A 72,089-nucleotide genomic window follows, 5' to 3' on the forward strand; every position below is an offset into this window, starting at 1 on the left:
CAGGAATGTATTTGCAAAAGTATTTGGAGGAGACCAAATACATTTTGGTTGCATTTGTATCTTGTACTTAAATGCTGTTTTGGAAATGTAATCGTATTTCTAATAAATACATTTTTGACGAAGTATTTTGTATTTGTATTTCGATGCATATTTGCATGTATTTTGCCCATCCCTGAATGTAAGAAATAGATGCTTTGTGAACAGAAAATGCGCAAAGGTGTGCATGATCAAGAGAAACGTTAATTCTTTCCGATAAACAACTATCATTAAAACATCATCGAACCTCCATTTTTTTTCCTTCCCTACAGAGACAATGCAATGAAAAGCAAGCACACTATATTCTAAACATGCTTCCTCTGCAATGCTCGTATAAGTACGTCCAGGGACGACAGTTTCCCGGACAACAAAATTAATCATTCGCCCCAGTGCTTACGCAAACTTCGAAGGTTCACGTGCAACAGCCTGAACTTTAGGTCGCCACAATCGTTTTCTGAATGGTGATGAATGTGCTCTACATTTCTACGACATCTTAGCTAAGTCTCTTTCGCATTCGATGCGAAGGGCACCGGAGCCTTCTTTATGTCTCATAAAAATTTTGCCATTTCGCACCAAAAAAACTTGTATGACTTTGCTTTCGCGCATTCCCTAGTAGATCACAGCAGATTTCTCAGTGTTTTTGATAGGTTTTCGTTGATGTAAATCGTCTCATTTCGCAACGTCACGCGCTTCGTCACCCAGAGCTCCCTTACCCTCGCCCTAAAGCGGTGAGTAGCCTCAACGTCCTTAGGGGCAAAGTTTATCAGCTAAGTTCTGTACAACTTCTAACACATTCTCGTTTGGTCGCTGGGCGATACAATGAATATAATAATTTTTTCTACGGCTGAAGTATTGTTCTGCGCGGTCCACCGCTGTCTTTAGACCCCTAATTTGCTGGTCCTGCTTGGCTACTCTCGCTTCCAGTTCACTCGTCCTCTTTGTTAGCTCTTTAGTATACTCTTTCTCAATACTGCCATCTTTTAACAGCTGTGGGATCCCTGCGCAATGGCGGACTAAACCCTCAACGTCACGGCACACTCGAAGACAACACACCCACAAAACAATGTGATGAGCGCAGGCACGTTGAACTTTCGCTGATGTTTGATTGATTTATCGACTCGTAGTGTTGGCCGCGCTCCGACATTCGCTAACTTATGGAATGACTTCCACGTTCCTCAATGCAGCTGTTCCGCCATTGCGCAGTGGTTCCAACCTTCTAATAACCGGCGTGTGATTTTCGAAAGTGGTCTACTGTAGCGCTCTGCTCGTCCAGTCGCTTAAAGGGGCACTGACATGTCAAAAACATATTTTGTTTATTATCCGAAACGATTGAAAACGGTACCTTAACGTTACCTTCAAATTAGAAAAAAAAAACTTTGGAAATTCAGTATTTACGAAGTAAAAAAAAAAAAAAAAAATTCCAAATGTCAAATTTGACGTTCCCGCGCGATCCGCGCAAGCGCAGTAACGTCAAATATTGAGCCGTCCTACGAGTCGAGTTTCTTTCACGCCTCCGCTCCGAACCGCCGTTGCTGCCGCGATCCGAAGTTAAGCGCAGACCGCATGGCGCGTTTTTGTTCGCGATTCAGGCGCGTTGGCGTCAAAATGACGCCATTTCCTGCGCGCGGGCGCGCGCTTTTCGCGGGAGCGTTCTTTTCTAGCCGACCCAGAACAAGACGCGCGCGCCGAGGCGTCGAAGCGGCTCTCGCCCAATGAGGGTCGGTCGAACTATCACGTGATCCTGCACAGTACGCTGTTTCGTATTCAGCACATTTCAAAGTGTTCAAAAGCATTTTTATTTTCCAAATAAAAATTTTAAATGTGTTTCTTCTGACACACAAACCCGTTTTGTTTACTTATTTGTTCATTTAATTCTCATGTTGTAGGTGTTGCGTCAACATTTACATCGCGTGTTGAGAATTCAGTTAGCTGGCAACGCTGATAACGCGCGGCCGGCGGTGCTTGGCTTTGTCTGCATGCGGGTGCCCCCGCGTCAGCTTCCGCGCGAGCGTTCATAGCGCGTCGCGTTTTCGCGTGTAGAAAAACGCCCCATGCGGTCTGCGCTTTACCGAAGTGTCGTGTTCGCTGGCGTCGCCCGAACAACCGGTCTCCGCCGTGCGTGCCGCGCCGCCTATCGCTGCGAGCAGACGACGCTTGACTTTCGAGTTTGAAGTTGTATTAGGGCTTTTTTTTTCTTTCCTTCTTTCTTTATTCCTTCTCTTCACGATCGGGTCGGGAGGTGGGCAGAGACTAAAAGCGTGATGCGTGACCAGGTCTCTGCCCCCCCCCCCCCCCTTCCCCTTACAGCTCTCACAGCATTGTAAAATAGTGCAAAACATTCACGCGAAAAACATCGATCTCAAATTCTTTAAAACGGTGTGAGGTCGAAGATAACGCGCAGTGGACTTTTGTGAGCGACGTGAGGGTCACGTATCGCCGGTTCTTCTGCGTGAAAGGCTGCCTCGGCGGAGTCACAACCGAAACTACGATAAACAGATACGAAACCCAGTTGTTTTGAACGTTTGACGATTTCCTTTCGAGGTCTGAGAGGTCATCCTGCCCCTAAAAACGACCACTTCGTCCGCCCCGACTGACCGGTCATCCTCTGCTACATATGTCAAGCGCCGCCATGCTTTCCGAGGGAGGATAAAAATCCAGAAGGCGACATCACACCGGACTCCGATTTTCGGTATTTTAAAAAGAAGGGCCCGTAGTGCGTTCACAACTGCATTAAAAAGCATGTTTTACGAATGCCGTTATTAGATTTTACAGAAATGTTGCCTTCAAAGCTTCTAAATTTTATATTTGACGTCGCAAATCAAAAGAAGCGAGAATGTGAGGTGCGGGAAAGAAAAACGCCAAAAATAAAAAGGCGCGCGCGTAGGTAAATTTTTTCTCGCGTTGCGGTATTTTTTTGCGTGTTTACGACTACAACTTGCATCGTTTTAGAAAATAAAAAAATACAACATTTGGGGTGTCAGTGTCCTTTCTAAGAAGTTCGTCATGCTTTCCTGACAGGAAGTCCATCGATGCATCAGTTGATTTGACCGTTTTCCCGTGCGCATCTAGCTTCGGCATGATGTCGTTGTCTTTACTAGATTCGCCTTTTGAGAGATTTTTCAACTCCTTGAATCCTGTTCAGGATGTCAATTAGTCTTTTGATGATATACCTTCATTTGTGGATAGCAACTTGTCTAGATTGGAATCACGCGAGGCACTCGAAATTGCCATCTTCACTTTTCCAGGGCGGCCTTTATCAGACGTGTCAGACCGACGAGTAGCTTGATGTTTACTTGCGTTGCATCGCCAAGTTTTAACGCTCTCCACCGACATTGCCGCCAGAGCCTATTTCGTAATGGCGGAGCACTTCCCAGGACGGTATTCGTTGCCGCATTCTGAGCACTTTAGATTAATGCCTGGGCTGGCAAAGACTTCATACACGCAATACATTTGTTTGCACCGGCCATGTCACAGTTGAATCAAGCTACAAACACTAAGGGCAGACCAGTGAAATGCCAAACCCGTCAACTCTCACGTAAAGTAGTGGGTCAAACCCAAGCTTACCTAAAACCTAAAAATGTGCTGCTTGGCTCTTGGCATCGGGCATTCCAGTTATCTGCGACGCGCCGCTCCGCGCTTGGCGGTTATGCAGAAGCGACGAAACCATGCTCTTGATGATACAGCAGATAACCTTAGCACTTGCGGCGGGGCCTGCTGTGGCTTGCCGAACTTCCACGTGCCGAATTCACGATGACGAGGCGGCGAGGCGATGTTGTTTCCTCTCCTTCTTGTGCTAGGCGCTTCTGCGCAGAGCAGAAGGGCCTAGCACAGGGCCGTGGGGAATCAACTTGAATCCAGCTGCCGAAGATCGTCGCCTAAAACTAACAAAGGTGCTGTTTAGGTCTTGGCCTGAATCATTCCGGTTTTCAGCTGACCACCAACGTGCCACGTCAACTTCATTTTAATAAAGCCCGTGCGTTTACTTTCCCGCACAACACTTGGACAGCCAATCACCGCAACTTACGGAGGCAGCTCAGCGAATGACGATGCCGAAACATATGTTTAGACCACAAAACGGAGTTTTGTGGTCTAAACACTTCAAAAAATACAAATATGGTGAACGCGCGCGTGTGGTGTGTCTAAAAAAAAAAAAAAAAAAAGGAAACTTTATGAACGTTGATATCTACACTACAGTAAAATTTTCAAAATTTAACTGTGGCTGCTTTGTAAGAATATATGCTAGGCAGAGACGTCCTTACAACCTATAGAAGGGTGTGTACTTGGGCTAGTTGGTTATTCATGAATAGGAGGTAAAAGCGCTAAAAAACGACGGACAAGTTGAAGAATGACGAACACCACAGAGCGCTACTTGCAACTGAAGTTTATTACTGAAAACACGTACACATATATTCACCGTGACATCAAAAAGACAAGTGGAAATAATGCCGCTTCATCTATCTAAGGTTAATCTATGAATTGTTTACTCTTTCGAATGATTTCAAATATGCCACCTCAGAGCTATACAGGTTTACTGAGGGAGCGCTGACACACATGCCCTGATCGTACTTCAAAATAAAAAACGCCTCCGATATCTCTCTCGTTTTTTTGTCTCTATTCCGAGTTAAGATAACGGTGTTGTCAAGCCGTGGGACACACCCACATCTGTTACAGTGTACAGCCAGATTGCCCGAGGGTGATGATCTAACTGACAGGGCATGTTCCCTGAGTCTGTCGTTTATGCACCGACCCGATTGCCCGATGTACACCTTTCCGCATGATAAAGGAATTTTATACACCACTTGTTCCTTACACTCTACGTATCTTGTTTTATGATTCTTATGGCATACGCCTACGCGCTCATCACCATGTGCCACCCTTCCACATAGCTTACTCAATTTTTGAGGGGCTGATAAGAGTACAGGGACCCCATGCTTTTCCCCCACTTTCTTTATTCTATGGCTCACCTTATGCACATAAGGTATCACCGCTGGTCTAGACTTTGGCTTGTCTCTCACGCCACATTCCCCTCCCCCCCGAAGTTTCTTTAGTAAGCCTTCCGCCACCCCCGCAAGGAGCGGAGGTGGAAAACCCCCCTCCTCCAGTTTCGTCACCTGAAGCATAAAGCTAACTGCTAGCTTATGTGGGCAGGACTTCTGTAAAGATGACCTTAAGCACGTTGAGGCATTGCCTCAACGTGCTTAAGGTCATCTTTACAGAAGTCCTGCCCACATAAGCTAGCAGTTAGCTTTATGCTTCAGGTGACGAAACTGGAGGAGGGGGGTTTTCCACCTCCGCTCCTTGCGGGGGTGGCGGAAGGCTTACTAAAGAAACTTCGGGGGGGAGGGGAATGTGGCGTGAGAGACAAGCCAAAGTCTAGACCAGCGGTGATACCTTATGTGCATAAGGTGAGCCATAGAATAAAGAAAGTGGGGGAAAAGCATGGGGTCCCTGTACTCTTATCAGCCCCTCAAAAATTGAGTAAGCTATGTGGAAGGGTGGCACGTGGTGATGAGCGCGTAGGCGTATGCCATAAGAATCATAAAACAAGATACGTAGAGTGTAAGGAACAAGTGGTGTATAAAATTCCTTTATCATGCGGAAAGGTGTACATCGGGCAATCGGGTCGGTGCATAAACGACAGACTCAGGGAACATGCCCTGTCAGTTAGATCATCACCCTCGGGCAATCTGGCTGTACACTGTAACAGATGTGGGTGTGTCCCACGGCTTGACAACACCGTTATCTTAACTCGGAATAGAGACAAAAAAACGAGAGAGATATCGGAGGCGTTTTTTATTTTGAAGTACGATCAGGGCATGTGTGTCAGCGCTCCCTCAGTAAACCTGTATAGCTCTGAGGTGGCATATTTGAAATCATTCGAAAGAGTAAACAATTCATAGATTAACCTTAGATAGATGAAGCGGCATTATTTCCACTTGTCTTTTTGATGTCACGGTGAATATATGTGTACGTGTTTTCAGTAATAAACTTCAGTTGCAAGTAGCGCTCTGTGGTGTTCGTCATTCTTCAACTTGTCCGTCGTTTTTTAGCGCTTTTACCTCCTATTCCTTACAACCTACTTTCATTATTCATGATTGGCTTTTTTTTCTCAAATTCTAGATTTTACAAAACAATTGTTGCAAACAACAAGATTTTTTTATAAATCTCTTCGATGAAGTATCGCTGGGCATCTCTATACGTTTAATTTTATGTCAAATGCATTGTTTACGGGTCATTCCAATGTAGTCAATGAACTTCGTGAGGTCACAGTCCGTAAATATAACTAGGTTAAAATTAGCTTAAATATAGACACGTGAAAGCTTGGGAAAAACCTTTACGAGTTCAGATGGGTTTTTTTTAGGCATGGCGAAGCAATGAAAAGCTTGGAGAAACTATTTGATATTCCATTCGAAACTATTCTGCCGGAACCACTATTTGCTCCGAATTCGCTTTAAACCCAAAGAACCCTATTCGCACATGCCTAGAGAACTTCATCAAAACGCCAGTTCTCTCGGTAGGTTATTTATTTCATAATGTTATCACGAGAATCATTATTCGTAGTTCCCTGCTTCGTGTCTACATAACTGTTAAAGAATTCCTTTGTGTTATCGTGTTCATCGTGCATAGTAATCCGATCTTATCTGCCCTTTTCATTCGTTTTTTGCCCTGTGTGAACATGTCAAAGTTCCTATGCTCACTCTGCGGGCTCTGAGCATCCTAGAAATTCATAAATCCAAGCGAAACGCTGCGCGACCGATTTCCCTCTTAAAAAAACAATCAAAGATGAAACACACCGAGGTCATTTCCGGTGATGGGACGAGCATTTTTCCGGCAGCCAGGACGACATGTGACCAGACTTAGGAAGTAATCTGTTACAAGTAATAGATCACTTGCAATCCGTCACTTTTTCAAGAAATTTTGTAATTGACACCTTACTTTTTGGGAAGTAATTTGGAATGTAATTTCGTTAGAAAATATTGGTAACCCATTAATTTAATTACTCGTTAATTTTTAAAAATATTAGAACAATACAGTGACTGAAGCAATACGAGCAGAACATTCAGCAGCATAAAGACAGCAATTTCAACAAAATAGAAAACACGAGGAAGGGGAAAATAGCCGAAAAGAAAACACGATTTTTTGTATGACCGGTCACTTGAACCACTAGAAAAACAGGCAAGGCATGTGCAAATATACGGAAAACAAACATCAAGTAAGGCAACGCCGCTAAGGCTCTCCGTGGCCTTTCATCGTGTTTTTCTTCTTCTCCCGGTCAGGAGAAAGCTCTTCCTGTTCATTTGTTTTTAGATTTTACACCGTTTCGCCCCTTCCAACTTCTTCGACGTCTCCCGCCACCTGCACAGACATCAAGCGCGGGTTCGTACTCCCTCGGTTCGCGGATTCACAACTTGCATAACAGACGGTGTAGCCTCGCGTGAGAGTCTCGAATTCTCTTGGTCTTTGATGTGCTCTAGTTTATTCTAGCACGCTGTTGAGGCACGGCTGAAAAGCGCCCGGCGCGAGGAAAAGAGCATCGTCTTCGAGGGTACGGACGATACCTCTTTTGGTTTACTTGTCTGGGCATGGTGGTCAAGTCCATTCCTCACTTTACAGTCAACTGTCGACATGAAGGGGAGGGGGGGATTAGGCCATCTAAGGAGTTCTGACAGAAAGAAAGAGAGGGAACGGGTAAAAGTGGTGTGATCCTTTGCTGTTTGTGAGACGGATGGCCACCGCTTCTCTCGTTCTTCATACCCTCCTCTCCCCTAGCCTCAACGAATATTGGTATGAAAGTGAGAACCGATGAACAATCGATAACCCGTAACCACCACTTTTTCTCTGACTGGTTGAGTTTTTGGTCAGTGTCCTTCGTCTCCATGGCAATCTTTTAAGAGATGTTCAAAATTCAGTGCATTAATGAGAACGGAAACCGACAATTTCAGTGCATACTTTGCTTGCCAAAGGAACACCATATTGTCATCAGCAAGAACAACAAACTCTAACCTACGGAAACGCATCAAGGTAAGCTGGGACACCTGCATTCTGCATTGGCTATACGTTGTAGCGTCAGAACCAAGTTTTTCTTTTCTTGTGAGTAACAGGCGAGACACCCGAGTCAAACGGGAGCTTTCGTAGATCGCTTCTTCAGCTCCGAATCTCGTAGCGGAGGCAGACGCTGCTACTGAGCATGCGCACCGCTAGATTTGTCTGCACAATTTTAGGGATCATTTCCGGAGGCCGTAAGCTAGCGGGATGGCGGGTGTGGTTGCAGCTTTCGGTGCCTTGTCAGCATACAGGTGAACGGAGTGCACCTACAGCCCTTCTTTTAAATTCAATATTTTATTTTTACAAGGATTATACCATAATAGTGCGTATGAGAAATGAAAAGTAGTGTTGCAGAACATTTTCAAAAAATATCAAAATTATTTCTACTGTTTCCTGGATAAGTATTGTAATCCATTACATTTGAGGCTCGTAATTTGCAATTGTAATTCATTGCATTTTTCAAGTAACGAGTACAAGTATGCATGTGACCAATGAAAACGCGACATTTCGTTGAGATTGCTAACGCTGTTATTACAAAAGGTTATGCTTCTGTAGATGATTGAAGAAAGTAAGAGTAGTTGAAAAATAAGTTTTCGCGGAGGCGAAACATAATACTGTTACAACCGGTTCAAAAACCACACACTATGTTTGTTTCCATTTTTTTTTTTTTTTTTTTTGCGGGAGTGATGTATTTGGTTGTTAGCTGTTGTGGCAGTTGTGCCACAGAGACGACGAAGAGGTCGGCAAGTGCGAGCGCTGTGCTCGGGACACACGCGGCGGAACTTTTACGAGACAGCAACAGAACGGCTCGGCGGCGGCATCGGGCGATGCGAGCTACAGTCTCCTTTAGGGATGCCGCGAACTTTTTTCGAATCGAAGTTTCGATGATCGAATCAAGCGGTTGGAAAGGTTCGAAATATTTTGACTTTTCGAATTTTTTACATCGTAAAATTCGAAGGAAGTCGAATTTTCGAACTTGTTGAGCTAAGAAGTTCGACGCTTTTCGAACCGTCGAACTTATTACGCTAAGAAAATCGATCTTTTTCGAACTTTCGAACTTATTGCGCTGCAAAGTTCGATGCTTGTCGAACTTCCGAACTTGACTGACCAAAAAATTCGATGAATTTCGAACTTTCGAACTTATTTATCAAGAAAATCGAAAAGTGTCGAACTTTCGAATCCTGAAAAGTCAGAATTTCGACGAACTTCGAACTTTTAGGGTAAAAGTTCGACGCTCGTCGAAGTTCGAAAGACCAGCGGACGGTTTCATTTGAATTCAAGTAGTGAGGTACATTCGTAGTTTTTTTTTCCCTAACTTTTACACGCGGTGCTGCGTTCCTTACGAAAGACAATGCCGTTTGTTTCAATATTTTGGCATGCTTAGTTTTAAAAAAATAAATTTCTGAAGGGGCGAGGAAGGACGACGGGCTTTTAATGATTATCGTTTGTGCCAGATTTGAAGCGCGCTGTAGCCGAAGCTATTTCTGGTAGAGATGTTATACTTTTTTTAAGGATGATCTATGTATAGCCTAGGTAAGTGCCGTCTTAAGATGTGATTATTGTTATTCAACGTGAGTTTCGAAGAAATGTCCAAACATGTATCTACATGCAATTATGCCCTAAACTTGATATTTATTTTCGTCTAAGTTGTTTGAGGTATCGCATTTAAATTAACACCACAGACAGTACATATCATTGCCATCTGCAGAATACAAAATAATGTATTTATTGTTCTTTTTTTTCCCGTTAAGTAATAAATTAACTCATGGGAGAAGATTTCTAATACTGTTCAAGTTCAGCACGTCATGAAAATAAAACTTTTTTTTTTCGCTTCACGATCTTGGGACGTGTTTCTTTTAGCCTGTACACATTTTGGTAAAAGAAACTTGTTTCAAAGTTCTGAACTTCCGAATACGCAAGAATACAGCACTTTCGGCGAATTCTTGATAGTTTTTTTTTCCAGCTTTTTATTTCCGCATTTTTTTTACTATTGGCACAGGTATTTGATAATGATAATGATAATAATGTTTATTTTCCACCATAAGATGGTGGCGATCAGGGAAAAAATCTGTCAGGTACAGCTTGACGGGTCCCTGACCGCCTACAGAAAGCAGCAACAGACCCGGAAAAAACGATATTCAAGAGGAGAAAAGAAAAAAAAATTGTACAATGATTGTCGCTATCACACATTTTAAAACAAATTTTAGATTTCTTTTCCCATTTTTTACATTGAGGCAGGACAGACAGCAGGGATAAAATTATGCAAAAACTAGTTACAAAGATCACAAAGAAAGAAGGGCAACTACCTTCAGCTGCTAGAGAAAAAAGATGATTTTACTTCTCTGAGGGATAACTTATCCCAATCTATACTTTTAGTCTTATACGAATTGAGTAAATTGGGGAGAGTGTATTTAAGCATTTGTTTGCCATAGTTTGTTCTTGGTGTAGCCACCTCCCAACATTCAGCACCTCGGGTAGGGTAATTATGAACATTTTTTGATAAATTTCCAAGATCTGTTAAAAAAGTTGAGTCTTTAAGTTGCTCTACTTTAAGGCTAGTGCTAAGCCTGTAATCATATAATGCATGCGCGTTTAATACGCGAAATTTTTGAAATAAGCCAGCTGTGTGAAAATCATACGAGACGGCAGCTATAGCCCACAGTGCTTTTTTTTTAAATACATGTAACTTTTCTAGGTTTGTTAAAGTTGTTGTTCCCCAAACTAAATGGCAATAATTTAAGTGAGAATAAAATAGAGAATTATATATTAATAATTTAACGCTTGTTGGTAAAATATAACGATGTCGATTTAACATGCCCACAGTTTGGGATAGCTTTGAAATAAGAGAGTTTATATGACTTTCCCACGACATATTTTCAGAAAACATGACACCTAAGAGTTTAAAACAATTCACAATCTCGATTTTGCTTGAATTCAAAACTATCTCCTTGGTAATGGTAACGATCGAGTTTATTTTTAGGACGAAAAAAGCACGGCTTTGGTTTTATTTACATTTATTTGTAATGCGTTGTAATGACTCCACGTTTGTAACCTAGACAGGGCCAGATTCGCCATATCGAATAATAGGTCAGGATCATCTGCAGAAAACAGTATGCTCGTGTCATCAGCATAGTTTACAAATTTTGCGCTTACATTAATATTGACTATATCATTCACGTACATGTTAAAGAGGAAGGGGCCCAATATACTACCCTGTGGTACACCAGAAGGAATAGGTTTTATAGTGGAAGAATTCCCATTGATATAAACATATTGTGCTCGATGCTTCAGATAAGATCTTATCAGCTGTAAAGCGTGCCCTCGAATTCCATAATTATCTAATTTAGATAGTAAAATTTTATGATTGAGGCAGTCAAACGCCTCGGTGAAATCTATAAAGACTCCAAGAACCATATTTTTGTTTTCAAAGCTTTGTATAATAAATTCTTTTAAAACAAGTAAGGCAGATTCTGTCGACTTGTGTTTTATAAATCCATACTGTGATGGAGTTATCAAGTTATACTTATTTGAAAATTTAGTCAAACGTGTATGAATAATCTTTTCGAGCGCCTTGGAAAACACTGGTAATATTGAAATCGGCCTGTAGTTTCCCATTTCATTTACATTTCCTTTTTTATGCAATACTCAAACTTTGGCAATCTGCATTCGCTTAGGAAAAATTCCAGTAGATAAAGAGATATTAAATATATGAGTTATTACAGGTGCTAACAGATGAATAACATGTTTTACCGGTCTTATCTGGATGCCATCGACGTCACAACTAGAACTATTTTTAAGCTGAAGAAACACGCTTATAGTTTCTGGTTTGACGACGGGATCTAAAAATATCGAATCACTGTTTCGTTTATCATTTAAAACCAAAGGAGTTTCGGTTTCAGTAGAACCCAGAATATTTACAAAATGTTCGTTAAAAGCATTTGCCAGTGAACATCCAGTAAGTTTAGTACCATTGCACAGAATTTTTTTCAATTGAACTGAAGGGGCGATTACGATAAAGAAGATAATTTAGTTGCTTCCACATGATGTCAGTGAGTCCTTGTGTGGCCTTGAACAAATCATAATGATTACGCGTTCTGCCACGCTTTAGTTCTTTTGTCAGGTTGTTGCGATAGTTTTTAAATACTTTATGGTCCTTCTGGTCCTTGGATTTTATGAATTTACCATATAAAGCGTTTTTTATCTTAATTTTACAGAGTAAATCTCTCGTTATCCAAGGCTTCTTTATGCGCTTGTTTGTTTTAATAGAAGTGAAAGGAAAATATGTCTTATACAGTCCAAGAAATAACTCTATAAAAGTGTTATAAGCCCCGTCAGCACTATCCTCACACAGTACCCGGCTCCAATTTGTATTTGAAACAGCGGTCTGAAAAGCGTTGAGTCGATCTAAAGTTATTTTTTGTACTAATGTCCGCTCTGTCCTACAATTTTTTTTCGGGAAACCTTTGAGAGAAATGAATATTGGGAGGTGGTCCCTCAGATCGCAAGCAATGACGCCAGCTTTTATATAATCGACTGAGCTGTTTGAAATAAACAAATCAATTAATGTTTCAGATTGGAGAGTAACACGTGTAGGTCTATTAATAACATTTGCACAACCATATGTCCTGATTAGCGAATCTAAACTTTTTTTAGCTACGGTTTCCGCGCTCATATCAATATTAAAGTCGCCACCACAAATTACATTACATTTTTCTTCATTAACAAAAACCAAAAAAGACTCAAAAAATTTTAAAAACGATTCAATGTTGCCGTTTGGTGGCCGGTACACCACAGCAAAGATATTCTGGTTATTGCGTATACACATCATTTCGTAATCTTGAGTGATGCAACTATAATCACCTATTACTTCACCAGAAACACTTTTTGTCAAAATGGCTAAGCCACCACCACGTTTCTCTTTACGATTTATGTAAAAAGAGCGGTATGTAGGGAGTTGTAGTACGTCAGTCTCTTCAGTGTACCAGGTTTCTGTAAGCATGATGACATCGAAAGAAAAACCAAATTGATCGAAAAGTAGCTCAAGATCTACAGCTTCGCTTTTCGCAGACCGAACATTTAAATGAAAACAGGTCATGTGTGAAATATAATCCGCACCAAGATAGGTTATCAAGTCTTGCGGAAGAACGAACGCGTCAATTGCCATAAAAAAATAAAAAGAACAGAGGATATTATCATTGACCGCCCTAAGATAGAAATTCGCGTATCAGATCCTGCAAAAATGCCAGTCTTTATCATCGTTAAAGTGACTTTTGAAGATAACGCCGTCGCAATAGCCGTACCCAGATTGTTTTTCTGCCACGCGGCAAGTAAACTTTCGGGTTTCATTTTGCAAGAACTAATAAAACAAAGATGTTTAGCGCTGGTAGTTCCTATTTAATTTTTTCAAGATCGCCTTCTTGCTCAATCCGAATTGTCGGTGCGCCTTCTTGTTTCCTCACGTATGAACAACCTTCCTTGTGCCAAATAAACTTGTAGCTGAGGTGCTTCGCCTTTGTTCTAACATCGGAGAACAACTTCCGGTTCGACGCCGTCATGTTCTCTTGCAGGTACACGTTGCCATCATCGGCTTCCGACCTTAACTTTTGCTTGTTTTGAAGCCATGCATTTCGCTCATTTCTGTTCACAAAGCGCACAATCACCATAGGCGTCTTCTTTGTCCTAGTTGGAACGCGGTGCATTGCCTCTACGCTATCTTTCGTTAGGGGCGGAACTTCTATCTGATCCGCGATTTTGTTAAGCTTTTCGAGCAAATTTTCATTGATAGTTTCTACAAGACCGTTCACTTCAAGATTATTCCTTCGCCCGTATTGTTCCAATTTGTTTAGTTCTTTTTTTAGTTGGGTAGTTTCGTCCGTTTTCCGTTCTTGTTCTAGTTGATTCACCTTTTTCCTCAGTTCTTTTATTTCGCTGTCATGCTCTTTCATTTTTCATAAGACTTCATCGTAGTTGTCGGACATTGCTTGCACCGATTTCTCAATGTCCATCACAGTTTGTTTCATGCCCACCAGCTCATCCACTTGTTGCTTTAGTGGCGCGAGTATTGTTAACATGCCCATTATTATACGGGTCAGTTGCTGTTGAACATCTGGCGATTCATCTTTTGACTGTCCATCTTCCAGAGCGCTGCGAGTTCTTGCTCTAGCACTCAGACACGTTTGGCATTTCCAAGTCTCTTTAAACCCTGGCTTTTTTCCCCGGAGGGACTTCTCGGTTACGCCTGCACAGGTACCAATATGGTAGCGAAAGCGACATTCGCTACACTCCAAAACACCGTCATCATCGTCGATTTGCCCCTTACAACGGAAGCAGAAATCATCATCGTCTTTGTGTTTAGCCATCTCAGTAACACTTTTTGGAAAGTAGTCAGCGACAGGGATTTTAAGACACAAGTTGAAAAAAAAGGGGTACTTTTCCTACCTGCAGAATCAGATGATTATCGTCTTGCCAGAGAGCCCTGTCGCTGACTGCTATCCGTCATTCCTGCGCAGCTCCTTTTGTAGCTTCTAGTGGCTTGGTGTCGCTTCAGCCGCTGCTGTCGCTTGCCCCGAAGTCCGTTGCTTGCGCCCGTTGACTTGCCCTTTTTGACTAGGTCAAAAAGACATAGCTTTGAACTTCCGAACCACTAAGCATGTGACGAGTAGTGCCCTGACAACGCGTTTCTAACAATGACCATCTACGCAATCTTTTATGCAGTGAAGAGCGACAGTAGCTATACATATGCATAAATAATTTCAGTTTAAAATAAGCTCGACCACGCCCTCTTTCCCCGTATTGTTTTCTTTAACAGTCTGAAATACCTCGAAGGGGAAAAGGGAACTAAAGCCCCCCCCCCCCCCCCCCCCCCCCCCGCTATACCCTCTTACCCCCCGTTTTTCCTCTTCCGACGCCACTTGTATGGTAGAACGCTTCTCGACCTCGAGTTGTGTCGGCTTTTTGCGAGGCGATTCCTCCGTCCCAGAAGATAAACCTCCAGGACAATTACAAACTTAACTTACGATATGCCAGCGTCACTCGGGCGGCGCTCGATCGGATTGCTATCAGCGTGCAAGGGGTGGCGAGGTAGTTTGCCAGGTCGCTTCAAGTTTTTTCTGAGCCTCAACCTCCTGCTCATCCCTGGCCGTTTCGAACTGGATGAGTCTTGTAAAACAGTGTGTTCGTGTGATCACTACTGCGTGATGCAGGTTAAACCCCCCCCCCCCCCCCCCCACCCCGGGCTGGCGGTCACAATTACTGATCCATGGTCACACGTCACTCTGCACTGGCAAATATTCCAGCACAACCGGGACACTCTTCGTCTCATTTAATTGCCTGACCAACTTGGCAGAATCTAGATGTCACACCCTAACTTCTCTAAACTTGATTTTGTGAAAACCAGTGAGTCGTGAAAACGTTATTTGAAACAAACTGTGGAGGGACTTGAAAACCGGACTTCGAACTTTGAAAACTTGGACTAGAAAAAAATTCAAAATCTTCGAAGTTTTTTTTTTTCGAATTTAGCATTAAATGAGAATCGAACCTTCGAACGTTTCGAACTTTATGTAGAAAGAAATTCGAAATCTTCAATTTGTTCGAACTTCATGTCTATAAAACTCGAAGCGTTCGAAATTTTCGAATTTTGTTTCCAAAGAATTTCGAAATCTTCGATTTATCGAACCTGAAGTAAAAAAAGATTCGAAATATTCGAATCCGAAATTTTAGAAACCGTGAAAGCTTCGAAATTTTCTAATTCGAAACTGCACTGTGATCGAAAGTTGCGAATTTTTCGATTTCGAACCTCGGTCGGTACGAAAATATCGAGATTTTTCGAAATCGAACTTCAGTTCGCTTCGCAAATATCGAAACCTTTCGAAATCAAACTTGGGGCGGTTCGCGACATCCCTAGTCTCCTTCCGCTTGTAAATACTTGTAATTATATTTATGTGCGAAACCTTAGTTCTGGTCTCCACACTCTCGAGCGCTCGAGCGCGCGCTTGCTGGGTTGAATTGTTGTTCGGGGCGCATGGGTAACAAGCTGCGCGCATTCGGGATATCACCCCGCGGTTCGACCGGTCAGAGGCGTGCGGATTCTTCGCTTGCTGTTAACTGACAGTGGTCCTGGTTTCGAATATGCTCCTCCCATCGCTGGAGTTGAAAACGGTGTGTTGCAATCTTGGGTTGCCTTTTTAATAGAAAAATCTGCCGCGTATCTTTATGATTTCGAGATTTCTAGGATGCTTAAAGTCAGCAGAGTGAGTTATCGCCATATTTACGCGATCTCAGAAACCTCCTCAGGGCACCTTTATGGTCCATTCACACGGCCGACATGTCTCCGGGCAAGTTCCTACGAAATCGGTGGCGTCACCTTTTTTACAGTTCGAAATCCGCCATGTTCCAGGCGAGAAATGGCATGCAAAACTGAACAGCTAGTCCACTGACCACAGGAACGTATTCAGGGACGAGACCACAGACCTGATGAATGTTTTGTGTCACGTGGACAAACGTCATAAAACAGGTCCGCGGACTTGTCGTACGTACCACGGTTATCGAGATTTTAAGCCCGTTCAATTGTCGCTTTTTCCTGGACCGGTGAGGTCCGTACCCGGGTCCGCACCAGGTCCGCGAACTCGGCTACTCAAAAGGAACGAACTTCGCGCAACTGCTCGCGCGACAGCTGGACGCACAAGTCGCCTTCTTTTTTTCTACGTACCACTTTCATCGTTTGTCTAAATGACTACCCTAGTTACACGAGCGCTGTGAACTGTTAGTGAGCCAAGGACTGTTGACTCAATCGCGATCGGGCGGAGTTTCACGGTGGCGCCAACTGCCATTGAGCCGCTAACGATCATTGAGTTGAACTGAGCTGGCCTATATCTCAGTTAACTGGTGGGGGTTCACCCCAATAGAGCTAAAGAAGGCAGCATCCACCGCATTGCCGCCGATGGCCAGCGCCAGCGAAGCACTTAGTCTTGCGAAAGATTGGGGGAGGTAGCGAGAAACTATCGTAGCAGAAAATATTGTAAGAAGAGGTATGATTTGGGGACAGAGCTGAAGCTAGAACGATCACGGCACGCCGTGGAAGCCCACACTTGGCGAACGCGGCCATTGGGATGTCGGCGCCGATAATACTTTATAGTTATGTCTCTCGTGCTTAAATTTGTGTTAAACGTTTTGATTTATTGTTTCTTTACTCTAAAAATAAAAAATGAGTTTATTATGTTTTGTGTTAAACGTTTATATTGAATAACAAGAGTGAATATCTTTATTTGCATCACTTATAAAAGTGATGTGACATCAATTGTCGTTTTGTATCGGTTTCCACTAGGATAGGAAGTTTGTGTTGTGAGGCCATGTACCGTGTAAGACCTGGTAACACCGGACAACTTAGTTGAGCTCGAGGACAATCGGAGGATGCCTACAATCGTTAACTCAATGATGTAATGGGAGAATAATATTTCCACGCGAATATTTCTCCTTTTACCGTAAATTGCAACAACAACAACAACAACAAAACGGCCCGTGTAACAGGGGTATTACTTGACTGTATTTTATGGAAGAGGAAGAGAAAGCCAGCTAAGTGCAAGGCGTGTTTTTCTTCTCTTTTTTATTTAATTGTCCGAAAGGCAGCCGGGGCAGTGGCACATAACATGTCTTCCATCGACAGGGTGCTCAGGCTGCTCAGGCTGCTGGGTTACAAGCTCGAGCTGGGAGACTTCAAGGCCCGCTTTTGCGAAGACCGCCACCCATGCCAACAACAGCGCTAGCCGCTGGAGCCCCACAAGGGGCTGCCGGACTCCCTGCGTCTCCGGAAACTCGGCAGGCTCGTCTGTAAGCTGAACACGCATGGAACCCTCGCCAGGCACTCGAGACCGGACTGCTAGAAGTCAGCAGCCCATGGCGGCCAAGCAGACCACCGTCGCGAAGACCGCTCAAGACCTAAGGCTCTTCACCCTCTTCACCATCCCATTATTATCATTTTAACATCGTCATGCATCTTGTATATTATATCAGCCCATAATTACCTTTACCACTTTCTATACCTTTCTTTTTTGTGTGTCATAAGCCTCTGGTATGAACCTTCGGTATCTCTGCAACCAGCAGCTTCTCTCCGAGTTGCAAATAAATATGATCATTATCATTATTATTATGCAACGGTTGACACTAGTTGACACATTAGTTAACCTATTCTGCTTATGTGCTATTTCTTGTAATAACTGTCTTCGTTCCTGCCGCGTGTAAAGAAACTTTAAAAATCAACGATTCTTTATGCCATAGCTGAAAATCCTAAGAAACACATCACACACGAGAGCAGCGGCTCCTTTCGTCGCCGCTGCTCTCGTACTTTTGAGACTTGTTTCCCGTCGTATTCCTGTCGTCACCGCAGTCTCGGGTAGTTTTTTGTGTTCGCATGATACTACGGCATTTACGTGGATTCGTGAAACAAGTCCTGCTACGGTTTGAGTGACATGTGTGACAACTAGCCAACGATGACTCTGGTCGATTAATCAAATAGACCTCTCTCTCGACAGAGAGAGACTTAAAGTTCTTGTTCAAATGTTTTCGTCGCGGATATTGTGGGACGTGTGGATACGATCGACAGGTGAGAAATAACTTATTTACGGGCTTTCTGGTCATGTAGGACTCAAGTAAAGTGGTGCAATCTTTTTTTTTTTTTTTTTTTCTTAATATCTTGTGATTCAATGGAATCTCGTTCTTTGTCGTTATCCGTGTGCAGTTGCGTCGACATTTGTAAATATGCGTGGTAATCTAGTTTTCACTGGAAGGTGAAAAACAAGTTTGGGTGATTATTGAAAGTGCATTGTTTGTGGTTCTGTGTTTATTTATACTAATGTTATTTTATGGCCTTTACCGCGTTTATATTAAAATCTTGAGAGTATTAAGATAATAGTATTATTGTATACAAAATAAGTTATATTTTGTTCTAAGGCAGCTCGAGCCCATAGGGAGAAGTAAATTAGTTAACTAAGTAGTAAGTTTAGTACCCCTGCCACACGGAAAAGTTAATATATTTTCATTCAGTGATGTAGGATTTAATCAGCTCGCGATCTTCAGGGATTATACAAGCTCCGGAAGCGGATTTGTCGACCCCATATTGTCATTCGATCAAAATTACATTAATTTTGCCATGTGGCCGGGGTATGACGCAAGAATTCAACGACTGCACGCGATAACGTCGCTTACATAATTGTAAGTGGCACTTGCCTTGCCCCGTCCGCGTTGACTTCGTCTACCTGATTTTTAACTGATCTGTTTGGTTCAATTCCAATCACTGCGTGTCTCGCCATTTTATCAAAGTATTTCTGTATAAAATATGCATTCCTACAACAATAATTTCGTGACTCAATGTTTTTTTTAATTAAAATACGCATTCCTCGTGCCATTTCGTACCGATTATTTAGCGGTGTAATATTTTGTCCGTGTAATAAAATGTTTTCTAGACCCGTTGCTATGTGCAGCTTTCAATTTAGCTAATAAGACACGCATATGCGACGAAAAGCGCGTTACGACGGTCGGTCCACGCGCGCCTCCGATGACCTTCCTTCGCGACGTCACGAGAAGAGCGCTACGGCCTTCTTCTCTAGGAGGTGTTGGCCACTCGCCTCTGCAGGCGAGAATAGGGAGCTGCGAAACTGAGCTTGCTCCAGCAGCGTTGGCGAAATCTATGTCCGCGAGGTCACAACATTGAGAGGTGCTCAAATTTTTTAATAGCACGTGCTGCGAAAGCAGCAACCGAGCTACGAGGTCGGACTCACAGTCCTCAATTCGGTCCACGGTAACTCGGAATTTAGAGCCAGACCCGATCCGCGGACTAACAGCGGACCTGCGGATTTCCCCGTAATGACGTGAAGGTCACGTGATACGTACAATTCTCTGGTCCGTGGACCTGGTTTTCTTAATTTGTCCACCATGTGAATATACTTTTAAAGGCGAAGCTGAAGTGTCGCCCAAGTTTTTTTGTAGGCGGCGTATTGTCCCTTGTGAATTCCATTTCTTCTCAGCCTTACGCAGTCTTGGGTAGTACTGCGTTACTAGTAACGCGTTACTGTAACTCCGTTACTTTTTGGTAAGTTGTAATTCTAACGAATTACTCTTTTAAAATGTAACTTGTAACTGTAGTTATATGTTTTTCTGAAATAACGATGAAAGTAAAGACGTTACTTTTGTCGTTGTTTTCCAGTTTTTTATGAATAATATATCATTGAACGAGCACAATCTAGCTATTCCTCGCACTTTCCAAATTGTCTTTTCCGACATTTCGAGCGTCAAGTTGGCCTTGCACAAACTTGTGAATACGTTCATTCTCACGAGTCACGACCTGAATATAACCACGTGTAGATTTGATTAAAAAAAATGTCTACTTATCTTTACGCACGCGCTTGTGCTTTGTGACTGAACGCTTACATCTTAGTATCTTGAAGCACTATCTATGTTGGAGTTTTACTTTTTTCTGCGCAAACGCTTTTTAATCGGGTGAATCAACAATACAAGCGGAGGACACTGCGCATGTTTCGTATTTTGATTTGCGCCACTACTCCGGCGTGGTGTCAACAGTCGAGGCAAAATTTACTGCTGTTTTCGCGGGGTTTGTTTCTGGCTTGCCGGGTATGAACTGAAATATCTCCAGCGACCTTATGAACCCAGCGCAACTGTCAACGAGCCAGCAATGTGCTAGTGTTAGCAAGGATAGGGCATTTGTATCGGGTCCGCGTTTGCCCCCGTGCAATTCCTTTCAGAGCGCCAGTTGGGCGCCTGTTCAGCAAGGGCAGGGGCGCGTTCGCCATCAAACTAGGGAAACTTTCAGGCAATAATTCCGAGAAGCAACTGCTGCTAAGTTACAATATGAACTAAAAAGCGCACTGTTTAATTTTATGCAATAAAACTTGGTGAGGGGCGTTTTCTAGTTTTTCCTAAATTCTTGGTGTCATAAAAAAGTAATAAAAAGTAACTTTGTTACTTTTTAAAAGTAGTTGTAACTGTAACGAGTTACTTTTTTGTTGCGGTAACTGTAACGGTAACTTCGCAACTTTTTCTGAAAGGAACCGTAACTGTAACGAATTACTTTTTAAAAGGAACTTAGCCAAGACTGGTTTTACGGCTAGGTTGATTGCTTGCTTGCATATTTTAAACGGCATATTTTTATCCTTAGGGCGCAGAGTTGTAAATAGGGAGTGCACAAATTAATTTGTACGTCGTCGATTTAGCAGAATACCTATAAATAAGGCGCACACACTAAAAAAAGCCCGTGCGTCTGCTTTCCCGCACAACACTTGGACAGCCAATCACCGCAACTTACGGAGGCAGCTCAGCGAATGACGATGTCGAACCATATATGTTTAGACCAAAAAGCGCAATCTGAGTGTGACATTAAGCAATGCAAAACGTCACGCTTGCATTGCTTAATGTCACAACTCAGACTGCGTTTTTTGGTCTAAACATATGGTTCGACATCGTCATTCGCTGAGCTGCCTCCGCAAGTTGCGGTGATTGGCTGTCGAAGTGTTGTGCCGGAAAGCAGACGCACGGGCTTTTTTTTAGGGTGCAGAGTGCACTACGATAAATCTTTTTTTCTAATGGTTCCGCAAATAGTAAACTGATGCTGCGTATCAATCAGGAATGACAATCACATTTGACGTCTTGGTGTAACTCAACCCCTCATATAAACATAAATGCCAAAGTGCGAAATCAATTCTCGCCAAGCTTCGGAATACACTACTTCTGATGTTCAGAAAAAAAAAAAAAAAAAAGAAACTATCACGCCGCAAACAATCCTGCTTCTCGGTTTCAGACCCACGAGACCAGTCTATTTGATTGACAGGCAATCATCCGCTCACGTCAAAAATTCGAGAAGCGTCCGACACGCTTACTATGTAACTACACGGCACCCCTCCCCCCCCCCCCCCCCCCCCCCCCCCAACACATAGAAAAACAAGGAAGTGAACATAAACCACGCGCCGGGACCGGGGCGGACGACGTCTGAAAAACAGCTGCTTTTCACCGCTCCACGCTAACCAATCATAACCCTTCCACTATTTCCTGACGTGTTTTCGTCTAGAAAGAGGTTAGTTGACTTTTAGGTATTTCTCTTTCCAATTCGAGACCAAGTCGCAGGTGGGAAGCTCTTCATCGAGAAAGCCAACCTCGTCAATACTCGACTTTCGCGCGTCAAACTTAGAACCCGACCGCGACAAACCTGTTTTTGGTTAGGGGTAGCGGAAGAAATTCGACTCCTGACACGCGCACATACCTAAAAGTAGATATTTGTTAATTTCAGAAGTCGTCTTCGCAGTTCATGTGTCAGCAAACTACGCGTTCTTTCGTTGGCGGTGAACCCAAGATAGCTTCCGTCAGTAATCAATATACGTGGAGTAGTTACACATCATCTAAAAATTAATTCAGTCATTGGTACAGTCGGCACGGAATGAAACGCGAACAGTGGGTGCATGGTTTTCGCTAGATGCTGCACCACCTGAACCAGATGGGAGCTGCAAGAAGATGGCTCCTCCTTCGATGTGTTAGACTCTTGCTCAGTGCTTCCAAACCTTCGGTGTTGCGTCTCTAGGTGACTCAGCGTGGGTCGAAAACCATATGCTCCATGTACGCGTTTCATTCCGTGCCGACTTACAATGAAAGAGCAAAGGTTTTTTTTTCAGCCAATTGGAAGTTTCAGGCACGTTCACTCTCCAAAACAAAGTTCAGACTCTGTATGCGAAAGTGTCTTACCATGAACATATTTTCTTAGCTTTAAAGTTTTCATCCATATTCTATGTTTTATTTTTTTATACAACGCTTATTTCGGCACAAAAACATGATTCACGGGGTTGAATAATGTATGCGCCGATAGTTCTTGTCTTCATTGTAATAGAATTTGTCAACTCATCGAACAATATATAGTGTAGTTTTTCTCCTTTTTTTTTCTTTTGTGGATACTTAAGTCTTAAGTTATTATTAACAAAAAAAAAAGATTACGTGAGTTCTGTTTTCGATTGTGAGTGCTGTAACTTATATAGAAAGCACAATTAAACATAGGTCAGGAACGGTTACCCTGGACGAACCATGTGGTTGATGTAATGATTTATAGATTAACATGGAGCAAGAGTAGCTTTTTTCTACCGAAGACTGCAGGAGTACGTGGTTCCTGAACGCGCATTTTCTACTCTCTTACTTTCTAACTATTGAAGTTTTGCTAAGTTACCCGGGCACCAAGGAGCATGCTAAGAGTGTAGTTCAACGCACTGCACATGCTGGCATCTGCAGAGGTAGCTCTTCTGAAGCAAAAGCCTAAACCAAATGGCACCTTGTACGCGCGTTCGTCAATGCCTTATTTTGGTTCTTTACTTGGAATCGTTTATGCTGCGAAGGCGAGCGCATGCGGCGCGTATACTTACATTCCAAGCGATGCCTGGGTAATTTAGCAATAAGCATACTAATCTTATGGCAAATCTCATCGAACAAAACGAACGTACTGTAAGAACCTTGCAAGATATCAATAACAAAATACTTTTTTATATATAAAATAATGGAGCCTTGTACACAACACCTAGTGGGTCTGTTAGTGCTAGAATCTCTTTGCGAACGAATCAGCTAAGAAACCAACTGTACGTTGTTTTTCCTAAGCATTGATACAAACATTCATCAGAGCCGACAAAAACGTCAGAACAATTTCACGACCCGTCCACTTCGAAAGGTCAATAGGTATCATACTCGCGAAGATGGCCATCTGCATTTCGAAACATACAAAAATGATAATAACTGCAACTTGTGGAATCATACGTCGAGAACACACCTGTTAATTTCATAAATGCCCAAGTCCAGTCTATGATGTATACAAATCTACTAGAACGCACGGAGGATGTTAATATACCGATCTCACCAGCCAGTTTCCCGTTGCCACCGCTTCCGGATGTGCATCGTGTGAACTGTAGTTTTTCTACATGCGCACCAGCCCCGCTGTGGGCCTGCGCAAGCAGAACATGAGACTACACAAGTGGTTTATTCACTGACATCTGCCTCCTTTAAGCTAAGTTTATGGCCGCGTCATGCATTCGTGGAACGCTTAGTGAGATCGCTCTATAAGGTATATTCAATGCAGGCCATAGTTGTGTGCGCGGCTGCTGAACGCGTGCTGACGGCGATCTTCCAGAGTTGTTTTGCAAAGTGCATTTCACATTATCGAAATTCCCGGCCTTCGTAGGCTATTAATGTAAGCTCGTTCTGAGTATGCTCATTAAACATGGACGTCAAATATGACGTCCAGTGAGTACCCCCTACTGTGCACCTCGACACTGCACGTGCTTCTAATCTCGGGGCGTGAGTTCACTAAACCAAACCTGTTGAAAGTACATAAACTTTACACACAAGTATCTCTTATCTGTAAAAGGTAAAATGTGCCACCCCTCGCCAAACCCGTTTTCTGAGAAAATAAAAAAATTCAAATTTACTGGTGAATCCACCACCTTTCTGCCGATCGCAAATTATCTATTTAAGATATGCAAACAAAAAGAGCCTAACAGAAAGTGACCGAAAGCTAGCAACACACGGCCACATTCTCTCCATTGTTTTGTTCCCCACGCGACCACCCGTCACACGCTCCCTTCAAGATTTGCAAACCAAACAAAAGGAAGGGCGATGTGAAATTCAGATCTTCCAAACGTTTTGAGTCGTAAAAACAAGCGCCTATCAAGATGACCCGATTTCGCAGCAATACACGCGAAATCATCCCTCCACGAAACGCCACTTTTAACGACCGAACGAAACCAACAAACCCAAAAAAGAACACTCTAAAAAAAAAAAAATATGCAAGAAGCTTCCAATCTGCAGCATGCAGGAATCACCGGGGGGTCTGGGGAACAAACGGGAGGGACCCATCACCGGCGCCACGTTTTGGAGCGGCCAATACGTCAACCGCCCGTCTACACGCTAACAGGACGAGACGTATACGCATAAGTACGTCACGCGCGTCTCACATACAAAGCTGCACGGACCCAAACATTTCGCGGCTCCCCAGCGCCGTAACGAGAGCAGCACACGCGATCGCCTCGTTGCCTAACGGAAGGCCTTATCAGATTCCCAACATCTGGCACGCGGAGGAACTGCCGCCGCGAAGGCAAACTCGTAGACCTCTTCTTCTGCAAGGCGTCCCAAAGGAAGCCAACGCTCATCTGGAGCTTCTGGTGGGCCTCGTAACTATTCCTTCGCATACGCAGACTTTGTTTCACCATACGCTGGACCACTGCGGACCCTGTACGAACCGTTCCAGTCAATCCAGCGCTGTGAGCGTGTACGAGCTTGTTCCGACGACGCCGTCTACCAAAAGTAAATTTGTTCCCCGGCTAAGGCTCCCCGGTTGAAGATAGCCATCTCGAGCTCGCTGGTGATGACCAGGGGTAAGTTACTCCTCCTCGGAAAAGAAAAAAGAAAAAGAAGAAAAAGAAGCTTGTGCTCCCGTTGTGAGGGACGATAATGTATTCGTTCTGTGTTGAGCTCTGCTTGGCGTGGTCGTGTCGGTCATGGATTTGTGGCGTGATAAAGTCTCGCGGCGGGAGTGTGTAGTATACTAGACGGGATCGCGTGCGGCGGTCACGACTGCAGCTGCCCCGGCAGAACGCTCAGGCGGCGACGCCGGTCTTTTAACCATTCATTAGCGAAAGTAGGGTAAGCGAATTCCTGCTTCGGAACTTGGTTCGGCGGAGCGAGCGGTGGGAAATTAATTTATCGAGCGGAGACGGCAGGACATCTGTCGTCGGATTTCGATCGTGTCACGGAAGTCGCGAGTGACAAAGGTAGGGAGCAATTTAAGAAACAAAAGGGAGGTTATTAAGTTCGAAAATATTGGAATTATATAGAATGTAAAAAAAGCTTCAGACTGGGTTTTTGTTAAAAGTCGTCAAAATGAAAAAAAAAAAAAAAAATAGAATCAGGGTTTATGTCAGCGATGCTTATCGTAGACCCACTTAACTGAGATAAATTGTAAACATCCGTGTACAGATATGATACGTGGCAGACCAGCCATTTAAATATCTCTAAGTTATCATGCCTTCGGGATGCCTCGGCCAAGCATAAGCTGCATTTACATGCATGGTTCTAACGCTAGCGCACTGAATCGAGAGTGAACCAATCACACGCACGGAGTTCCCGATCTTTGTTCATGTTCCACCCAATCATAGTTGTACAATCGCATTTGGATGCTATACGGCAGCATTCCTGTTCGCGCAGCCAGGGTCTGACATTAGAAACTCCAGAACATTGAGTTGGCATGATGTGCAAGCTCTCAGTATTGATAGCATTTATTTTATTGCTTTTCATCCTTAGACGGCAGCGGTCCATAAAATTTGTACACAGAAGCTAAAATCCCGAGAAAAAGCTCAAGAAAGTATTTTAACGTAAAATAGTTTTAAAGCCTGCATTAACGAAAGTACAAATATCCACGAGCTATGCTTTTCTTGTACATTGGCTCGCTGTTTCGTACCCATTGTGAGAAGAAAAACTAAAGCCAAAAAAGTGATTGCTAAATTTACGTTTGATCGAACATTTCAAGTTCAAGGTGCTGTCACTTTCATCTTATTCTTTTTTGCAACGGCTTTTTTTTTTCTTTTTCTTCTTTTCTGTAGAAGCGCACGGGAAGGAATGCTTCTCTTGAAAAGACGTCACTTAAAACTACTCCCGAGTGGCATGCTCTTGAACTTGCCAGTCCTCCGAGTAGCCCCATGAAAAAACCGACGTAACTTGAACGCTCGTAGTTATAATGGACCCAGAGAACAATGCGGACGCCGAGTCTTCACGAGTGAAAGTTGACGACCAATTGTGCCGCTTACTTTCCTCCTAGGACAGATGCGACAGACACGCCCAACTGTCGGAACGCCACGCCTCCGCATTTCCGCACGCTAAAGAAGGGAAGAACCACCTAGCCATATTACAAACGGCACCATCCAACTGTCAGCATTCGCATCGTCCCATTCAAAATGCGCATTCGCACATAGACAGTACTCATCAAATCGAGCTATTCGTCGAAAACCGCGTCAATACAGCAGGGAATAGCACTAAAATATCTTCTTACTGGCGCTTCTCAAGACTGCTCGGCCGTGGTTGCTCCGTTGCCTAGTGCCCTAAGCACTACACGTTTATACTTCATTTCATTTTGCGACGTATCGCACGCCAACGGCCAATCCAGGGCTGTGAACGTGACACGTGACTACGCACCTCACGCGACGCTGCACCCCCTCGCGAAGGTCACGTGACAGACACACGTCATTGGAATGGCTTCGATGGCGCGTAGCATCCTTCTGCGGTTCGTCGTAAGAAGAAACGAAGCAGAGATGTGTGCCCAAATAAAGCGAGCAAAAATAACGCGAAAAAAAATAAAAGAGAGTGCGTGGTGTTGCTCACGGGGCGACGGGACCGCTCCAGACCTTTGCCCTTTTACAGGAGCCGGTGGGAGTGCCCCCGGGGAGGGGTAGAACGGGGCGGGGGTCAGGTCTTCGGCGGCTCCAAGTTCTTCTTCTTCCCACTTCTCCGGGGCGGCCAAGACCTTGAAGCCCGAAAGGGGACCTCTAGGGTTTATCGGGCGGCTCATCTCGCCCGCGATCTTTGCGTCGCCTTCCCCGGCTGGTTGGAGATGCTTATCGCTGGAATGCACCTGGTGCTGTCTCGTATATGTGGGCAGTGGGCCCGGGCTGTTTCTCTTCGTGCCCGTTTCGTAGCGGGCTCTTCTCCCCCCTGGACGGTCTTGTGCCGCGTGTGACGGGCAGTGGACAAAGAGGTGAAGAGTCTGTCTTGAGTGCGGGGACATTAGACAGCGGTGGGTACGGTCGGCCAAGCTTGTTTCGTGCTGCCCGTTGGTGGACTGGTTGACGATGACCACATCTGGTGACAATGGCCAGATGGCATGCGCCGTTATGTTTTTTTGTTTGTTTTTCTTCTGGTATGTCGCGTCGTCTGAGTGAGACTGCTCCTTTGTTTGAGAATAGCGTGGACTGTTGTCTTCTCGAAGGGGGACGAGGCTGAGCAACGAGTAGCTGCCCGCGGTCATGGCACGCGCTGGCACCAAGCACTTAAAAAAGTATTTAACTTTAGAAAACAGGTGTAACCAAAGCGTTCACAATGTATGGGGCGATGGTTCTTGGATGTCATGGAAACCCGAGACCGAGGAACAGAAAACGGGACGACACACACGAAGGTCGTCCACGTTTGTGCTTCTCGGTCTGATGCAAATACTTCCTTTTTTTAAGAAAGATTTTCCGCATCAGTGAGTGCTGTAATATACTGTTACGAGACTTCTACGATAAAAATAAAGCGTAAATAATTCTAACCTTTCCTTTGTGAGGCAGAAGTGACGGTGGAATCCTCAAAGCCAAAGGAGGAGTGACACTCTAAACGGAACGAATATTCATATTCTTATGTACATTTATTGTACTAGTATTGCGGCGTTTTCTCTTCGTCATCATAATCTCCTAATCGCTTCGTTGTTTTCAGGAAAGCAGCATGGCAAGGTTTTAATACAATTTATTCTAGTCAATGTATAGGCACCCTTTGTAAGTGCATCGAATATCAATTGAACCTTTCTTTATATTTATAATCGCTAATCCTCGTTTCTCTCCTCACCTTAGAGTTTGGCGAATTCACCGTAGCGTGCGTGTCAAGCATAAACAAAAGTAGCATATGCACAATTACGACACATATGCATATGTAAATGCATATACACGTTTGCAAAGTAAAATATGAGGCCACTAAATTATTTTCTTTCTATGTATATTTTCTTTTTTCGCATAAACAAACGAGAGTAACACCAAGTCTCTATTTTATGGTGAGCCCCACTCAGAGTGCATCAGCATTCCCCATAGTGTATCCATCCAATAACTAGCAAATTATTGTTGAATAATCTGCCTATAAGCAAACAACATATCAAGGCCTGCACACAGGTAAGTCCATCTCTATTTGCCGGCGTCTGCCTCCTGAGTACTGCCAACATTCTTGGCAAAAAGAACTAAAAAGACGTCCGCCGGTCAGTTGTTTCCTACATGTGACCTTAACATATAAAACTAACGTATGCAAAAAAATATAAGTAAAACATCACCAACTCATTAAACTACACCGAAGCACGTAGCTTTCCTGAAGACAAAAAAAAAATCAAGGATTAAAGCTTTTGTTTGTTTTTGTTCACATGGTGCCCGTCACTTTTTCCTTCCCCCCTTGACTCCCACTCTCTCTTTTTCCAACGGGCGAAGGATCAAAACCAGCCCCCATCGCGCACGCTTTACTGTCACTTTGCCCTTCCAACAAACCACATTTAGCACCGAGTGGGACCGTTTGGAGCGCTGCGATCGCTCGATGGTGACGTAGAGACTGGAATCGCGTGTCGGGGCCAGGTAAATTCTCCACTTTGGTTTGCGTTTGTTGTGTGATTCAACGAAACTGTTCGCTAAGTATTTTTTTATTATTTTGCATTAGGCAAAACTTGCGTACGACTAAACCTAAGAACAAATTCAATACGCCAACCGAAACGATCCTAAGTTCTGTCTAAGTTGCGATGGAAACCTACAGTAGCTTCATGGCCACCAACACCGCTCGTATACTTCGCAGTGTAGACCAACGAGAATACTACGTGCTCTTCGTGCGTTTCCCGACTTAGAGCAGCAAAAGAAAAGGAATACGTACTCCAAACTCCAATTCTCGTTGAAGGCCGCTCGATGCACCGATTGCGGAAGCGGCAACGACAACAATCCCATCAACTTGAACGGCCGTAGCCGCACAAACAGGCAAGACTTAGCAAGGCGCTCGTCTCAATATATACCTATAGGACTAGCTCCCGCGTTAAATAAAAGATGTTCGCGCGACCCTTGTTTTTCTCTTGTGGACCCTTTCCGTATGGGTAGCTTGAACCTTGACCTGGATCTTCAGGTCAGAAGGTGACTCTCATCTCTGAATTGTCCTCTTGTTGTTTTAGAAGTGTTGTGTTATGGTAGCTGACAGACTCGTCGCAGTGACACACTCGTCGATTCTATTTGCTGTTTTCATTGACGTACAGTTCAAATAAACGACTTTAGTTAACCTCCCATGATGTGGTAAAGTACACTTCATTTTTTGCGTGTGTCTCTAAAGCCGCGCGAGCAAACTGTGGAAAAACCGGCGGCCGGAATGCCAAGTTCGACGCCCGCTCGGCCGTCCTCACGATTGATTTCTGTTACACTGTCTGTTCCTACCAACAATAAAAAAAGCTCGTACGGGGAATATGCTGTCCCAAAATCTACCAGTTTGGTCACTTATAAGCCTCCGAAGCCACGACGACGATTGACTAATTGTCATGGTCAGTACGATAACTCAAAGCTGTCACCTGGGTCACTTGTTCCAGTTCTGTAGGCCGTGACGCCACTGCTGTCCCGGTGCTTGAGAAGTACAAAGAAACAAATATTTCGACAAGAATTTCGAAGAAATAAATAGGTCAAAGGCAACGCTAAATTCTCGTTTACGTTAGCTAATTAAACATGAAATTAAAGTAAGGGTGCAGGCGAGCTGGTTAAATATAGACATTTTTAACCCTGGAGAGTGGGGACAAGGAAGACAAACACGACACAGATCTCCAAACATGAATTGTGAACAATACACGTCAACCTGCATGCTACCAACCAACGAAGCGCAGAAGCGGTCACGCGATCCTGGCTACTGCGTCACGACGAGGAGCCGTCAGAAGGCGCCACTCTATCTTATTTGGGCTAATATGGATAAAAACTGAGAGAAAGGAGGAGAGCCCTCGCGCTCTCCTCTCCTCTTTCAGTTTGTCTCTCTATGGTCTAAAAGCGTGCACAGCAGGAATTGCCCTATACACGCACGTAATAAATTGACTCTGTTGTAAGCCACACGGACAGATATAAACTGCCCAAACAAGCGCGACAATCACGAGCGACATGTACCGCGCACGCGCACAATAGAGAGCAATCCTGTGGCTACACGCATGCATGGATACGGACACCAGCTCCCGCACATCCATCTCCCTTCGCTCGCCGCCCACCACGAAGGCGCTGTGCCGCACAGGACGCGGAAACTGATACGGCAAACGAAAGTCACCGAAGAAAGCTCCGATAACCATCGAGGAATCTTATAGATACTCCGCATCCCCTCCTACAAGCGCAACAATAAACTCAAAACCTTTCGCGACCCAGGGAAAGAGAGCCCTTTCCTTTTCAACCCAATGTCAGAGCACTTCCAAGTGCACAAGGAGTTCGAACCGGTTGACACTAAATTAGCCACGGTCAGAAGAGATTAAGAGATCCGTATAATTCAGCCAAACCATCGGGGTCCATGGGGGTGCGTGACCTTTCCTTTTCTTTACGTAGACGGTGAGCCATGAAAGAAACTCCTCGTATGCACGCTGGAAAGACCGTGGGGAATAGAAGAGGCTCGCTCGGCGATGTTGACATCTCAAACTCGGATTTCAGTGCTTGCCGATAAGATCGGTTCGATTTAAAGCATTTATCGTTAAAATCTTGGCCAGAGGAAGGTTTGGGCACAGTCGTGGTATCTGGGTGCGGGATCTGGGGCGACCGTGAAATTTTACAATGAGACGCTGCTCTCTCAGCCTTTAAAGATTTCCTTTTCGCATTCTTTGTCCGGTTTGTGTGAACGAACGCATTTAATACGGAAAACATGGGGGCGTCTGTACATAGGTTCCTGTAGCATGAAATACTTCGATTAAAGTTATTTCTTTATAAATTGTATTTAAGATACACGCATCCAAATTTTACATTTAATGTATATAAGAATTCGATGTTAATTGAAAGAAGTATCGTACCAGGGACCAGCTTGCAGTTTTATAATTAAGTATGGCCGTTACACGATTGAACTTGGTTGTAAACAACCGTGAGTGATCGCTTTGTAGATGATAAAAACCAGCGTAATATTATCAACTTTCATTTTCTTCGTACCGGAGCAACGTGTTTCCAACATGTCTGACACGAGCTCAACGAGCTATAGTTTATCATTTCTCCAAGGGGATTCGCCGCTTTGTAACGATGGATTTGGCTGCTTATCTGAGCATCGTCAACGGACAATCATAATCATGTGAACCAAAAACCGTTTTTTTTTGCGCAAGATTCCGACAACTCCCGAATCACTGTATTGATCGGTAGATATGAAAGTTGGTAACTTTTGAACAGTGTTGGAGATAACACGTTACAAGTAACGGCGTTACCGGCAACGCGTTACTTCATTTAGTAACGTAGTAACGTAATCGTTATTTTCGCGTTCCTTTTATTTTGAGCTAACGTAGGTCGATCGGTAACGCGTTCCTTTTAACAACGAGTAACGTATTTAATTTTTTTTTTTCGTTAACGCCTCCGACACTGCTTTTGAAGTAGCAACTGGCCAGAAAATGTGGAACTGTGGTAGCTATCGCTTTACGCCTATTGAAAGTAAGGACGTGGGCGTTGCACTTTGTTGCGGCGTAATAAGGTAGGTCTTCTGGATCCTTGAGCTACGAAAAATGTTCGCTTTTTTTTTCCACATTATTTGCTATGAGATACCATATATGCTGTAGGTTTGCTCTCCAAATCCTGTCTGGTGAACTCGGCCGATGGGCACACTGGCTGCGGGAATAATATTTTACTACTCTTCACAAGTCCGCGGTTACAAGCACCTGGACGCAGACGCTATTTGCCGGCTCTCACTGTCTATTCCGTACCTCCTCCACTGTGTGAAAAATATCGGACGAAAGAGACTGCACAGAGAGAGAAATTTATTTTTTACCGCCGTTCTCCAGGCGCCAACGTGAGAGAGTGGAGCGCTTCCGTACGCTCGACCAAAGCGATGATGATGATCGCAAACTGATGAGGGAGATGTTTGGTGATGACAGTGAAATTAAACTAAATCCTCACATTATTAAATACACGTGCCGTCAGAAGTTGAGAAATTGACACATTTTAACGAAACAAAACAAAATAAAGCGGTGCAATGGGTTCCCAAAAATCAGCAAAAGAAATATCCTCCAAACGGTAGTCTGACATTCCCCTGTCTTCCTTCGAACATTTCTTTCCACCCCACCCCCTACCCCAATATTTTTATATTGTATTTTTGCTTCCATTCTAATACGGGCGCGAAATATTTTTCCTAGAGTGTTCCTCTCTTGCCATTGCCCCTTGAAATAGAAGGAATAAAAAAAAAAAAAAAGAAGTATGAACATCCCATACGAGGTTCTCCAATTGCATGCACCGCGGCGTTCAGCGGACCGGACAACAGGTCTCCTTCTCCCCCTAGGGTCCGAGCGTGGAATGGGCTACCACCCGTGCCTTGAACGTTCCGCACCAACAAAACAAACAAACAAAACTTATAACAGCACTCTCAGAGAAGCGAGATAAAGTTCGACGTAGACGAATAGCTAACAAGATCTAGTTCCCGTCCTTTCTCCCTTCCCTTTCCCAGTCTGAATCGAGAGCGAGGATATTTTAAAGAGGCCCGTTTTTCTTCGGTCACCACCCTGGCCACACTGCTGCGTGATGCACGGGCGTTTTGGCTAATCCCGCGGGGAGCATTATCGCCGGAGAGCTCCGCCGCGGCGTCCAGGTGCGTCTGGTGGTCAGCCGCGGCCGCCCACGGCTGACGCAAGGCACAATAGCCGCCATTGTGCCCAGTCTCGGTCTTGCGGGTCTTTCTCTTCACGTGTCTGTCGCCCGGACAGACGGACTGCGGCGCGCGCCCCGAACCTTGCCCGCAAACGACTGCTGCCAGCCAGCAGGCATGGAAATGTATTCTGGCCTTTCGGAACTCCGTTTGATGCAGAAACTTCAGTTCCTAGCGACGCGGTGAGGTGGTGGCGATGGCTGTAGCACAGACTGGGGCCGTGTATCTTCCTGTCCTCTCTCTCGGAGGAAGCTTCCTTTCCCCCTCTCTGCTGATATTAGCGGGCGCTATGCTGCAGCTTGGAGCCGAGCGAGGTCACGTGAGCTTTTCGCCGTAGTTTCTTCGGCTGCCGCTCGTGGCTGCAGGTGGGGAAAAAGCTCGACTTTTGCTTTGCGATTATGCAGCGGAATCGCGACATTTTAAGGGCGAAGCTCCTTAGGAACTAGCCATGTCCGTATGGCCGTCCGGCGTGCCCCTGCTCGTGAGCTCACGAGCAGGAGCTCACGAGCTCCTGCTCGTGAGTTCAGCAGCGAGAGCAAAAAATAAAAATAAAAAAAGAAGAAAAAAGAGTAGGGGGTTCTGAGTTGTAATGCCATCTGTCTTCTAACAAAAACAAAAATAAGAAAACCACACATTCTTCTACTGACATGAATGAAAACGGCACCATCAGCACTACCTATGACCAAAATCAGTATCAAGAAAAAGAAGAAGAAAAAAAAGAGTAGGGGGTTCTGAGTTGCCATCCCATCTGTCTTCTTAAAAAAAGAAAAAGAAGAAAACCACACATCCTCCTACTGACATGAATGAAAACGGCACCATCAGCACTACCTATGACCAAAATCAGTATCATCAGTACCACCCGAGCTTCGCCCCAATCAACATCATTCACCACGTGGAGATATGGTAAATTTTTTTTTAATGAATGAGATGTTTTTTTTTATCCTCCGGAACGCGATAAACAACGTAAAAATGACGAGATGCAAATCCTTTCAATCTTAAAATCATTGCACCCCCCCCCCCCTTTAATCTTAAATCGTTCTCGACAATATCGAATTGGCGTATATAGTATTGAATAAATACAATAATATATATCCACACGTGCCTCGGAACGAATAACCACTGTAACACAAAACGTTCTAAAAAAAATTTTTTTTTCTTTTTTTTTAAGAACGAAGAGAGCTTCGCTCGGAGACGCAACCCGAGTCCTGTCTCCTTTCGCAAACACGCGCGAACGTTCATCCGCTATCATTTCACCAGCGCGCTCCTCAACGATACGGGTAACGCGCGAGTGTCTCCATCTGTGAATAACGCGTCACAGCAACGCGACCCAGAGTTAGTGCATTTGTTGTGCACCTGTCCGCTGCCGCATCTCCGCGCATCATCAGCTGGCGAGCGAATTGAGCGTGCGCAGTCGTGGCCGAGTGGTTAAGGCGATGGACTTGAAATCCATTGGGATCTTCCCGCGCAGGTTCGAATCCTGCCGGCTGCGAAGTACTTTTTTTTTCTCTCCTTCCGGATTTTCTTATTTTATACAATTATAGATATATGCCAACCAGCGACAAGTTGAGTCGTAATCCCGTGCGTTATCAGTACCGCGACGAACCAAACACGGTGGAACCCAGAGATGTGCCGACGAACTTGTCAAACAGCTGCTGCATGAATCAACAATTTGCCTCGGTGTCACAATCCTTTCTTCTTTCTTAAAAACATGTCCACATTGCCACAAAGAAAAAAGGACATTTAGAAAACGTTACACCGATATTTCGACAAAATTATAGCTAACGAAACACTCTCAAAACTCGTTCAAATTCAAGGCTCAGTGCATCAAGGAAGCTCCATCTCACAGCTCTGCATGCAGAGAAACCATAAGCAACAGTATATGGTGAAAAAACAAAATGCTCAACATGCAGGCGAGCTAGTGCGTATTAATCATGATGTTTAAACCCTGAGACCTTGAACATCACGTGGTCAACGAGGAGGCCACAGCTTTTAGGCACTACCGATGAGCTCTATGGACAACATCAAGTCAATGTCGCAAGGAACGCTAAATTAAGTGCTCGTATGGGGAACATGAGATACCATTTGAAATTTGACTAGATTGCTGTATGAGATGAAATTATTGTCAAAATTTACGTAACTTCTTCGGGTCATGCACTGTTCAAGGGTAACGGTTAATTTATTTCATATAGTGTTTTCGATACATTTATTTGGAGGTTGTGTTTTAAACCAATGCGAAGATCGCATTTATTTCGACCAATCAAAGATGCTGCTATTGGCTTGGGTCACATTTTTTTGTGTTCCAGTTAATTGCCAGAAGGAAGGTCTTTCAGCAACCATGTGTACTTCCTTTCTCAAAATCTGCAAAAATATAAGTAAATATTTCACAAAATATATATATGGAACCAGACGACCATACAAATGACAAACATAGTATAACGACGTCATTTTTTGAATGAAGTGCCGATATTATTAAAGGTCAGAACATTACTATTTAGTTTTTGTTCAAAAACTATGCCAGTGAAGAAAAGGGCTTGATTCCCGAGACATTAAAGAACTGTGGTCAATGAACCGCAGATTGTGTACAATGAAACGTTTACGCGTGCATTTGTAAAACTCTTTTTTTTTTTTTTTTTTTTTTTTTTGGGGGGGGGGGGGGGGGGAGGGGTATGTTTTTGGAAGAACGCTGATGCAAGATTTAGAAGTTGAATATTCCCGGGCAGCTGTAACGGAAATATCAAGCGTTTCGCATCAAAAGGATATGAGGTATGCACAGTGTGAAGAGGCAGTCCTTAACACAACTCGGTCAAATTCGACGGATTCAGCTCACTCGGTTTACTAGGCCTGCCAAACCGGGGAAAACACCGCGACCGTCCAAGAACAAGCGGATGATCTCGAAGTATTTCGGACATTTCTGAACCGCTACAAGATCAGTTGCACACAGGCTGTGCACTTTTATCGGTGTATATTGGTGCAAAGCACCGATAAACATTCGCCGGTGACGAAAACACAAAATCGGTGAAAACCGAGAAACACCGGTGGTCGAATATTTTCGCCTTGATGAAAACCGAAAATCACCGGTCGTTGAATGTTTTCTAGCGACGGTTATTTTCTGCGAAACTCTTCCCCCGTAGAGGTTCGCCAAACGTGTTGTCTCACAGATGCTGCATCCATCCAGTGTCTATTCAGAGGTGGCTGTGGTTCTTTGAAGACACTGCTAACATTAGTGTGGTTTAGGGCCACTGACCTTTTAGAATGAGTCTCTTCGCCTGAGAAACGGAGATGCGTTTATTGTTATCTGTTTAGTTTCCAACGGCTTCCGGGGCTGCGGGTTCGGTTTGATGTCACCCTGTCTTGAGTTCGCTAGAACTGTTCCACTTTTTTGGACAGGCGAGCTGACAGGTGCAGGTTTTCGTAACCGGACAAAAGCTCACCTATTTTTTGGCGGAGCCGGACAAGAGCTCACTTATTTCTGGCGGATCCGGACAGAAGCTCACTTTTTTTTTTTTTTTGTTAAGTCGAACGAAAGTTTACTCGGTGTAGGATGGACTGAGCTTAACTATGGGCTAAATGGGGCCACGCTAAAAGACGAAGAAAGGGACAATAAGTCGTGTGAATGGCAGGACAACGGTTTCCCGAAGCTTGTGGGACAGGACCATCCAAGTCTCTGGAGGTTGATCGAACGTTTTCAACAGAATAAAACATTGGTCACTGCAGCTTTGTTGCAAGCACGCCAAGGTGAGCTCCCGGAGAAGAGTTTTCGGACAGCAACGATGCGTCTTCAGAACCACCTGAGAGAGCTCTCTGTGGACTATCAGCTTGACAGAGACATGTCGAAACTGCTGGAGGTAGAGGGAGGCAATACTGGCCTTTAAGAATTTGAGCAATACACATCCTTTCCTTAAATAAGAAACATTCCTTGCGCGAGTCATGCATACTTTTTCATAGAATGTCCTGCTTATTTTGTCATGTTATTTGAGCTTATGTAGAAAAGCAAACAATTTTATCCCTGTGAGCTTTTGTCCGGGTTTACGAACATGTCCGGTGACCTTTTGTCCGCAGAAGGTTCTCTGAAAATCCCACAGCAAAACGCGTATTCTCCGTGTATTCTCTTTAGTTTCGATGACAAAAGTTGCAACTAAGAAACAAGATGAAGCTGTGCGTCTTTGTGCCGATTCTGAGACGGAAGTTAGTGATGCGGCTTAAAAAATCGACACCTTCAACATTTGGCACACCCATCGTTCATGCTGACTGGGTTTCCAGAGCCTAATTCTTTTTCCTCCGGTAATTACCGTTTTTAGCCTCGTCACAAATCGTCCAGCCGAAATACACCCGTGTTTCAAGAATAAATAAAAACAGAAAAACATCCGCCGATTCTTCTTATTGATAAACACCGGAAAGTACACACCTTAGTTATACCCAGTCATGTTTATCTGCAGTGCTTGCACTTGTCGCGACTAGAGAAATCTGCACCACGCCACCAACTGCACCAGCCCGTACTGTCCGGGTCGGCCGTACACACTTCTCCGCCTGTCGCTCGCCGCAATGTTGGTTTTCTGACCTCGGCTTTGGCCACTTTGACTCAGATACAAAATAGGTCAAGCATCAGGCTCTTCCAAAACCTCATACATGAAGAAGAAAAAAAACGACACGAGCGAGAAGGAAGGGGCAAGCACAACGAAGTCTCAGAGATTTCGTTGTGTTTGTCCCTTCCTTTTTCCTTGTCTCGGGGTTTCTTCAAGTGTGAACGTTCGCTAGCTAGCCTGCGCCACAACTCTTTTTTCTGTAAGTCCAAGAGCTCTCTCTGGTCCTCGAAAGTCGGGCGTCATAGCGATGTCGAGCGGCCATTGGCAGCATCAGCGTTTCTCCTTCAGGTGCTTGACAGGCCTTGGTAGATCTCACTCCAGAAGCGAGGAGCGCGCACTGCCTAGGCGCGCCACCTTTTCGGTCGCGTCCACACGGGCATCGTTTCCCGAAAAGAAGATTAGCCAACAAGATGCATCGTCGGTCAGGTTCACCAGCAAGAAGTCGGGAACGGCTCGATTATTGTTCAGAACCTATAAACGATGAAGAGTGGGAACAATAAGGAGCCGTTTTTTACCTAAAATTAGTCGCGATCAATCTTCGGTATGTTAGTCCCTAGCCAAGTACAATACTGCATATGTAAAAAAGCGCCTCGCAAGAAGAAAGCAAGCAGTCGTGGCCGAGTGGTTAAGGCGATGGACTCGAAATCCATTGGGAAATTCCCGCGCAGGTTCGAATCCTGCCGGCTGCGAAGTAATTTTTTTTCTCCCCGTTTTGTATCTGGATTTACGGCTGTGATCATCCAACTGATACCGCAAGAGCACTGCCCAGGAGCTGCAGGCCACTACGAAAGACTGTGGAAAGTAATGTAGTCGTGAACCTACTTAGCTGCCATTTTGAGAAATCCGAGTCCGGCCCCCAGCGCTGTTCATTCCGGTAGCTAGATCGTTGTTTCATTATTGCTTTTCGTACAGTTCAAACCCTCCTATAGAACCTAAACTTAGAGGGAAATTTAGTAAACATTTCCCTCTAAAAGGGGGCATACCCTCCCCTTCCGTATCCTCCACTCCTCTTCCTCAAAAGCTGCGCTCTAATTTACTATATATATATATATATATATATATATATATAAACGAATATGTGCAGATGAATGAACCGTACTTAATGTAATGATTCAAAGAATTGAAGTTTTTCAGGAACCCGCCGAAAGCCAAAAAAACGGTGTTGCAGAGAACGCAGGCCAAATCGCTCCTGCAAAAACTACTCATCGCAACGAAAAAGGCTTGTGGCGTTTTGGTCATGGGCCAGGGGCCCATTTAGGAAAATGATTAAAGTCCGGGATAATTAAGTTGTTAATTATTTTTGCGTAATTAACTTTTTTAATATTGTGTTTAAGGGCCTGGTTTAAATTAGGAAATTGCTCAGCATCATCGAAAAACACTAAATGAAGAAATTGCAGAACGATAGATGGCACGCGAAGCATTTTACGGCTTTCTGAAAAACCGCACAAAATCGACGGGTTTTTAAGTTTCGGTTTGCTATCGGAGCGCATCTCAGCCCCGGCGGCACCGCGCCCCGTGGAGAGATAGTGCAACCAGCCTCTGCTGCGTCGCTGGATGACATTGCCTGATATTCGAGTTTTAGTAGATCCTCGCGATACCTCCGATGCCCCCGATAACGATATAATGAATGCGCAAAAGCGGCGGCGGAGTATCGGGTATCGTTATCGAAGTCATCGGTCCGATCTACTAAAATTGTTCATTGTCGAAATCGCGAAGCTGTAAAAGTCATCATACATCTAACCAAAACTAGAAAAAGAATTGATTTATGTCCATCTTACTATAGCGGCATATATTGCCAGACAATAGCAAAGCTTAGTTGTAACATTAAGGTGATAATTAAATAATAAATAAGGTTTGGCTCGATATTCTTTTTTCTTTAATTCTGACCAGGTCGAGCCTCGATTGAGACGATGGTGAATAAGTAGCATACCAGAAAAGTTTCTATATGTAAATATAAGTAATCGAAAAAAATAGACGTTTAAAACAACAATTATTTAGAACGTTGGTTAAAACAAGGAAATGTAAACGCACGCTTGTCGTGTGAACCTTCTTGGTGTCGTTCAAAAACGAACGGAGCACGAACCGACTGCAGTTTACTCCGGTGTTCTCCAGATAGACGTCCGTTGGACCACGGGCAGCGAAGGGCAGAGTACTAAGCCGCGCTATGGCGCCCCACTCACGAATTTCACTCTCCCTTCAAGCCCAGAATATCAAGTCTATATCAGCCACCATCATATTTTACTTTTAAAAATATTTTCTTGAGATAGGATGCGTCCTGCTGGGGTAAAAACAGGAAGGAAAAAGAAGGACTATTACCATTTTTGAAGGGCTCGCAAAATGCTGACTCACAAAAAGGGTGACTGAGATGTGATAACTTAGCTGGAATTCACAAATAAAGTGGGTCAAGCCTAGAAGTTGGACTACAAAAAGTAAGTAGCTTTTAAAACAGGGTCAAATAAGGTGAAAGAAGCAGCTAAAAATACATTCTGTTTTCTAAGAAACGATGATAAGTGTGCAGCAACGAACGCGGATGCTTATGCCAATAACACCTTCGCATAATATCACATATCTCTTAGTAGATTTTAGGGTGGACGGAGCGTTGTCTCGTGTTGTGACATTATGAAAATGGTCCTAGTCACTATAACCTAGGGAGCTTTCATGTGCGCTTTGCTATGCGGAGCGCACATGAAGGCACCCTACTGTAACCGAGAAGGACTTTGTTAAATGTTGTCTGCGCACTTGCCGCCCTGAGCTTCTCGAAGAGGCACACAGTCACTTGGTGTCCTCTTCTCCCCCGTCTTCGATACTAAAGAAAAAGCAAAGGAGCTAAAAAATAAACAAACAAATATAACTTCCCCCACCCACCCCTTTTTTGTTTTGTTTTGTTTTTTTTTTGAAGAAGAAGTGCTTATTTGGATTTTTTGACAGTTTTGTTAGTGTCTAAAAAAATAGATTGAGGGGCTTGGTGTGGCAAAAAAGGGTTTTGCGGAACTGAGGAGTGCCAGGCCTCCCTTTGCGCTGGTCAATTCGCGTGACAGTGTCACCGCGTTCGACTTTACCAAAATAAAAACAACCCCTTCTTTTGAGATTGGGGGGAAAGGGGGGGGGGGGGGTCCGGTTCTGAAAAAAAAAGTGTAAAAGGAATCCGTTACGTAACAAATGTAAGGGAATTACTTTAAAATTACTCTAGGAAATATGTCATTATTCCGTTACTAAATCACTGATAAATGTGAGGGATTACAAGTAATTCCGTTACTTGTAACGGATTACGTACAAGTCTGGCAGAGAGCATGTGCAGACACTTCCCCCTTCGAAAAGCGAGTTACTGCGCATTGCAGTGCCCACGGTTCGCGTGCGCAAAGATTGTTGTTTTTAAATAGTAGACTGGTAGCACACAAAACGTGAAGACCTCAATGTTACATACATCTGTGCTAAACGCGAAAATTTCTCCGACCCAACTATCATCTGAAATTGACGTATTCCTGTGTTCGCGTCAGGTGATTTAGCTTTTCGAAATCGTTAAATAAAGTTTCTTTTTTTTTTTAACTTATAGCGATTACGTTTCCTGCTGCTCACTTTCGTGGGAAAGGGTGGTTGTACGCAATCATCCGCAGCGACATGAAGGCAGAAGATCGTTTCCAAGAAATTTGGAGACTATTTCCTTGAGAAGCAGCAGCCTTAATGGCTGGGTAGATAAATACAAAACATAAAAAAATGTCGAGGGGATTAACCGCTCACTGCAGTGTTTGCAAATATACGTAATTTTACTTGAAATAGTTTCCCGAACCATGATCCGCACTCTGTTCGCACTCTGTTCGCACCCTGTTCGCACACCTCAAATTCTCTTGAGAATATAAAACGACTCCAAGAAACTGGGGCAATATAACTGCCTAAGTTGACACAGTAAAGAATAAAGACCATCGCTTGATTTAGATATTCATAAAATTGTCAGGCTACCAATTTGGCTCGAGCTAAAAAATGAAAAAATATTTCAATATTTGAACCATTTCAATAATTGTGAGTCTGCTTTGTTCATTATACATTTTTAAGGACAGTAAGGACTTAGGATGAAGGAAGAAGACATATTGGGACCGATATAAAGAGGTGGGTTTTTCTATTACCTAGTTAGTTTGCGTAAAATATAATTTAAGTTTGTTATAAACAGTCCAAGTCCAGTGTCACATTCCAAGTCGTCTTGACTTGGAATGTGACAAAAACAATGAGAAGAAAAACAAGCAAATAAAAATCGTGATGACACGGACATACCATATGACTTTAAGGGAGATTTTAAAGGAGCGCTCAAGCTCTTTTTGTAGAAGCTCGTTTTTAATAGGATATTGTGGGGCATTAGTCAATAAAAGTGACCAGTTCTTGATGGCAAGAAGTCCTAGTAAAGTCACAGCAATAAAAATACAGGGCATTATTTTTTTTTTGTCTTTTTGTCGGGGGGGAGGGGGGGCATTTTTGTGTCCTCCTTACTTCCATAAAATTTGACCAATGTAAATAGCTAATCGCGTGGAGATCGCGAACTTTAATACAGCTGCTCTTTTTAGGCGCGTTGCATGTGCATTATATTTTAACCAGAAGTTAATTTGGGTGTACGGGACGAAAACGCAGTCTGATCGCGCCCCCCGTGGTGAAAGATGAGCGTGTCACGATCTTTGAATATATTTTTAATACGAAAATCGGCAGCCCACGAGTCTAATTTAGAGTTTTAGGATGTTTAGAGCCCGTAGATTGACTTATCGCCATAAATAGACGGTCTCAAAAATGAGTGCCCCCTTCATTCGTCTGCGCGAGAAATTTTAAAACCTCCACTCCCTTCTTTTTTTTTTCTTTTTTTCTAACAGATACTTGCCGCCGAACGTAATTTTTGAAATTATGTAACAAATTAACAACCGTTCCCGAAAAGCCGGTGTAGTCTGAACAAAACACACAAAAAGAGCCGTTCGGTTCAAGTTTTCAAAAAGAAATATAAAATAAGAGCAGGAGACTGTGCTTCAACATTATTTGAGCTATCGTATTCGTGTTACTATGCGTGTGGAGTTTTCCTAAAGTTGAGAACTCGGCGAGTTGGTACGACATACTTTAGAAAATGAAAACAGCGCAAAACACGACAGACTGGATGAAGGCAGACACATACAGAGCGCTGACTCGCAGCTAAGTTTTATTGAACGCAACGGTGCAGTTTATACAAGCGCAGTCGTTTTTGGCACTATTTTCAACTTCTGGAGTTTCCTTTTCTGCTTATTTCGTAACCCCATATTGTTTAGAAGTTATCATTTAAAGCATGTAAAAACTGACAAAGTGTACACTCTTTTTCTCCCATCCTTATTTTAAATGCCACTTGCAGTTAGAAAACGCACCGGCAAGTCACCTCGGCGTCATTTGTGACTAGTGCGGCGCACCCATTTTATTGATTGACTAGAGGAATTTTATTTTTCCCTGAAAAAGCCTAAAGAGTGATATATTAAGCGAAAGTCTGTGTGACATCGCTCATCATCAGGCCTCTTTCCCAAGATCTTAATATTAGCCTAAAATGGTTCGTACTTTATTTATCATTCATTTATGTAAATATATCCTTGGGCAGAAAGTCAATCTACAAATAGAAACCTGTCATATATTTAAAAAAAAACTACGGGGTGGATTATACTTGTCACAATTATTTTATTGAAACATTGCATCGTGAGGTGGTCAAATTTAACATAAATCTTTCTTCCAGCCTATTCTTTAAACAATATACTATAAAAGAAACTCAAATAGTTTCTAGGATAAAAAATAAATTGTTTCCCTCACTTTCCTTGGATATCGGTAAAGGCAATCGACTAAACGTAGTAAACACTAAGAAATGTGGGTGTGTCGAAACATTGCGGACAGCGAAACGGGAATAAAAACTGTTGATCGACAGTCGCCCAAGCGAGAAGGGCCACGGGGACCGTTAGGTTCCGTTTCCTCAAGCCGGAAGCAAGTCCGCTGGCTCGTGCCAAGCCGACAGGAAGCAAGCTCTTTGAAGCACAACGGACACCCACGTGCGAAACCTACTGAGCGAGGTCTCCTTCGAATTTCGTTAGATCGACAACACCCCTACCGGTAATCGTTGTGAACGGACTTCTATCAAGAGTTAATGCAACTTGGCTGCCAGGTATCAGGCGATTATTACGTCACTGACAGTTTAAGAAACGCAGGGTGTTGCTAGACTTAAGCATCTTATCGGGCCGCTCCGCAACCATTTAACAATGCGGACTCAGTAGTTGATAGGAACATCAGAGAACGAACCAAGAAACATGAACATAATAAACTACGCCCTGCGTCTCTTATTTAGCTAGACATGTGGTCCTGTGAAAGGAATATCCGAGACCGATTTCTTTAAACCCTGTCAAAATCTTTAGGCCATTAATTATGACACTTAAAACGCCTGGCTCGCGCGCATTTCGAGGACATTCAGATTGATTGACTTTAAAAAAAGACGAGGGAACTAGAGCATGCCTACGGAGATGCTCAGGGTCGGGATCGTGAGCCGCCGCTTGCCCAACAGTCCTTCGTCTTAAGTTTAAAATGAATAAGGTTGCAATCAGTCAAAACTGGTTCAATGTTGCCCAAGCGCCTCAATTATTGGCAACTGTGACTTTGTAGCAGATTACGCTATGACGACTTTATGTTTATTTTGACTAGATTCCCGTTATTTTGACTATATTCCCGCCGAAGTTGGTGGAATAAAATTAATCTTGCTCCCAGCTACATATGCCAAATAGTCTTAAAAGTTCGATAGCGACTGCCATTATTATTCCAGAATCCAAAACCCGTTCCTTGTCAGGTTAAAAAAAATAGTCGGTTGACAAAGTTAGGGAAGATTGTATGATTCATGAGTTTGTAAAACTTCACTTTGTTTAATGCAATACCTAAGCAGAGTTATTTTAAACGCTTCACATTCACATATGTATCATCTCAAAATCACTGGAGCTCGAAAATGATTTTCTATTCTCGCATAATTAATATCAGAGTGCAAATATTTTTTTTTAAAGCAAGAATCTGTTTTAGAGAAAGTAATATATCTATGTTCATAATACAGATTTTCATCTATATATGAGTGATCTAAAGACCACTGAGGGTAAAAAATTATGTTCTATTCAAGCATAATTAGGACCGAATTTCAAAACTTCCTATCGAAAAGAAGGATTTCCTTCAAAAAATTCAAATATCTAGGCCCAAAATACATATTTACATCTATACCTAACTTGATCTCAAAATCACGGGGATTAGAAAATCGGCTTTGATTCTGGCATAATTAGTACCACATATAAAACCTTTCTTTGTTTTTTGTTTTTTTATCGAAAACACCAATCTGCTTTAAAAGATGTCAAATACGTAGGCCAATAATACAAACTTGCGTGTGTATATACAGGGTGTTCCACGAAATGTGGACAAATCCGATATTGCGAAAAATACACATGGCACAAAAAAAAAAAAAAAAAAAAGAAGGCGAGTCTTATTTTGTCCTAGGCCAGGGGCCTATTTAGGAAAATTACTAAGTTCGGAGTAATTAAATCGATAATTATTTTCACGTATATATATTTTTTGATATTCAGTTTAAGGACATAGTTCCAATTAGAACCTTGCTAAGCGTTATCGAAGACCACTAAATCAACAAATTGCAGAATGATAGGAGGCACGCGTGGTAGTTTACGGCTTTCTGAAAAACCACATAGCTTCGACGGGTTTTTAAGTCTTGGTCTGCAATCGGAGCGCTTCTCCGCACCGACGGCACCGCGCCCCGTGGAGAAATAGTGCGACCAGCCTCTGCTGCGTTGCGCGAGGACAGCGCAGCGGAGGTTGGTATCACCATTTCTCCACGGGGTGCGGTGCCGTCGGTGCCGAGAAGCGCTCCAATTGCAAACCGAAACTTAAAGGGGCCCTGCAAGGACTTTTTTACTGGTTTTTATTTTGCACCGAACCTAAGCGCGCTGAACACAGTAACTTAATGAAACATTTCTTTTCTTGCATTTCGCTTTATTTTAAAAGTTATAGGCAAATTAAAATTACGAAAACAAGCAAAAAATAACCTTCTTCATGACGTCCTTGGTTGTTTGATTGGCTGTGAACTAGAGGACAGGTAGTGAGCTCAGCGAGCGCTCACGGCTGCCGCACTACGTGTCGACGGCGCAAGAGGGCGCCACTAAAGCATGTTCTGGATAGGTTGTATGCAGCAGGCAGTCGGAGCGGCTCTCATTCCATTTGCTGCGCGATTAAACACTAATTCGGCATGACACTTCATTGGTCACAAACGACAGCAAACACAGGAGAAAAATCAGTTCTGAATGGGAGCCACTTCGCGCTGCCATACCGCGAAACGGCCAAACGAAAAACAAAGATGCTCGCCCAAGGCCTTCAGAACGCTCGGAGCCGGTCTATCCTCCAGTCCATATGACCGCAGCGCCGCCGCGTACATCCGAAAGCTTTCCGTGTCGGCGCCTGATCCCACTACTCCTTTCTACCGGGTGATTCAAGGAGACGGCAGGCTCTTTCTTCCGGTCGATTTAAGGAACCTGCCGTCTCCTTGAATCACCCGGTAGCATGCATGCGGCGACTTTTCCGCCGCTTGGTGGCGGGTATGTCGACGGGTCATTTCTTGTTTCTGTACTTTATAAACTGCATTTGTTTCTTTTCTGATCAAAAATACTGAACAAAAACTACCTTTATAAATAATTGAAACGGTTCACGCCGGGTTCCGGCATACGAATCCGCAATAGGTTTGGGTTTGGACCCCCTTAATGACGTACCTGCTTGTCGTTGTGTACACGATTTGAGTCAGTCGTTGCACTTTGTCACTCAAAAATAAGTAGCACACATTCGTTTTGCTCGATTCTTCAACCAAAACGGTTTGGCAAACTGCTGTTGTATCCTAACAATGAAAATGTGTGTTGCTCTAATACACAGTTTTTTTTTTTAAGTTTGACATCCTACTTGTTGCCAAAATTCGCAACTCACCGTGTGCAAAGAGTTTGGGAGAGATGGGACAGCAAGAAAGTGGAAGGAATAAGACAGCATCCCCCGCCGTGTCTTTAGATCAACCTATAATAATGGTGAATCATGTAATTTTAGTTAATGTTGTATTTAGGCTGCGAATTATTTATTTTGTGTAAAAGGTGACGGCACGCTTAATCCCCGGTCCAAAAACACAGGCAATCGGAGGAAAGATGGCAACTGCAATCGGGCTTCATGCATGACGAAGACCCGTCTGTCCATGTTATGCAGTCGTACAATTTTAGCACAATCTTGCATATGCGCAATCTTGCATTTTCGTCCTTAGCAAGAGGGCGGAATGCAACACATTCCACTTGCGAGACTAGGGCTGCTACGGAGGTGGAAAAGGCAGAAGAGAAATTGGAACCTCTATGGATCACCCAGATCATGAAGCAAACCGAAGAGTATGCAGAAAAGCTAGGAATGCACAATTAGAACCAGATGTGTGACCAGCTCCAGGGCACCCTAAGCAACCGGAGGACTTGGGCCGTCCTCAGGACATTCCTGGACAAAGCGGCATCCAATGCGACCTCCAGACAGCACATCATATTCCTCTTTCATAACCACCCAGACACGGATGAGGACGTGCTCGAAACGGTAAAGACCAAAGTCTTCGGAGGGCAGCCCCGACAACCAACAGTCATCCACCCCGACTACGGGGGAAAAGACAACTCGGAGAAGAACCGACCCTTCAGCAAAGCCGAATATGGAGGCGGCGCTGGCCGGCCTGACGAGGAATACAGCCCCTAGCACCACACTTCCTCGGAAGTGTGGTGCTAGGGGCGCAAGCTTGTGCAAGGCTTGAGCCAAGTTGGCTCTTGCTCGCGCCAGTCTGGCCCAAGTCTGTGCCGAAGAGGTGTGCTACTTGGGGCACCGGTGTATGGACGAAATTGACAAGACCCTCAGAAACCTGGATGACAAGGCCATCGACTGCCTGCTGAAGCACGCGAACGAGAGCTGGGAGTCTGGAAAAATGCTTACTGTCTGGAAGCATTGAGACGTGACCATGATCCCCAAGCCCCCCAAGCCCCCCAAGCCCGGCAAGAAAATTGCCATACAGAGCCTGCGAACAATATCCCTGACCTCGTGCGTGAGGAAGTTGGTCGACCACTTGGTCCAGAACACGTTGGCGCCCTACCTGGAAGAGGGTACCCACCTACCAAATACGATATACGGCTTTAGGCAGCATCTATCGACAAAAGACGTCCTCCTTCAAATAAAAAAGGAGGTCATCGAAATCTCTAGTACAAGCAACAAGAGCGCAATCCTGGCCCTAGACGTGAAAGGGGCGCTTGACAACGTTTCCCATGAAGCGGTGCTGAGAAGTCTGCAGGGAACTGAGTGCAGGAGGAAGGCATAGAACTACGTGAAAGACTTCCTGACTGGGAACCTGATGTCAGAAAAGAATGAATGTGCCACAGAGAGGCACACCACAAGGCTCGGCGATCTCTCCACTCCTTTTCAACCTAACGATGAAGAGCCTGACATTGCGGTTGGGAAACATTGAGTGAATCAACCACGCAATCTACGTTGCCTGACAGTGTAGACGAACTCCACTTTTGCGGTCATGCAGCAAGTTGCCCTTCAGGAACTAAACAGTGGAGTACCTATGGGACTACGGCCTGGCATGCGCACCTGAGAAGTCGGAGCTGCTGATTCTGTAGAAGAGCACAAGGGGAAGACCTCCACCAGACACACCAGACCCGGAGCTGACCCTCAGCGGAGTCAACATCCCACGGGTCAGAACGATCCGGATCCTGGGCCTGAATTTCCAAGGAGATGGAGCTGGAACAGCCACGGTGCAAAAACTGCAGGAGAGTCATCCAAGTTACACACCTTGCAAGTAGGGTGGCCAACCGAAAACAGGGTCTGAAAGAACAAGACACGTTGAGACTGGTACAAGTTCTGGTGGTCAGTTGGTCAGTAGGGTCACCTAAGGTACACCGTACCTGGATCTCAGAACAAGCGAGAAAGGGAAAATCACGTCTGCATCAGAAAAACACACAAGCTGGCAATAGGACTTCCTCCGACTTTATCAACGGAGAATCTCCTAAAACTAGGAGTTCACAAAACCTGGGAAGAAATTGTAAAAGCACGCAGACCAAGCCAGTTGGAGGGGCTCAGTCTCATGGAGGCGGGCAGAGACATGTTGAAGAGACTGAGATATTGAGTGGAAGGAGAATCAAGGAGCAACCAAACAATCTCGCCGAACCTGAAAGGCAAGATGAAGGTGGCTCCCATCCTGCGCCAAATGCACCTAGAATACAATGGCGAAAGAAGGAGAGCCAGGGTAGAGATTCTCGAAAGGATGTACGAGGCGAAGATGGAAAACTTCACGAGGTACACCTATGCGGCGAAGTATGCTGGGACAGGAGCTTTCGCGCTGAGCGTGGTGGACACGGCAATGGGAGGGAGTTAGCAGCGGCTTCCACCGAGACCTAGATTACGGACTCGGCGGAGGAAGCAGCCATAGAATTGGCAGCAACGACTGGCAGGGGATGCGTCACAATCATTACAGACTCACAAGCAGCCTGCAGAAGCTACCAGGTGGGAAGAGTGGCTGCAGCGGCCCTCAATATTTTGGCAAAGGTGAAATACCTCCCAAATAGTTTTATCGTCTGGGCTCCGGGGCACGAGGACCTGACGGGAAACAAGGCGGTTCATGACGCAACCCAAGAACACACTCTCCGGACACACCTAGCAGTCGATCGAGCTATGTTGAGCCCAGACGAAAATTTTCCAGAAGTACGGAGATCCTGGAGCACTACAGACTGGGAAGGAGCCTCTACCCCCCTCCATGCCAGAACCTGACCAAAAAATATGTGGTGTCATGGAGGTAGGTACAGACCATTGCTTTTCCGCATGGAACACACTTCCACCTGATCCACCCAACCTGTGAGCTACAAGTGCGAGTGCAAGACTTGTAAGGTGCCCAACAACCTATACCATATGGTGTGTGAACGCCAGGGCAGCAGTACCGACCATCCAAGGACCAATCACAGAACAGTGGGAGGACCAGCTGACCATGCATCGCGGGCCGTGACGACCAGATTAAGCTGGTAGACAAAGCCCGGCGGACGGCGAATGGCCATGGCTTTCTGACTAAGGACCTTAAGACGAAAACAGCGTCTTAAGGTTCTTAGTCAGTAAAATGTATTCATCTTCCTCCTCCTCTAAAAAAGTTTGAACAAAATGCTGTTCATCTAGCTCAGGGGCCTCAAACACGCGACCCGCGGGCCGAATGCTGCATGCGACTCGCTAGGATGCGGCCCGCAGGCAACCGGCGGCGAGCACTCGTTCCCATGTCTCGAGCGCTAGATATGGCATGTGCTAGAAATATCTCATTTCGCAGAATCATTTTCGCGTATCACATAGTTTGTACTATTATTTATTTATTTTTTTATTTTCCTTGTGTTTTGTTTTAATCTTTGCTTCCGAGCTTTCTTCGCTCAAGGACAGACCTTGGCTGCACGAACTCTTGCTTAGTGGGAAAAAATAGGTAATCGTATACGGGTTCGAGATTCTCGCCTTCAAATATTATCACCATTAAAATACAAGTTCTTTTCCCCTCCCAACTACTTCTATACAAGCTATTAGTAAAGCAAAAACTGTCTCATGGAAATCTATTTTTTTCGCGGCATGTTAGGCTGGATTAATTCCCGAGTGAATTGAGCAACGGGAACGATAGCGTGCTTGCTTTCTTGTTCCATTAAAAATGATAGCATGTTGGCGGGATGGGGCAATTTTAGTTCGTGTTATTATATCAGGTAAGAGCCCAAATTATTTCAATAAAACAAATCAAAGCTAAAGATGTCAGTGTCAAATTGCGAGTTTACAAAAAGCGGAGGGGACGAGGTCCCTTAAAGGGGCCCTGCGAGGACTTTTTACTGTTTTTTTTTTTTTAATTTGCACCGAACCTGAGCGCACTGAACGGAGTAACTTAGTGAAACTTTTCTTTTCGCGAAATTCGCTTTATTTTAGAAGTTATAGGCAATTTAGAATTACAAAAACAAGCAAAAAATAACCTCCTTCATGACGTCGTAGGTCCTGGCTTGAGTGGCCGTGAACTAGAGGAGGAATAGTGAGCTCATCGAGCGCTCACGGCCGCCGCACTCCGTGTCGACGGCGCCAGAGGGTGCCACTAAAGCATGATCTGGATAGGCTGTATGCAGCGGGCAGCCAAAGCGGCTTTCATTGCGTTTGCTGCGCGATTAAACACTAATTCATCATGACACTTCATTGGCCACAAACGACAGCAAATACGGGGTAAAGATCAGTTCAGAATGGGAGCCACTTCGCGCTGCCATACCGCGAAATGGCCAAACCGCAAGACAAAGCCTCTCGCCGAAGGCCTTCGGAACGCTCGGAGCCGGTCGGATCCTCCTGTCCATACGACTGCAGCGCCACCGCGTGCATCCGGGATTTTTCCGTGTCGGTGCCTTATCCCACTACTCCTTTCTAGTATGCGCCGCCTTTTCCACCGCTTGGCGGCGGGTATGTTGACGGGTCATTTCTTGTTTCCGTACTTTATAAACTGCATTTCTTTCTTTTTTTCATCTATAATAGTGAACAAAAACTACTTTTATAAATCATTGAAACGGTTCGCGCCACTTATATTTTGCTTTTCGACCAAAAAGAAGTTTTTAGTGGCTCTGACCAGTAGTAAGCCCAGGACCAAAGACGTCACATTTTGCGCGCTTTCGGTACCGCGGGTCGCCCCCGTCGGTGAAGGAGGTTTCCGCGTCGTCCGTTTAAAATATGGCGCACTGATATTTAGCTACTCTTTCCGTGCCCGCTGGCTTGCCCGAACCCCAAGAGACGAGGAAACCGCATAAAAGGTAGACGCTTAAATATGATTGCAGGGCCCCTTTAATAAAATATCTAACCCGCCACCCCCCTCATCTTCCCGAAATCTTCCCGGAATCTCCCCAAAATGTCGAGGGCATTACGTTGGCACTCGACCTTTCTGGAGCGGGCCATCTGACACCCACACTCGAACGAGTTTGAGACTACTGATCTAACTGATGTGAGGGGTCTATCACGTTAAACTTGTTTCTATGTAAAAGAACTTGTTGTTGGGCTAGTTGGTGTTGACTGTATTGAACCATGGTTAAAAGCGCTAAAAAAGACGTACACAAGATAGAAGACAAACACGGGCGCTACTCACAACTGTATTGGGAAAGGGAGATGGAAGTACATATATATATATCTGGTACACTTATCGTCACCCAGGCTACTCATGCGCGAGATACAAGAGCATAAAACCGTTTACCTGTATTTATGTAAACGGGTTTATGAGGATGTGGCACGGAGCACGCCAGGCCGTACATTGAATGCGTCACAGGGGTCGTGTATGAAATCCCCCTAACGTGTGGAAAATCTTACGTTGGATTAACGGGAAGATGCACGAATGACCGTTTGAGAGAGCACGCGCAAAATTTAAAGACAAATGACGGGGCACATTTGCCCGCGCACTGTAGGGCCTGCAAACGCGAGCCACGCTTCGGTGATACCAAGATTCTCGGTAGAAGCAGAATTCAAAGGGCACGCGAACTGCAAGAGGCATATTTTATCAAGAAGAGGGGACCCCAGTGCATCAGCGACACGTCAATAGCATTGTATAATGCTGAGATTCGTTTTTTCGATAAATGCATGGTAAACGGGTTTATGCTCTTGTATCTCGCGCATGAGTAGCCTGGGTGACGATAAGTGTATCAGATATATATATATATATATATGTACTTCCATCTTCCTTTCCCAACACAGTTGTGAGTAGCGCCCGTGTTTGTCAGGCTATCTTGTGTACGTCTTTTTTTTGCGCTTTTAACCATGGTTCAATTGTTTCTATGTACCCATTAATCTAAACTTATAGTGTGAAAATTGTCTTATTTCTCCCTTTTCTCCCGTATGCCAGTAATACAAATTTGCATGATATATATTTTATCTTAGATTACTGTGGAAAAGCAACACCCTTCACTGTCTCAATGCAGTGCAGCAGCCGGTATGCAAACACTGTGCGATTACGTTAGTCTCGTGCTCCACGCTGCGCATGCGCGTCGTCGCCATGCTCAAAACCAAGAGCGCAATTTTGGGCACATGGAGCGTAGAACACGCAAACACACAGTGCTTGCGTTTGCTCGTATGCGCACTACTGATTCACCGGTTTTCAAAGCCGAAGAAGTGTGCTCCGGTGAGCAGACGTGCAAGCGGGCAGGCGTTCTTTCGAACTCGAAAGGCTGTAATTGGCAAAATGACGGCGCCTAAAAATTAAAGAAACTAATTGTTCTGGAAAGATTGGTACTTTAAAAAAAATCTGTTAATTTTTTAATTTTTTTTATTTAATTTTGGAGCATTTGATTTGGAATAATTCACGGCGATTTTGGGAGTGTTGCCGGTTGTCAAGTCGCGACTTTGATAGCACCATATGCTTTACCCACAATTAATTTAATTTTCATAGATTTCTCAGATTAGCTAGGATGTTTTCATTGATTTTAGACTAATTTTATTTTAAAACTTCTTAACTAAAATGCTCTAATTGGCACTAGTGATGATTATTCGCGCACATTTTATTGCCATAATTGTAGGCACATAATGCTGGCCCATAATCAAGGATCTGCTTTTTAAAAAAGAATAAGTAGCCCAATTATACAAATTTGATTTATATATGTTTGATCTAAATATCACTGGGGTCAAATATTTATCGCACAAATGTTTGCTTTGAAGTAAGAGGCACAGGTGCGTGAGCCTAGCTCAGTAAAATTATTTTGTTTGTACAAGAACCCGCTCATAGAAGGCATTTTACAGAGCCACGCGCTCGTGCTTACGAATTGTCTGCGGTACAGATGTTTGTTACATGAAGCATAGTATTTGGAGCGAAGTATTTCGAGAATTCCTCTCGCGAACATAAAACTGCTTCAAAAGAAGTATAATGTGTAAGCCCATAATCGTGCTCTAAAGAAATCCGGGAAAAGGCAGCGGATTTCTGCAGTCCAGCTCCTATTCCAAGTTTTAGTGCTCCCATTCCGTTAACTCCCAATACTCCCACGACGCCTTTGTGCATGCATCGTTTGGTTATCAGATGTCGTAATCTGAGGTATCGAAACGATTTACTAAAACTCCATATTGTAAAAAAACAGCAGGATTTTTGCCTGTCACGGTGGACAATGCGCGAAGACAGCAAGCGCAGACCGGATAGAACAATCTTTTTAGAGACCTGCCGCTTACGTGAGGAAACAGACCTATCTTATGAGGCAGTTTAATCGCAGGAATTTCGCCATTTAAGTTACTGTAACCATCTGTTCTCTATTTGGTGGTACAAATGTTCACACTGTATTGCAATTGTAACTTTAGATTATAAATTGTGGTAACAATACGCCTTCCACAGAAACAAAACGCAAATGCCTTTTTTTTTTTTTCAGAAGAAAATAATATAAACAATTGAGGAGAACTGCCTGGAATGTGACAAGCTTATAAGTTATACTAACTCAACGAAATTTTGTTTCCACTCCCTAAAAGCTCTTAGAGTAAAGCGGAGCGAAACCACCGACAAGCGGACGGTGCCCATTCAGAGCAGGTGAATGACAATTATGTAGCGTCCGACACTGCTAGCGCGAACGAGCGAACGCCAGTATATCTTGTTTTCTTTTAAGATTTAATGGCTGCCATAAGAACTACTACTGTAACGGAAAATGTACATTGACTCTCCGTGACTTAAGCGGAAAATTATGGTGTCCGTCAATGCTCTGTCTGAGTACAATGCCTGAAAGCGCCGACATCGTGTCCACGGTAATAACGTCACGCAGTGTAATTTCGCCAATAATATCATAATGATTGTTAACCTAGAATGAAGAAAACAAGATCATCGAGACGAAGTGAATCGGTACGCTGTGGCAAAGCTCATTCGCTTAGCTGAGAGCTCGTCGTTGTCCGCGATTGTGTGTTTACTTTTCCTGTTGGCGTGGGAAAATTGCCCTTCCAGAGAGGCCGGAAGTTACAAAAGCCTATCTTTTTCCTACAACAACGAGATAGCATCGTCTTACAGGGGCACGCGACAGTCGGTATGCATTTCCTCCCGCCGCCCGCGATGATTATTGATGCTAATTCGGATAAGAACCAGGGAACCGTCCACTTAAGCGATTATCTTTCTTCCGAATCTTCTTTGTGTTTAAAAAGAGGAACACGGTGCTGTGGTGTTTTTAGGGACCATCTTATCGCTGATCTCTGGGGTATACTCACAGTCACCGTCGCTATAACCGGTAAGGGGTAAGAACATATACGGGTGTACAGTGGTCACGCAAGGCAGCTATAATCTTGTAAATAAGCACGGTCTTCGCCCGCATTCAAATTTTGCAAGATGAATGGCTTTCGACTTTTCGTCGGGAAAGAGCCGGTGATTGAAGCCTTGTTCCCCCCCCCCCCCCCTCCCTTCCCCTTTCTTTCTTTTTTAATACTGTTTTGCTTTTTGTTGTTTCTGAAAAACTCGGAACAGTGGGTTTCGGGATCTTCAGTCTTGTTATTTTAACACGTGCGGAGATTCGTCTGTACTTTGAGCCTTACCAAATTACTGAATGCGGTGCTCGAATGAGTTACGGACAAGAAAAACTACAGAGAGTGAAAGGCATTGAATTATTATAATGCACTCTAGAGGTTGAGCTGGCGCTAGTGGGCTGCTGCATATTGAAGCAGAAAGCAACCATTCTGAAATTGACTTCCGGTAATGCATTCCTGCGGAGAAAAGTGGGAGCAGTTTTTCTCTACGTTTGATTATTAGAGCAAATACTACGAATAATTTTAACGAATTATATACTTCAAAACATTTCTCAGTCACGTAAACAAAAATATGGTCCCGTTACAATATCGTTTTATATTCATGACATTAAACACAGCGCTTAAATAGCTTCATGCATCTTTTATGTAAACTGTTGGATACGGTTAGCTCGAAAACGGCGTTGGCGCTTTTCTGCGGGAGGGATTTACGTACACCAAACGAACGAAGGATATCTGGAAAATCAAGTGAGACTGCAATCGCTACTCAGTAACACTGGATCAGTAGCTCCCTGTCACCCTGTGCATATGTGTAGATGATCGATCAAAATAAAATGAAGGCGAAGTAATCATTGTCCGATTTTTCAATAAATAAGTTTCGCTTTATTCTCTCTGCTCATGCATATGTGCGATGATATTTGTTCTAGCGTGCAAAACATCATCCGCACGTTCGAAATCTTTGAAAACACAGAGGAGCCAGAAAACAAGTGGCTGATAATTAAAATCTGCCCGGCATATGAAACAATAAAACGAGGCACCTTTCACTGCCCATTTACATTATAATTTACGTTTTGAATGATTTTAACCGCTCGGGAAGTCGCGCGACAAGGTCATTTTAATATAGTGACAGGACCGGAATATTTGTAATATACGAGGCAAAGTCAAAAAGTAAGAGCAATTTATTTTTTATTTCCGTGCTAGTATAGATATCGAAAAAAGCCCTTTATTACTTTTCAACATAGTCACCTCCTCGCTCGACACATGTGCACCGACGCTTCACCAATCCACAGATACCGCGGGAAAAACAATATTGTGACTGACTCCAGAGCCAAGAATGCACCGCCTTTTTCATGTAATCGTCTTTATCAAACTCCCTTCCCCCGAGAGCCCCTTTGAGGGGTCCGAATATGTAAACATCACTCGGTGTGAGGTCTGGCGAGTATGGTGGGTGCGGAATACACTCGAACCGCAGTCATTTGATTTTTTCCGCTGTCGTACGTGCCGTGTGAGGGCGCGCATTGTCGTGCAGCAGCAACACCCCTGAGCTGAGCAATCCGCGACGCTTTGACCTGATTGCAGGCTTCAGGTGGTTCTCAAGCAAGTTGAGGTATGATGCACTGTTCACAGTGAGTTCCTTGGGCATGTTATGTTCAACTCTTGGGCCTTTACCGTCTCAAAAGACCGTCAGGCTTCAGCATTAGCTTGCCAACCGTTGGCACTGTCTTGAACTTCTTCGGCCTTGGTAACGTTGCGTGTCGCCACTCCTTGCTTGCTCGCTTGCTTCTGGCTGGGCGTAGTTTACCTAACATTCTTCACCGGTGACAATGCATCGAAGCAAATCATCTCCCTCGGCTTCGTAGCGTAGCAGTAGCGTCTCACACGCATCCACACGCCGTTCGGCGTAAGTTGTTTTGGTACCCCCTGGCGGATACTTTGTGATACTGCAGAATATCATGAATGATATGGCGCGTAGAGCCGTGACTAATATTCAATTTTTCAGCCGCTTCACCGATGGTGGCACACCGGTTCCCGTGTATGAGCCGTTCCACAGCGGAGATTGCGTCCGGAGTTGTTGAAGTGTGAGCCCGGCCGGAGCGAGGCGCATCCGTACATCTGAACGCTCCACTTTGAAACCTTCCGTGCCATTCGTACACCTGCCGAAGCGATACACAGGCGTCTCCGCACTGCTTAAGCATCCTGCAATGATATCGGCAAGTTTTTCGCCCTCAGCGCCCAAAACATCGGATAACCGAACGCTGCTCCACCGTGGTGCATGCGAACAAAAGGGCGGCCATTTTGAAAGTGCTGTGGTCACGTGATATTTCCCATCAAGTCGCCAGGCCGGCCTGTACAGCTCCCTCTTGTGGTAGGTCAAAGCATGTTTGTTTGCAGCGCTGGAGTTTATCACTAGATTTGATTTTCTCACGGCTAAAGTGGGGTTACTTTTTGACTCTGCTCGTATTATTGTCATTGGAATGATGATGCAGCTTGAACACACTCTACATTCCTTTGAATTGTTATTTTGTTTAGATTCGTCGCCCGTTTTAACACACCTGCTGTGCAACACAGGTTTGGGCGTCAAACATAGCGAAGCTTAAAGGGGTGGTGCAACGATTTTTGTGTTTCGCGTAAATGCCACATAGAATGAAAACCCGTCGTTTATAACCTACAAAACACGCGTTAGTTTTTCTCCTTATGCAATGGAAGTCGCAAAAAAGAAAAAAAAAACACTAAAGTTAATCGAGTAGCATTCTCGTTCTCATCTCACAACCAGAACAAGCGACCGCTTTATCTGAGGTCAATGTTTCTCACAGTCACGCGCTGGGGTTAACAAAGCACAGGATGCGCGCAGGATTTCAAACATTGTTAGGGTTTGGCTATTGTCGTCATTGCAGCGATTGGAGACGAGCCACTACCCGAATGATTGTCGAGCTATTCATTATCCCGAGCCCAAATCGAGTGCTCACGCGCCAGGCTCGGGTGCAATTTATGAATAGCATTCAGATATCGTTTATAGGGGCCATGCCAACAGTGCGACCTCTAAACTACGTCATCAAGTTTTGCGAAGTAGAGATTGAAAGGAAATGCTCAGTGCGAGTATACTTGGTCCCACTAGTAAACCAGCAAGCTCGTGTAAAGTGAAAAACATTCCAACCTGAATATCGTTGCACCGCCCGTTGAACATCGTTTACTGATAAAGAAAAATGTAGAAAGTAATTACACCTTTACAACGTTGCGTTCCACAACATTCCACAGCGTTTCACAACGAGCACGCGGTGACACTGAGACGCACGCGTATTCCGCTTTGCGTCGTAGTCTATAGTCAAGCATCAGTATGTTTGTCGCTGAGGGGCGGGTCGGAGATTCCTTAACGATGATGTAATGCACAAGCCGTGTCTTCCAGGTGGTATTGCCTCGGCGCCCTTTGAAGCTTCCCAGTGTAGCACAAATATCTCCCAACTATAATAAATATATCGCAGTATCCTTCATTAGGGAGTTTTCGTATACCCCGTGTTTCCCCCTCCGCTAAGCCCTCCGCATGGAAGAAGCCGCTACTGCGCCTGTGTAGATGGCCTTGACTGTATAGTTCCGGGTATCCTAGCGGGTTGCGGAGAACGTTGTGGAGCAGCTGAAACGATCTACGAAAACTCCCTGTTCTGTTCTTATAAGGCCCGATTTTCAGTACGGGCCGTTGCTAAGACGTTTTCTGCTTCCTGTCATTCTCAGTCGCGTGGGTTCTGTCTCTCCGTATGCGGGACTAAAAAAAAACAAAAACATTTCAACCGAGAATATGCGAGGAAATATAGGTGAGGCGCAACAAGAATGTGTGACAATCGCGCATTTTTCGTAAACACCTTCCAGCGACGTTGAGAGATCGAAACGATGTTTTACCGCATACCCGAAGTGACGACATTCAAGATGGCTGCGCCCTTGTGGAAAAGGTGTATAGGCTGACATGGTGGGAAGAGCTACATGCTGGCTGGACCAATCAACCGCCTGCCTTTCATCACCTGCCTCCACTGTCGGCTCGTGGGTACTGGCAGAAGTGTGATTAGGTGGCAAAGGACCGACGTGTCACTGGCCTAACGAACACGTAACTTGCATCACCTTGTCAGCTTAGCGGTGAACGGAGTACATAGGTGTGCTTTATTTATTTTGTATTTGTGTCAGAGCGTTATGCTAACACCGCGTATCACCGTATCTGTTCACCGCCTATCACCAGCGTAATCTGTTCAGAAACCGACTAACACAATGACGGTAACTGCAGCACCTCGAAATGAAGACTAACCCAAATCATAGCCTCGTATCAGCGATGGACAATGAAGGCTGAAGCGACCGAGCGACGACCGAAACATGTGCCGGCGGTGGCGCCGCCCCGACGCGAACAGCTGAACGAAAGGAATCCCGGAGAAAAGCTCACCGGAGAAAAGCTCACCGGAGAAAAGCTCACCGGAGATAAGCTCACCGGAGAAAAGCTCACCGCAAAACCGGCGGATGCGGAGAAAAGCTCACCGGCCATTGAGCGTATGCGGAGAAAATTTGCTCACCGATATTTTTTCTTCTTTTTATATGGAGGCTGTTGGATCGAGCGTAACTTATATCAATTTATTATATCATTAAAATTTGTCAGCTTTGTAAAAAAAAAAGTCCTCTTTTGTAATATTTGTTAAGCTTATTGGGTATATTGCTTCCAAATTAATAATTGCGGGAGGGTGTTTTTTGTGGGGTTTTATGCAAAGAAAGCCTAACTAAAATCTCTATAAACTTAAAAACAGGAAAAAGTAAAAAAAAAAAAAAAAAACGTAATGATGACTGCCTAAAACCTAAAAATCAAAAGTGTAAATGCCGAAAATCCAAAAGTGCATGCGCAACAACACGGTGCCTGAAATTCTCTTTGAAGCTTTTGTTAACATTTGAAAGCAGGATAAAGCTGTCAATAGGATATCGAGGCTTCTTTTTTTCCCACGGACATGCACGCTTTCTAGCCGTTCGTGCTTCCACGGACATGCACGCTTTCTAGCCGTTCGTGCTGCATGGTGTTTCCACACGTTCCCTTTGTGTGATAGCGCCTTCTACCGTGAGCCACCCATGACCCTCAGAGCTGCGCAATGTCACCGTTGTTACTCGTAAGCTATATAAGAACTATTTTTTTTTGTAAGGTAGGTAGCGAATTGGGAGAGTTGGTAAACGTTATACATGATGAAAACCGCTCAAACGACGACGACGGAGTGAAGACAACAAACACGACAGGACGAACCTGTTCTCACAACTAAAGTTTTGTTGGTGAAATTAACAGAAAGAAAACAGCGTAGCCGACACTGATGACATCAACAAACATCTACTTATTCATTAGGCACTGCACAATATTTGGACCTCAAGCGATTCACACACTGCTATTCATATTGGCTCGCAAAAAACAAACCTCTTTATCTGACAGAAGTACCAACGGCGCACCCTCAGCTGTCAATAAATTGTTGCCTTTTTTACCGGTGTACGATATTCTGATTTTATACTTGCGGCTTCAATAATTTACAGAATGGGTGATTACTTATTTCTGATGAAATAGTAAATATGCCCAATGAACCTCAAGAATATTACAAAAACGAGGACATATTTTTAATGAAGTGACGAATGCGAATTGTGTTAAATTGCCAAGTTTGACGCAGAATCAAGCTAAGCTAAGAAAATATCGGTGAGCTTTTCTCCGCATCTGCCGGTTTTGCGGTGAGCTTTTCTCCGGTGAGCTTTTCTCCGGTGAGCTTTTCTCCGCCGCCCGAACGAAAGATAGCATAGGGATGAAAATTGCTGCGGCTACTGCCGCGTGAAAAGAGTGTGAGTGCGCGGGCGAGCTGGTGGTAGCTAATCACTTCGTCCTCTTCTGTGTCTGTTCCTTCGACTAAAAGTTTTTCTTTTTCTGCACCACAGTCTCGGGTGTGCTAAACGACACGATTGCAACGTGACTCAGTCTCATATTGCTATTCGGACCGCAAGTTCGTCTGCGTCCTTTGCAGGGGTAGTGCTGACGTCAGAACGCCGAGCTCTGAATGGCTCTGGTTGTAAGATAGTGGGTAGACATCAAGGCAGCTTGCTTTGAGGTATACTTACTATCCTTCAGTCAGAGCCAATCAGAGCTCGCCGTTTTCCTGACGTCACCGCCACTCTTGCGCAAGAAGCAGACCACTTGCTCTTCGCATATAGAACTGAGCTCTGTGTGAGCGGACGTGCTGACCGCGCGCGTTTGCGAATATATGCTGTTGTTTTTTCCTTCGTGGACTCGTAGAATGATTTTAAACCAGACATCTAGGAAATGTAGGCAGCGTCAAGGGTAGCCGAATCAATCACGCACGGAAACGAGGACAGGATCACGGCGCATTCACTGCGCAAGATTGGTTTATCCGGTGATAGAAAACACACAAAGACGACGACGAACGCCACGAGGATACGCTTCGCTGCTCCATTGGTTCCATCGGACCGTAGCTTTGACTGCAGTCGGGCTTAATGTGAAACGGGGTAAGCGGGTAGAACCTGAGGGATGAATGGATGGATGGATGTTAATGGCTATACCCTTTCTAACGGGCGGTAGCTTGCGCAATCTAGCCCAAATCTAAAAGGGGAGAGACGAGAATGGGGGGGGTGGCCAATTTAGATGGTTTTCCCGCTACATTTAGCGGTTTTCAGAGTTGTCTAGAGGGACAAATTATTGTTTGGCGTGCGGCTTTTTTTTTTCGTTTTTTAAGGTTCGTTTGCGTTTCTTTTTGTCCCTTTTCTGGCGGTCTATAATGTCCTCGAGTTTACATTTGTCAAACATAAATAGCTTAATTTCTGCGGTAAGTTAGAATCATAAAATCGACATGTTTGCTTACCCTGGCTAAAATCGATGTCAGTGAGAGTAACGCTTCCGACGCCATTGACATGTTACGGTGGCCAACCCTGAAACGGGCTTTCAACTGATTTGTGCGTTAATGCATGAATTTCTTTTTACGAGTCTGACAGATGGAATGAGCCCAGTGAACTAAACGCGAGAAAAAAAAAGAAAAAGAAAAACATGAAGCAATAGAATTTCAAATTTCGAGACTGGTTACAGGAGGTTTCAAGCAAAGTTAGACGATTTAAATACCACTACTGGAAAATATAACTTTTTGCAAAGCGTGTGAATTGGAACCCTGAAGTTTTGAAGTATCACCAAATATTACACTAAAGACCGGAACTATGAAGGCGCACATCGACAGGATCCACAAAGAAAACACCTGGAACGAACACATGGTAACAGTAAGGTCATGCAGTGGACATTGTTCTTTCTGTGCATAAAAGCGGCCTTTCTTAGTGATACATTGTCGCCTTTTACGCATTGGTTTAAATACTGTATTGTTTTTCGACTAATTATTGCAGTAATCTGCGCTCTAAAATCGTTCTTGCCTTGTCTTAAACTGAACGGTTTTTACCAAATTTCTTTTGCGTTTTTTTTTTGTTTGTTTGTTATTTGGCAGCATTGATTACAGACATAAAATGGTCACATTACGTTATGTTCCAACCAGGGTCTGACGAATCCTGCCTGCGACATTTCCGTTCTTGTTTGGTGAACATGGAGTCTACGTTAACGCCACTTTTCTTGCAACAGATTCAAGATCACGTAAGCAGGCTAGAAATGATGAGAAAACAAATTTTCAGCGACCTTTTTGCGCAAACTCATATAATGCATGAAAAGCAGTATTTACTGGGCGACAATCCAAATTTGTCTTAGAAGACATTACCCAATCATTTTAGAGAGGGACGTATGGTTCATTCGTCGACGTCACGTGACTTGACGTCAGGCGGCATGGTCACGTTACATCAGATCACGGTGTCAAGTCGTGGCATTACGTGGCATCGATTTTCACGCGAAATGTAGCGGACGGGGACGGATGGACAAATATTTGAGAGTATTGGGTTTCGTGGAAAATCATTTCGCGTTAAAAGGAGAAAACAAAAATGGCAGAGCAAGCAGGAGGAAACGAACGAGAAGTTTCGCACCGTCCGAAACGCCACAGGTTTGGCGCAACGGGATAGGCCCCGTCGCGCGTGCAGGGCGGCAGAAGAGGGCGCCAGGCCGGCCAAGTGGTGACCAGGCCCCGTTCGCCGCCCCGCAGCTCAGGCCGGCAGAAGCGGGGGACCCGGTCGCACGAACCCTCGGGGGCGGCACGTCTGAGAAAGTGGAAGCCGCTTCTCGGCGACGACGCTCATTACCAGCTACTCAGCACCGGCGCCTCCAGCCCAAAGGGAACCGCAGTTGCCGGTTCCGGGAAGCCACGCTACGCGATACCCCTCCCTGCCCTCCGAGAACCCTGCCTGCCCTCCTGCCCGCCTGCCTGCCTGGACAGCGAGCAAGCAAGCTGCGAACTGGGGGAAACGAGGGGAAACGAGCAAATGCAGGAGGAGGACGCGCGGGCCCCACACTAATGGCGGCCGCCTTTGTGTTGCCAAGACCTTGCGCTTTAAGCTGTCGCCGCCCCGCTCGTGGCGCCTTCCTCGCGTGCGCCCCGAGGGTGTAAACAAAAACCCCCATATATAAAACACCAAAAAACAAAAATACTCGATAGAAGTGGAGGGCGAAAAAAAAAAGGGGGGGGGGGGGGTGAACATGAACACGACTTCTTTCTTGCGCATCATGAAAGGAAGCTCTTTGAGCTAGCGAGGAAAGAAAAAGATTTTACGACGTCCTCATGATTAGGCCCGGGTGTTTCTTCTCTCGGAGGAGCTTCTTGAAAACCTCCTTCCTTCTGGCCGTGGGGCCTGCGGGGGTATAAGCTTCTGTTTCCAAAACGCTCGCCTTATTTCTCACGTTCTGGTGTTTTTAAAGGAACCCCCCCCCCCCCCCCCCCCATCAAAAAAAAAAAAAAATGTCGGGGTGAGGATTGGCAAAGAGAAACAATAAAATGGATTTGCGAGTGCCAAGGTGCTCATTCCAAAGGAGGTGTCGAGAAGTCGCCGTCTTTTTTGTGCGTATTTCTCTCTTCCGAAGAAAAAAAAAAAAAAAGGCGGCTTTCTTTGGGGCAGAGGGTGCCATAACGAGGTTGTGGTTGGTTTTTAATCTCGGCACAGCCGCCGGCCGTTGGTGCTTATTCTGGCAGACGAGCCATTACACAGACTGTTAAACGGGATCCGAAAAGGACCTTCCGAACGGCCCGAACTTCTATTTCCGTTCTCCGATAAAAAAAGCAAATAAAAAGGCAGAAAAAAAAAGCACTTGTCTGTTTTTCCCTTTTAGAATCGCCAGCTGACGAAGTCCTGCACTTTACCCATGCCGCCGTATATGAGGTCGCCTGGAGCAGTGTCGGGAATGACTTCACAGCTGCAAGGCTGTGAGCGACGCTCTTTTGCCAGACGGATTCTAATCAAGAGACCCCAGAAGCTTTGCAGACGTCGAACTGTCATAAAGTCGGTTGCGGCGGAAGCTCATTGTACCACTGTGGATCTGCACGTTAGAAGCCGAGATCTCAAGCTGCGCAGCCAAGCGCCAAAGAAACCCTGAAACTCGAGAATTATCTTACGAACGCATGAACGTAAGGACTGTCGCTGCTCAACAGTCCTTACACAGTCATACGCCCTTGACGCGTCGTCTGCGGGTATATGTTAATATAAAATACAGAAAAAAAAAGAAGAAAAAAAAGCTGTCACATTATGATCTGGTTACAGGTTGCCGTGCCTCACTTTGGAGCATTTTGTGCTTATGGCACGTGGAGAATCGGAAGACTCCCTAGCAAGAAAGAGAAGGCAAACGAGATCATCTCATTTCGTGATAAAGCACACGCGAGCTCGCTGCGGTGATTCACTGTCGCTCCATCGACCTCAGGGCCCAGCATTTTGGTGGGGGAGCCCCAGAGACACCACGACAAGGGTCCGCGTTCCTGACGCTCGGGTACAAATAGAAACTGCGGCCGCAGCAGAAGCGTGGACTGAGCAAGCAGGCGAGAGGTTGGGGTCGCAGATAGGCGCGGAGAAAAACAACTGATAACCGAACCGGCGATTTCAGAGTCCGGCAGCGATTAACGGACCGACGGAGGCGTCCGATTGGACGATTGCGGGAGGCCTGTCGACCCCGGCACCGCACGTGCCTCGGACGTGGCCCGGGGGTGTGAGAGCCCACTCCTCCGGACACCGCCGCTCACCGGCCGCTGGGGTGGAAAGAGCAACGGGCGCGACAATTCGGGCACGACTCGTCACAGTTGGAAAGAGCTACTGCTGCTGATGATGATGATGACGAATGAACTTGCGAGCGGGCGAAGATAACTGGCCATTTGCGCCGAAATCTCCCTTGTATAGCTGTCGATGACTAGCTGTCCGCGGATTCCTGCCGATGGGAAGGGAAGAGGCATTTCAAGAATGCTGAAATAGAGACGATTCGTGGATGCAGGTCATGCTCACAGCTGGAAATGCAGGATTTAAAATTTTTATCGCGTGTTTTTAAACCTACTTTCACGGCTTTATCTTCAGATTTAGACCTCTCGAGAAGGTTGTCGAGCGAACCTTGCGGCACAATTTTCTGTTCTAGCTTATACGCGACTGCAACTAAACAAACGGCACATAGCGTTCTATATTCGAACTTTCCCAGTGAAGGTCTCGCGCTAATTTATTCTTGTGAAAAAAGATTGTTGGTCAATTGGGGGCGAAGAAACGAAGCTGTTTAGCGAGGAACTGAAAGCATTTGCTTGGAGTCGCGTGTCAAACTATGAATTTTGGATTCGCCGAGAAGGTTGTCAGCAAACCTTTCGGTCAATTTCGCAAAAGTCGGCAATATGTTCGTGTTAAAAACACCGGTAGGGTTGACAAAGGCTTGGGCGCGAGCGCGTTCGGAAACTGACTTACATGCGCGAGTTCTCGTAGAGACAAAGCCTACCGCTGACCTAAGCTCACGCGGACTGTGCCTTTATGTTTTTCATGCACCGTAGACATTTGGGAGACAAATTAATATACCTCACTTTTCTGGTTTGCGAGGGTGCAGTCGCCCTAATGCTTGGTGTCCATACTCGCGTTCGGTTGCGCCAAAGACGGATTTTCGAACACTTGCTCGCCGTATAAAGTCTAGAAAGTGCACCGTTACATTGCGCCTTTATGGCATATTCGTGCGGGCACACCGCACCCGTCCACTTTAGTACACGAAAGACTGGCGGGGAGAGAAGGAAGCTCCCCTCTCCCTTCTAGCCTTCCGTGTGCCACGAACCGCACCGCACCGGTGCGATGCGGGCAGCAGACGGGTGTGCTTTTGCGCGTCTTTTAGCCTTCGACTGCGCGCTGACGTCAGTTGAAACTAAGCCTAAAAGTGCCCCCGACTAATTTCGACTCCAGCAAACCGGGCGGCACCTAGTGGGAAAGCACTGAACTGAACGAAAGAGGTATTTTCGCAATCTCTGCTCGTCCCTTGTTACTTCCACAATTACACATGTTGTGGGCGGTTTAGCGTTATGGAACAGTTGTTCCGGTGAATTTGTCGTTACTGTCGTACAAGCGTGTTGTTCAGGTCGATCTGAACGTAACATGCGCTACCGCGTGAACCAGACAGTGTGCGTTTATCAATGTTCATTAGTACCGCGGTCCTTCCATCGCTTCACCAAAGGTCAAACCTCTGCAAGCTCGCTTACGCCAGCACATGGTGGCTCGCAGGTTTGAAACGTAGTCAATAGATATCGGCACAAACCATTTTGAGTTTAATTTTCGCCTGCTGAAACCCGAGTACTCTGCGTTGACGTGGCACAGGGCGCGGCACTACCTGTCTAAAGCCTCCATATTTTCCGGTAGGACCCCTACTGGCGACGTGCGCGACCGAGAGCGTCGCTGTGGTCGGCCTTCCACGATTGGCCGAATGCTGACTTTGACGTCAGCAAAAAAATTTTCATCGACGGAAATAAGAGTAATGTAAGAACTTCAAGTTTGACGCTATTGGTAGTATTGGTTTCAGAGCGCTATGATTTCAGACTTCCAACTTGCTCATTACAAAAAAAAAAAAAAAATCTGACTTACTGTTTGGAGGGTAATGGCGTCACGAGAGGGGCGCCATAGGAGGGCGCCACTCAAATATCTCGCCGCTAATAGGTGCTGGAGTCGCGAATACTCGGGAAAGACTTTCGGCGGCTCTGCAGTAAAAGAGGTACCGCAATCAATGACATCAAGTTCGTGGTTTTAGGTGTGGGACTCTTAACCAATGCCAGAAATGGCCAACAATAAAAAAATAAACATATATTACTGTCTCAAAAAAAAAAAAATTCTCAAATTCCTCATTAAAAAAAAAAAAAAAAAAAAACTTTAAAAGCGCTAGGTCAGTTTTCGGGCGTTCCTCAATATTTTAAATTATTGGAAAGGCGATTCGCAGATTGTGTGCCTCGCTTGTGGCTGGACATTTCACATGGAGCCTCTTCTATGGCTTGCACTAAGCACGTAGTCGTCTTGGTAGACATGCAAATAATGAGGAGCTTGCTTTTCTTAAAGGAACGGTGCAACGATATTCAATTGGAATGTTTTTCGCTTGACACGAGCTTACTGGCACTAGTGGGAGTCAAGGATACTCGCACGCAACTCCGCTGGCCAAGAAACTCCTTTGTTGCGGTGTAATTTCAAGGACAAAAGCGATCATTTTCACTCAACCTCTCCTTTGCAAAATTTGATGACGTAACGTGGGGATCGCAGTGCACCCAAGTGACGATATTTGAATGTGGCTCATAGGTTGGACCCGAGCATGGCGTGGACACTCGATTTGGGCTCGTGATAATCGATAGCTCGAGAAGCATTCGGGTAGTGGCCCGTGTCCAATCGCTGCAACGACGACAACAGCCGAGCCATAACAATGTCTGGAACTCAGCGCGTGTCCTGCGCTTTGCCAACCCGAGCGCGTGGCTGTGATCAACGCTGGCGGCATATAATCGGCTCCAGATCACGTGGCCGCTTGTTCTGGCTGCGAGTTGAGGGGGTGAACGCTGCTCGTTTTTCTTTGATTTTTTTCTGGGACTTTTATTGCGTGGGGTGAAAAACGAACGCGTGTTTCGTAGGTCATTAACGTCAGGGATCCGTTTTCCGCGGTATTTGCGCAAAGTACAAAAATTGTTGCATCGCTCCTTTAAGAAGCTGCGTGAAGTGCAACATTGCGCAGCGTGCGTGCCCACCCGTGCATATGTTACAAATAACGAGAGCCTCTAAATTAGCTGCGTTTCAGAGTGGGGAGACTTCAGCCCTCTTGGTGCTTTAAATAATTGTTGTGGCTTATCTGAAACTTTGTCTGAAACCCGAGGAAACGCTTTCCCGTCCTTGACAAATGTAAGTAAAATAGCCCACGACGGAGCAAAACCTTACCACCTGAGCTTCCGGGCGACGTACTGAAGCTCCGGTTTAGTCGTGCCCTTCCACATCATTACGCCTTCTCTGCACAAAATACAAAAATGGCGGCGCCCATAAGAATATAAATGAAGCGCCAATATATACTCCAAGTGTAGCATATTTAATGGCTCTATAAGACCGATTCAGCTCTCTGACGTCACGCCACTGCGGTGGCGCTGCTATCGGCACTGCGCATGCGCAGATGCTATCTGGTTTCTGCGCACGCGCATTGCCCACACCCGGTGTGGCAAACAAACGCGGGCTTGTTTGTAAACAGCCGACGCTACGACGATGTAATGTGCGAGGCAATGCAACACCACCTGGACAGAAGGCCTCCACACGCGTCATCATAGTCAGATCGATCGAGGCGAGAGATTGGGCACGAGTGCTGCGTCAGTGTTCGGCTGCGGTTCGTGGCCAATCAGCGCGTCGAAGGTCGGGCTCGGGTCCAATAGCCGACCGAGCGCGATCCGACTGTGATGACGTTTCATAGAGGAAGAAGAAACCATACGGACGCCTTCTGTCTACGTGGTGTTGGGCAATGTCGGCAGCGGCAGCAGCAGCAGCACACTGACCCGTCGTCTCAACAGTCTGTTTGCACTTTGTAGTTGGAATCAACGGCCGATGGGTCCTAGTCTATGTGGGTCATCATCGACAAGAAAAAAAAACTTATTCTGGTGACGGGTCACGGCGGATCAACATCGTCACACGTGGCACAAACGCTACAAAACCCAGCCCTTTGAATGAAGCTGAAGTACATCGCGGGACTTCACTCGGCAGCAGAGGTGACAGTAATGCGATTACTGTAATGTAATTACAGTAATGTAATTACTTTTGGTAGTAATTAGTAATTTAATTCATGACTTATTCGTTTAAGTAATTTAGTAGTGTAATGAATTACTTTGGGGGAATCGTTTTTAATTAAATGTCTTAATTACTTCTTTTTTTTAGCTTCAAGCATATTTTGTGCACCTGCGAAACTGAAGGGCACCTTTACGAAATACAGTTCCGGGCAGAGTGAAATATTTGTTGTTGTTTTTTAATGAAAGAATTGCATTAGCTGACTTATGGAGGGACAGATCTTGAAGACCACAAAAGCAGGCAAACGCTTTGCATACTGGTTGTCTGTAGTTTTTCATAAATACTATAAATAAGTAATGGTAGCAAGAAACCATTGCCTATTTTGTAGAGCGAAATAAAGATTAATTTGAAAGAAATACTTTTTAAAGAAATTTGCAGTTCCAAATAATTACTTGTCCGCCGTGGTAATTTGCAATGTAATTTGATAACATTTTAGTCGTTTCAGGCAAAGAAATCAGTAATGTAATTTAATTACAAAACAAGGTCAGCTCTGGTCGGCGGCGGCAGTAACACACACTGATGCGTCATCTAAACGGTCTGTTTGCACTTTGTAGGTGAGTTGCTCTTTCGTGATTCCTGTCACATCTCCAGTTATTGTGTGGTGCTGCTGCTACTGCTGACAAAGTTCACTCTTCCGTTTGCTTTGGTTATTGAGTATCGTGTGATATGGCGAACAAACAAATAGGAGTGATTTAAAAGGTCATCGAAGATTTCAAACGGAAAGTGCAAACGGAATCACGAGCCCTTTGAGTGTCGACGCCCACGTGTACCGCAAACGACTTTAAATCGGCACCACTAGGCCCTCTCCTAAAGTCCAGCAAGCAACATTGGCGGTCAGCATTGCTTGCTCACGAAGCGCGTGTTTGGTTCCGAGTCCTCACCGAACGCTGACGCAGAGCTCGTGTCCAATACATGCTCAGAGTGTATATGAGCAAGCAACGGCGGACAGGCGTTGGCGCGGGCTTCTGAAAAGGGGCTCTCGGCCAAAGTAGACACGTATACAGACGTTAACCCGCTTCAAGAGGCTTGTGACAAGCTAAAGAATGAAAACGATTGGCTAAGGAACCGACTGTTCGAAACTCGAACGGAAGTCCGAATCCTTGTTCAGTACTGTATAATGAGCAACGCAGAGATAAAAAGGATTCCCAAAAGAAACAACAGTCGTTCCTCTGACATCGCAAGGAGACTTGGCGCTCTCGTAAAAGTTCCTCTCGAGGACGCTCACGTTGACGTCTGTCACGCTTCACCTGCCTGCGGAGACGAGAACGAGAGCATCATCTTATAATTTGTTTCCATCAAAAAAAAGAAAAAAAAAAAGAAAACGCAACGAGTATTTGGTTGCGTCCCGCGAATCAAAACCAACACCAAAGTGATTGGATTCACAGATGCTGATATCATACCGGTGCTCACAAACTGACATCTAACTCAAGCAAAAAATAAAAAATAAAAAATAACGGTTGCTTGGCGGAGTCGTAGCGAGAAAAATAAAAACACTAAAAAGATGCTTGGACTGGGAATGAAAAAGATTTCGCGAGGCAAAGGGATGGCTTTGATATGTTGTATATTACGTATAAAAAAGACATCTCGAAGATTAACTAAAACATGATCCCAAAAATAATCCCTGGAGAGGGGGAACAAGAGGGACAAAGGACAAACACGCATCTCCAAACACAGCTAGTGACTGGTGCGCTACGGAAATAATCCGTCTGGTCCTCGCATCAAACCAGGGACCTCCCCATTTCCACTGGAGCGCTCTACAAACTGAGCTGGCAGAGCGCTCCACTGTAGAGGTTCCTCGTTTGATACCTGGACCACGTGGATTTTTTCGGTCACTCACCAGTCACTAGCTGTGTTTGGAGATTTGGGTTTGTCCTCTGTCCCCCTTGTTCCCCTTCTCCCGGGAATATTCTCGCTATTCTTTTCCAGCTAGCTTGCACCTTTGCATCAATTGCGTTATCAACATAAACAATGATAACCGAGGACGCCCCGCGAAGCACAGAAACTGCTGATATGCCGCAGTTTTTAAGGCATTGTTCCAAACCTGTACCTCAAAGTTGTCCAATGAATTTTTTTTTTGTCTCGATTTAAACGCTAGAAGCATACGAAATAACGTGGATGATATCGAGCGTTTCCTTGGTGCCTTAAACATACAATTTGACGTGTTGCATCCACAAAGACATGGTTTTGTAACGGTTGTGTTTTTATCTTGATGGCTATCACTGTGAATCTGTAAATAGACCACAGAAGACTGGTGGCGGTGTTGCTTTATACATTAAGAATAATGTTGCCTATGTTTTAATACTTTTTTTTTTC

The 72,089-nt window shown here is 44.7% G+C and overlaps 2 protein-coding genes and 2 non-coding genes across 4 annotated transcripts; 2 read left to right on the forward strand and 2 right to left on the reverse strand.

The window, feature by feature from the left end:
• Positions 1-12,727: 12,727 nt before the first annotated feature.
• Positions 12,728-13,246, reverse strand: LOC120838328 (the record flags this gene model as incomplete). Its single annotated transcript, XM_040208188.1, has 1 exon — positions 12,728-13,246. A coding segment is annotated over exon 1 (519 nt), but the record flags the coding sequence as incomplete, so codon positions are not given.
• A 226-nt stretch (positions 13,247-13,472) lies between these two features.
• LOC120838329 lies at positions 13,473-14,027 on the reverse strand. The gene has a single exon (XM_040208189.1). The coding sequence runs from the start codon at positions 14,025-14,027 to the stop codon at positions 13,473-13,475; it is 555 nt and encodes a 184-aa protein (XP_040064123.1).
• A 21,085-nt stretch (positions 14,028-35,112) lies between these two features.
• On the forward strand, positions 35,113-35,194 carry Trnas-uga. The gene has a single exon. It is a non-coding gene; the product is annotated as a tRNA-Ser (tRNA).
• A 3,701-nt stretch (positions 35,195-38,895) lies between these two features.
• Positions 38,896-38,977, forward strand: Trnas-cga. Its single transcript has one exon. It is a non-coding gene; the product is annotated as a tRNA-Ser (tRNA).
• Positions 38,978-72,089: the final 33,112 nt, after the last annotated feature.

Source organism: Ixodes scapularis, unplaced genomic scaffold (assembly GCF_016920785.2).
Source record: "Ixodes scapularis isolate PalLabHiFi unplaced genomic scaffold, ASM1692078v2 PGA_scaffold1__304_contigs__length_218370807, whole genome shotgun sequence".
Lineage (NCBI taxonomy): Eukaryota > Metazoa > Arthropoda > Arachnida > Ixodida > Ixodidae > Ixodes > Ixodes scapularis.

What these genes read in the sequence shown, in the direction of transcription:
- LOC120838329 (XM_040208189.1), bottom strand. Translation starts at nt 14,027, where the DNA reads ATGAAAGAGCATGACAGCGAAATAAAAGAACTGAGGAAAAAGGTGAAT.